The sequence below is a fragment of the Melospiza melodia genome, chromosome 10 (assembly GCF_035770615.1).
Source record: "Melospiza melodia melodia isolate bMelMel2 chromosome 10, bMelMel2.pri, whole genome shotgun sequence".
NCBI classification, from domain to species: domain Eukaryota; kingdom Metazoa; phylum Chordata; class Aves; order Passeriformes; family Passerellidae; genus Melospiza; species Melospiza melodia.
The window spans coordinates 24,739,910-24,796,481 of NC_086203.1; the positions used below are offsets into that span (position 1 = coordinate 24,739,910).

Genomic DNA, 56,572 nt, shown 5'->3' on the forward strand with positions numbered 1-56,572 from the left:
AGACAGAAATTGCAACTTCACTCTTACCTGCAGTATCTGGGGCAGTGGTGATGTAACACTGGTTGCACTTCAACACTTGCTTGTCATCCTGGGAGGCAGTCCCTACATTTGCTTCCTTTTAAACTAAATTTCTCCTGCCTGAATTTTCTTGTATATTTGATACTATCTTTTCCAATTTAGAAAAGTTGATTTTTTTTTTCACATTTCTTTCCATAACACTAGAAGTGGTGTGGACCAGGCCATTATCCCAGCTCATAATTCAAAAACATTTGCAAAATGAACTGCTTGTCTCCCTTACATGCCATGTCGAAGGATGTCCCTGGTCATTGAAGGCAGCACCAGCCAGTCACCAGACACGTCTGAACAATGCATGGGACATCTCTGAGATGTGCTTATGTATATCATGCACCTAGGAGCAGTCTTCTCTGGACAGAAATTTGGGAGCACCAGCCTCTCCAGCCATCAGGACATGGGTGGTCATGGCCATTCTCCAAGGTGGTCCCTGGTCCACAGACTCCAGCACAGGTTTGGGGCAGGGTTCCATATAAACAACATCCCTCATTCCTTTTGCATGGGACAATCAAACCCACACCTTGGAAATAAACACCAGCACAGAAAAAAAATGTTTACCATTAAATGTATTATTCCCTTGTGTACAAAGTATTTTGCCTCTATTGTAGGACAGGTACTGAAATACGATGGCAAATGCAGCAAGACCATACAGACATGTCATACAGGTATTGTCATTTCCTTTTGAGTGTAAGCAGAAAGAAAGGAAACATTGTACAGGAAAGTGCTTGCAAAAAAATACCCCAGTTTGTAGAAAAATAATGGCATTGATATACAAAACCCAGAGTTCTTTCCTGAACAAGAAATGTCTCTGATCCTCAAAATCTGCTCTGTTTAATGATGACCATTAAGGAATATCAGGATCGGTGCTCTGTCATTTTTTTCCCTTTTAGTTTACTTTGTATTTTTTAGGTTCTGATAGCTCTGTTAATAGCTGCCTTGAAACTATATGGTAGAAATGAATTTGTACAGGTCAAAATAGTATTTCTTTTTATAAATAGCCACTCAATTCATTTCACTTCACTTACAGTGGTAAAGCACCACAATTTCTTTCTGAACTTCATAGTGCAATTTTCCCTTTTCCCCTACAGAATTTACACATAAGCAATATCATTAGAAAATCACTATTCCATTATTACTCCTTTCCCCTTTCCCTTTTTTCCCTTTCTCTTTCCCTTTTTCCTCTTTCCTTCACCAATTCTCCAGCTCTGGGCTGTAGCACAGCCCCGCTCTCCTGTGAGGTGTCTCCCAGCTGACAGGAATGTGTCAATCCCTGATTGTCAGGCTGACAGGTTTCACTCCAAAGGCTGAGCACAGCCCAGTACACACAGGTTATGAATCCAGGGATCATTTATCACCATTGATCCAACCCTTTTGTAACACACTGATTACACATCCTTTGGGGAGCTCTGTAAAAGACTCACACAAGATCCTGAGGTTGTGTTTGGTAACTGCTTGTATCGAAAATGGAAAGAGTTATCTGGAGTAGCAGATAAGCCTCTTTGGTTTTCCAAACTGCTGGTAATTTTGTGCTGAAAAGCTTCTTTTCCTTGTACTTTGTGCTCCTGGCTGCCTTGACATAAAAGGTGGAAGGGCAGCACCTTGCTATCACTAAGTAAAGTTGTGGAGAAAGAGATAAGGGACATAGTCATAGACTACAACAGTAACCTGGTCACATCACCCCCGTTATGTGCTGCAGAGCTCTGTGAAAGCGTGGCCTGAGGGCTATTGTACAGGCAGGAGCCACCACACCTAAGGGACATGGCTCCTCAGTTTGATTAAAAAAAAGCCAACAGCAAATGTCTGGCTGTACATGGGAATGAGGAGAGGCAAGGAGCACAGATGCCTTACCAGGAAGATCCGAAGCATCTCAGGAGTAGGCGTAAAGCAGCTTGCTTTAGAAGGGGGGGCAGAATCATCTGTAGGTACAGAGTGATCTTGCTGAAAGGAGGCAGCGAAGCCTCCCTCTGCAGATGGTCTGGGAGTGAGTAGGAAGCTGGGGAAATGCTGCAAGTGCCTGCAGGGGAGCACCCTGGCCAAGAGAAGGGGTGGCTTGGCTGGGTGTGCTGTCCCCATCCCTGGGCGTGCTGTCCCCACAGTGCTCACCAGCCCCAGGGGGAGGGAACACCACAGGGATGCTTTTGTCCTCACGCTAGGATTTTGTAACAAAGTCTGTAAGAAACTACATCTCTTGTGAGAACACAGCCCAGGGAAACATATGGCCTGATCAGCCTGTCTGGGATGAGTTAATACCCCGCTTCCAGATGGAGTCAGGAAGCACAGTGGCACATGCAATTAGGAGACAAAGATACATTTTTTTAAAAAAGTGAGTTCACTTCAGAACCCTAAAAAAAAGGGGGCTTGAGCTGAAGATCTGAAGATCCATCTGCAGCAATTTTGCTAAACCTAGGGTAGATCTTGATTGATTTGAATTGCCTGACAATTTTTCTGCTTTATCCCCTTCTTCAATGATAAAGGCACTGGATTAACTAAAACTACAGAGCATTAATAAATATCATGTTAGCACCAAACCAGTGCTTTCAGCACTGGCCACAGAGGTCATGTGAAATTCAAAACATACCTAAAAGATAAAGATTGCTAATGCAACTAGCACAGTATTCATTGTCATGTTTTCCTTGAGTGCTGTCAGCCTAATCCCTAAAAATAAAAATTTAAGCACATCTTGTCTAATTTCCTTGCATAAAGACAGATTGAAATGCCAAAAATACCCCTATGCAGATTGTGTAGCACCGTGGAGGGCCAAAGCAGCCCATAACTGAAGGAAAATTACTGACTGTAAGTAAACAACTGAATACAGTGACAATTAAGTATCACTTGTCATAATGCTACATATAATGTAGAGTATGCAAAATGCAGTGGTTTGACTGCAGGATTTAACAATAAAAAATAAAAATAGTAAAAGCAGCCTTAATATAATGATTTTACGTACAAAAATATTAAATCAAAATAAATAATCCCAAACATAAATATTATACTGTACATTAGGAATATGCAATCTATATACACATATACACAGATATAAAAGTGGAAGGCAGAGGTATTGCATCACTATCCTTCATCCATCTCTCATCTCCATTGGCTGCTCCCAGAGAACCTGGAAAACACAGAAAAGCACATTTAGAGTGATCCTGGCCTCTGGAACATGTCACCAGAGAAAGTGGCAAAAAACAGAGGAAAGGAGGTGCCAGTAATGTGGGGAGGTGTCTCCAGGTGACAGTGCTGGATCCACAAGGGTTCCTGGGGGAGCAGGGGACCCCACTGGGATGCTGTGTGGGGTGGGTGGCTGTCACCAATGCACTCCATGTCTTTTTGCAAGCATGGCCTGATCTGCTCCTTCAGGGCATTTTGGGGGAGATTCTCCTCATGCAGAAGCAGCTGAGAACTCACCACTGCTATAACACCTGAATGTCCAGGCCTGTTCCTGATGATGGAGTGCACTTCCCACAGTAACCACCACATCTTCCTACGACTTTGGTACCATCCTGCAGGCAAAATCAGAAATAACAGCTCAGTCAGAGCTCAGGAATTCCATGCTGTAGAAGGGCCAGATCTGGGTTACTCAAGCCATGGTTTTTAGGGTGTATAAGAAAACAAATGATGCCAAAATCAGTCTATGAAATCACTGCTGTATTTAAATATACACAAAGGTAATTCTCTTTAGTGCTAGCAGGTCAGATGGTGGACACATATAGGAAAGGGTAGTTTTGATTTAATAAATTGCAAGCTGCCCAAGGAGAAGGTCATTTGGAGGGTATCTCAAGGATATCTGCTTTCTCCAGTTTGCCCCACAGTGAATAACAGGAATGAGTAGAAATCTTGGCTCATGCAAGAACAAAACCAGAACCCTGGGCCAGTAACAACTGCACAGCTCTGCCTGAGCATGGGAAGGGCATGGAAAGGGTATTTGCAGGCAACACCAGGAAACATCCACTTGGAAGGGAAAGTCCTGGAGTGGCTCCAGAGACAAGAGAGGAGGGAAAGTGACAGGGTGAGGTGATGTCACTTGCTGAGGTGCCAACCCTCCTCCCCTTCCCACAGCCAGTAGGGGTAGGTATGGAGTGGTCCTGAGGTTGACCTGGTCTCCAGGTGAGCCCAGCAAGCAGGGTGCAACTCTGGGCTTGAGTCAGGAGATTAATACCTCCATGTGGCCCTCCTTACCTCACCTCTGCAGAGTCTTTCTCCTCTTTTGGTCATTAGAATGGACAGACAGTCCTTGAGGGGAATTCAACCCTCAATTACCAGAAAATTGGACTTAAGCACACAACAATCTTGCACAAAGCACTTATTTTTAAACGAGCTCCACCCTGCCCTTGACATTATTGATCTGTGACTGCAGCAGGCTGCTATCATCTCTTCTCACTGCACCGTTCTTTCTTCTGCTCCTGCAGGCAATTACGCCCTTGGAGCAGCACTTGACAGATGCCACCAGGTGATGGAGGATTTCTGAGCACCTCTATTCCTTAAAGTTGTTTTAATTCTGCCAGCCACGATGTTTTCTGCAACCCCAAAGTTGACTTCTCTCCCTTTAGAAGGAGAGGATAGAAAAGCACCTGCTGGAACTGACATACGGGGCTGGTCCTCTTCCACCTCTAGTGTGGTCAGATCTGTAGCATTAATTCTCCTCTAAGAGACCAGCACAGAGGAGACTCATGCTCCCCAGAGCCAGGGGGAGACTGAAAGCAGTACAGGAGAGGATATTTTGCCAATTGCTGTCTGTTAAATGATGGTGACCTCCTTTGGAGAGTTTTAACAGGGGCAATTGGGATGACTCACACGAAATAATAGCCAAAAAAGCAATCCTGGGTTTCTACCATTTCAGAATATGACACAGAAGCAACAGAGTGAAGACACACAGTGACTGCAGGAGGTGTTAACAGGCAAATTAAGCAGTACAAGTACAAATTTGGCTGTGATTGTGAAGGGCTGCCTGGCTTACCCTGAGGTTCCAGCCTGCAGAGCCCCAGGCAGTGACAGGGGATGGTGCCTCTGCAACACTCCAGTGACTTGAGACTTTCCCAAGGAGATAAACCTAGACCAGACCAGCAGGAAGGTCCACACCCTCCACGCTTTATCAGCCATGTGTTGGGAACAATTCCTGCTCAGGGCACTTGCCTGGCACCAGACCCTACCTGCAGGTCCAACTCTGAAGCCCTGACCCTGTCCTGCTGCCCTGCCTTGTGATGCACACTCCATGCTGGACATCTCAGGCAACTGATTAAGGATCTGTCTGCCCCACAGCACTCAGCACTTTCAGCCTCACAGTTAATCAGGCTCACTAATTAATTGCAATAACTCAGATCAAGTTAAACCCACAAGGGCCTCGCCCCTCTGCAATTACCTACAACACTTTAATATCAGATGTTCATTTTTTGTTAGTCTCTATTGGAAGATGTTGCCATGAATGACAATGTAGTGAGGAGCAGGTATAGCCATAATAAAGTTACAACTTACTGGGGATTTCTGAATTTCCGACACGGCGTAATTCCCTTGTGAGAGCCACTTGGCTGTTCCCACCAGGGACAGGCCTGTCCCATACAGGTCTATGCTGAATCGACCCTAAAAAACAACAAGAGCCTGGTTATCCCAAAATGCCATGCTCCAGACTCCCAGCATGCCACGGTGTCACTTTTCTAGCAGCATTTGACAGCAGCGTTTTCCTCGTTTTCCATTGCTCTGACCATGGTCATTGTACAAATCACAGCACGGCTCACATTAGGAATTTATTCTCCCTGGTGGCTGCAGAGAAGGAGGGGTTTCAGATTGCTTTTGAACCTTTCAGATTGCCTTTTCCCCCAGGTTTTCACTGCTTCACCCTGGTTTTGCACTGCTTCTTCTCTGCCGGCTGAGGGCATTGTTGGCTTTCCCATGGCAAACTGCAGAGCCTGACGTGCTCCAGCAGCTGATGGGAAGGAATTTCAGGGATGTGCTGCAGCTGCTCTCACTGCTCCCTCCTCAACTGGAGAGGGCACACTTGGCCTTCTTTTCCACTGGCTTTTTTTTTTTTTTTTTTTTTTCCAGACTAGTGAAATAAAAACTCTTCCATCTCTTTAAAGCACTTAATTCCACATTTTCTCAAAATGACAAAGATGGATGGAAAATTAAGGACTATGCCAGCATCCAACACTCAGCCCCCCAGCCCTCCCCTCACCCCCATGGCAGACTCCAGTCCTGCCAATTTCTGGACCCATGGAGGGATCCTTTGGACACATCCCAGGCTGACCCACAGCCCACCAGGGCCCTGCAGTACCAGATGGTGTTAGCTTTGCTCCTTGCACTTGCTGCCTTGGGAATGCTGATTTTCTGTGAGGAGCAAACGGGCTGGGTCAGGTGGATGGATATTAACATTTATGAGCATTCCTGAGGTAAGCAGTCAATCCCTAAGCTGCTGAGCTGTGCAGCAAAGTGTCAGCTCTGGAAGCAGGGAGGGAAGGAGATGGAAAGGTTTGCCCTCTGCTGCTGCTCTGACTCCCTGTTAATGCCCTTTGCCAGTAATGCCCACCCAATACCTTGGACTGTCCAAACAGATCACTTACCATCCCTAGCCCCACAAAAATAGGTGTGCTGGGAACATGCAGCAAGTCATCCCTAACACAGTGTTCTTTGTCTCCTACAGACTTTTGAAATCATCTACTTCCTGCTGCTCTCTCTGCCCAGCATTTCTACCAAGTCCTGTCATGGACTGATCCCCCTGACTTCAGCCTAGTTCTCTCCCCACAGCCTCTTTCTTCTTCCTTTTCTCATTTACTGGGGCCTTAGGGAATGTCTCTTAGGCAGCCACTGGCCTGATATCATGGAAAATGGAAACTACTTTCTTCCCTTTTCACAAAGGGAACTTTCTCCATCACTTTCTCCCTCTTCACAAAGGGAAAAGTTTCAGATCGCTGAGATAAGAATGTGCCACTCACTGAAGTTGGGCTGCTGCGATCAGCAGTAATTAATAGAGGGCCTGAACATAACAAATGGCACCAATTCCTGTTAAATGCTCTTGTCAAATACCTGCGGGCATTTGGCAGCGCTGTAGCAGTCCCCAGCAGTGGCATAAGGAACAGGTCGTCCATCATGTGTCTGTGCAAACTGTAAATCAGTTGCTGTGGAGAAGAGTTGGTGAATAACATGGAAAGGAAGATGCAGGGAGAGAGACAAAATAAATGTAAACATGCTCTTTGCTAATGTTTAAATTCACCAAAGCTGGCTTCCTACATTAATGTAGGAAGTCAAGACTTCTATATTTTTGTGCTATCAATATTACTATATTTTTTAATATTAAATATTCTGATTCATCCCACATTTGATTCCCAGCACATGAGCACTGAATTTAACAGGACACACTCAGTATTTACAGCTCAGTTTAAATCTGTTGGTGATTTAGGAACAAGGTATAAATAACAACAAAACTCAAACCCTTAACTTGGGGTTTATTTCGCTTTCAAAAAATTCCCCACATTCAAAAAGGCTCCAGCACCTTCCAAGTCTTTCTTTTAAACAAAAGCAAACAACATCTCTGCTCTCCTGGCTGCCCCAGCCCAGGGGTCGGGTTTTCAAAGGGAACTGGAGTATTTTGCTCTGGAGGGATCTGAAGTAACTGAGACTCATTTAGATGGGGATGTGAGATAGCTCCTGCCTGACAGAGGTAGGTGCCCAGCTCCTTTTGCAATTCAAAGGGAGCTGGTATCAAATTCCCAGAGGGTGGTTCCTTTGAGATCTTTACCTAGAAGCTTTTACAGATTATTAGTTGCTTTTTACAGATTGATAGACTGGGAGGTCTTGAAAATTAAGTGATAAAACCCACTTATCAGATGAGGAGTCGTTTTACAGGGAAGGATTTTGATTCGCTGAAAGACCACTTAGCTATTTACTGAATGAACTCCCAACAATATGTTGTATTTTTAAAACACTTGCTGAAAACTGATAGCAGAGAAGTCAGGGGACTGAAACCATAACCCCATGGAATGCTACAGGGTCTCTGGTGGTGGGATGGGCTCCCAGCTCATAGGAATGACAAAAGGGACAGTGTGTTACTCTTATTGCACAGCTAGATTCTCTTTCTCCATTGCAAATCTATGTTCCCAGCCCTCAACAAAAGTTATTTTCCTGTGGTCTGGCTCTGCTGAGAGACTTCTCTGCCCTGGCCACTGGGAATAGCATCCCCACCCCAGTGGAGACCCCTGCACTGGGATCTCTCTGAGTAAAATGGAGGGGGCTACAGGAGTGGGGCAGCTCCTCCCTGGTCAGGCTTTGTGTCTGAGTCCATTCTGAAAATAGGGGACCAAATGAAATAAAATAAAATAAAATCCTTCACAAAATGCACTGGGCTGCTGGGAGTATGCAAATACTCATTGTGCAGAGCAGATACAACAGGAATTGCCTTAGTATTTTCCTGTTTTACAGAGAAATAACATGAGCATCTCTGATGTACTCAGTCTCCCAGTGTAAAGCAGCAAACAGGTGACCAAGTCTAAAAGCAGGAATTCTCAAGAATATTGCTCACTAGAGTACTACTGCTCGCTTGTAGTTACAGCTATATTTGTGTAAAATAAACATTTTTTTTAATGGCAAGGCCCTGTTTTTACTCACTTATTATTTGCATAGTGTTCAGGTCCAGCCTTACTTTGCTGAAGGAGGAAAACCCAGCTGCTGTGTAATCTTTCCTACACTGGCAGTCTTCTCGTCTGCTCCCATTATACGGACACTCGGTCGGGTTATGCAATCTGAATCAAAAGAAAACCCTTTCTACTCATGACCAGGAAATACTGCCATGGAAAACAAAAACACTGTGAGGTTCATGATTATAGGATTTCTTACCTGTATCCATACACCTCTGAAAAATTCTCTGCATCCCCGTTTACAAGGGTCACATACTCCTTTGGGCTGTCAGTCTGCATCCCAGAGCAATACACCTGAGAGAGAAAGAGAAGCCAGGATTGTGTCATGTGCAAAGGCATCACTGAGACAACCAAAGGCAGAAAATCCAAGAGTGGAAGTCAAGACCACAGGCAGGGTCCTCTTGAACCTTCAGAAAACCCATGAAGTATCATTCTGTTGCTGAAATGCACCTTTAATGTCTTTCCTTTGACTTGCAGGAAATATTCACCATCTTCAGTGACACCTTCAAGATTTTTAACATCTTTGCAATTCCTTGGTAAGTCACCTGAAACAAAACAGAAATACTTGTAGTCACTGAACAACTATACATCAAAATTTATTTTGAAACACTCTGAGGCTTCCAAAACATCAAAACATCTTTTTTATTTTTAACAGCTTTCCCTGAAGTGTCTTAGTGCTTACTTGGATGGCTCCCAATGCTTGGAAATACTGCAGATCTCTAGGAGTTTGAGGGGAAAAGATGCTGAAACCATGAGAAAGGCAAAAGAAGGTGTAAATCTGCAGACTTACAGTCATGGACATTGTGACATGTCCTCCTCTCTTCAGGTTTCAGGTCCACGTGGCACAAGCTGCTGAGCTGGTCGTCGTTGGTCAAACACTGCACTGAGCGGTGCATGACCCCAACTCCACAGGTGACAGAGCACTGCGGGACACAAGACAGAGATTCCTGCTTTATCTCAAGGGTTTATGGGCTCCAGAAATAACAGAGACAGATGGTTTCCCTTCTATCAAGAGACAGCAGCAAAGACTTCAATCCTGTGAAGTGTTCAAACACAGGCTTAATTTTAATCAAATGAGTAGTCCCTTCGGTAATTAATCCCTTGCTTATTATCATTGATTACTTCAAGACTACCATACTTTGCTCAGTGTTTGCACACTTTGCTGGATGAGGCAGTTGGTTAAAGGGAACCATGCGCTCAAGTGAAATTGCTTATTTTTCATATTAGGAAGATTGCTGTTTTCCATGCGAATTCCACAAAAAGAAAAAAGGAGTCTCAAAATCTTCTCTCCCCTCACCTGCTGGGAAAATGGGTACATCTGTGCAAACACTGGGTCATCCTCAAACCATCCAGTCTAAGGGCAATCCTAAGGCTGAAATTGCACAAATTGCAGGAGGTACCAAGCAGCAGAGCATCCAACTGCTGAGTGTGGGCTGTGGGAGGTGGGAGCACCTTGCTCCTCCATCCACAACTTGTTCTTTCAAGTACTTGAGAAATGAAGTTCAGCTCTTTCTACAGCTACCAGGCTAGGCTATAAAGAAAATGAAGTTGCTTATCCATTTAGAAATTATTATTCTAAAGGAATACACCATGAAGAAGATGGTCTTCAACAGCTCATGGTATTCACAACTTGGGCATTTACTCTTTATCAAGTCCAGTTCCATAAAATTTAGCTGAAGGGCTGAGTAGGACTCTCTCTGTCCATCAAAGGTGATGGCATTCTACTTTAAATCCCTTTCAAAATCACAGCTGACAAGGGTCATGGCACTTGGTGGTCATTGGGACATTCAGCAGCTCAAAGTGAGGAGAAAGGTGTTGCCCTCTGAAATGAGTGCTCTTTGCAGTGAAGTTGGATTAATGAGTTGGGTATTTTGCACTTAAATTCTGAGGGAAAATACCAATTAATTGATGCTGAGGTATTTGCTATAACTCCTACGTGCTGACTCACAGGGAGGATCCGAAGCTTCCTACGGGGCAGGAGGAACTTAGGTTTCAAATGGCTTTGCCAGTTACCGTGACAACTTCTACTACATTTTACTTGGCCTGACACTCATCGCCTTGTAAAGGTTTGACAAATTCCTACAAATGCCTGAGCTGGGTTAATAAATCAAGTTTATGGGAGAAACATCACATTTCAAAGAATGTCAGAAGCCCTAAGAAGTGAATTGTTATCACCTTAACTAAAATTTGATCTTGTAGTTCAGGTCCCAGAAGAGGCTCAAAACAAATAACTTTAGCAGAAAGGCCAGGTTCTTTTCCCTGACCTGTCCCAGCATTTGTGAGAAGGAGGGGGAGGAAAAAACCAGAAAAAAATTGTTTTAAGGTTCAAATGACCAGTGTTTCAGCCTAATGCTGGCTCCCAAGTCTTTCTTATACATGTGGCCAAGTGGGATCAACTGCAGTTGCCAGTGACTCACCAATGCTTCTAGCACAAGGCTTTCAAACCCTTGTTTTCTGCAATGACTAAGCATGCAGCATGGCCATCAACATGGCCACAAAGGTTGGCTACATCCCGGTTTTCATGAATGACCCTACTTGTAGCTGCTGGGACTCCCCCATACGAAGGGGTTCAGTCTGAAGTATGGAGCCCTACACACACCAGGCCTGCTGCTGCACCAGAGTATTCCATGCATTAATTTAAGCATCTCTAAAACATTCCCCAGCCAAACCTTTGGTCTGTGTCTAAACAAACCCCAGGTTGTTCCATTCTTTTTGGCCAAAAAAGAAGTTTGCCCGACTTACGCTTCCCCAGTTGCCGACGCGCCAGGAGGCCGAGATGGGGCACTCTCCGAGGTAGCAGGGCTGGATGTTGGGGGGCTGTGTGCCAGGACAGTTGACCATGTTCTGGTAGCCATACTCATAGTGATCCTTCCCGGTGTAGATCTCACTGCAGGACACGAGGCGCTGCCTGTAGCCCTTCCCGCACGTGACGGAGCACTGCGGGCACAGCAAGGAGTGGTGAGCACCACGTGCTTCAGCAGGGCTGCCCAAAATGGGAGGGGAGGAAACCAGGCCTGACAGCTTTCAACACAGGAAACTGATTCAAGGGATCACTGGGTTCCATTTAAGCCAGTCATGAATATTGTAAGTGGCTACTACGAGTGGGCTGGTGCCTGACATTGTCTTTGGGCACCCAGTTCCTCTCTGGGCTGGATCTACAGCTGCTCCAGGACTCCCTGCTCCAGGCTGGCTCCTGGCCATGTGTTATTTCTTCCCAACCACAAAGAAAGGAGCAGAAGATCCATGGGAATTTGGAAATGCCTCTATTAGTTGTTTTGGTTGGGTGGGTTTTTTTTTGCCATACATACAGAGAGATAGAAATTGCAGGTACTTGTCAGCAACTAGGAGAACCAGAAGAACCAACAACCAGAAGAATGAGAAATTTTTCATCGTAATTAGAGGATAAACAGCACTTCTGCCTTCCTCATCAAAGGACTGAGTGGGACCTGGGAGAGCCAAACTCTGGCTCTGTAAGATCTCTTTACCTCTCTGTCTTCATGGGCCTGAGTGCTCCCAGGTGGTCTCCCAGGCACTGGGGGTGGGTAGAGGGTGGCTGGGCAAGGAGCAGCCAGAGCTCCAGCCTGACAAGCACCTCAATATTTCTCTTAAGAAACCACTCAGCAGACCAGGCTGCTCTGAGATTTTCTCATGTCTCCACATTTCTCCCTCCTTGCACTATCTCAGGTGGCTGGGCTCTCCTTCCCCTCAGTCCTGCCACGTTTTCCTTTTTCCCTTCTCTCGTTCTTTCTCTTTAATCAGTGCTGTGTCAGCAGCTGCCTTGTCATTTCCCTCTGCTGTTTCTCCAACTGGAAAGTAATCCTTCACTGGCTGCAGAAGGAAACAGGCTGAGATTAGCCTGCGTCCTCCCGCACGCGGCGCCCGCTGCAAGGAAAACTCATCTATTTTCCCTGCCTCCCAGCTGGGAGGGTGAATGCCCTGCCTTCCCTCACTCTGGGTCCTTGCCCCTGCAAAGACAGCACTGAGGAAGGATGTGCTCCCATGGTCACCTCCAGGCTTGCCTCTCCCCCGTGATGCACATCTGGACCCTTGTACAACTCACAGGGCCCCAGAGCCCCCAGGGAATTGATGGGAATAAAACCAATTAATTAAATAAATGAACTAAACCAGCAGAAAACCAAAGAGGGTGCCTGTTGAATGCACTGTGCTTTGGAACAAAATTGCGTCCAGATAATATTAGCTAGGACCCTGAGCACGCTGCTTTTACTCTTTAATAACCTGGTTGTCACTCACAGCCCAGCTCCTTTCTATCCAGCAGGGAGACTGCACACTGAAATAAACCAAAAAATAAGATTTCAAACCCACGGCTCTGCCTTGCCAGTGCTGATTGATTTGGGCTGCAATACCTCAGCAGGGGCAGCGTTGAGAGGAGGTCAAGGATGCAGGGGCGGGACGGGGCCTCACCTCTGACCACTCTCCGGTGATCCAGATGTACTCGCAGGGGGGCAGCGCGCAGCTCTGCACCTCGGCCGGGCGCTCGCTGGGCTCGCAGCGGCCGCTGCTCTGCGGCTGCTCCTCCTCGTCCACGCACAGCACCTCGCGGAACCGCGACGCCTCCCCGCACGTCTTGGTGCACTGTGTGCGACAAACAACAGCTCAGGCAGCCCCGCGGGGCTCCAGGGGACGAACCCACGCCCCAGCAACCCCTGTAAGCTGCCACTGGTATCCCCTGGGGGAGGATTTCCCACCAGGACCTGCTGTGCCCCGTGCTGCTGCCTGTGACAAACTGCTGCTGACCTCCGGAGTACTGACCCACCATCCCCAGGAGAGAGCAGAAACCAAGGCAGCAGGTATTGGGATGAGGCAGGTGTGGGGCCCAGCTGTGGTAGGATCAAAACATGCAGGGTTGGGCATGCTGGGCCAGGAGATAGGGCCAACCCCCATTATTTCAGCCCCCAGTGAATACAGCTGTTTGGAGAACGACAACTCGACCATCCCCCGTGCAAAATTCACACTGCTGCAACCTCTGACTGTGGCTGGTGTGGGGGGAGCTCCTTCCCCAGCTCTCTGCTTTGGCATGGGGCACACCTAATCATAGAATCATCATAGAATAGTTTGGGTGAAAACAACCTTTGAGACCATCTCATTCCAACGCCCTGCCATGGGCAGGGACACCTTCCACTAGAGCAGGTTGCTCAGAGTTTCACCCAGCCTGGCCTCAAACACAGCTCTACAAGCACTGCAGCGCAGGCAGCCCTGCAGGTTTATTCTCTTTTAAACACTGCCCTGCCTGATATTAAGATCAACCCATGCCAGACAAGTACAAGTGCTCCCCAGGTCCTTCTGGAGATTTCAAGGACTCAGTTCTTTCTCTCCTTGTCACAGAAAAACGAGCCTGACTGTGAGGCTGTGTTCCTGGGAGTGAGGCTGTCCTTGGAGGGCATCTTAGAAAAACACATAAAACAAAATAAATCAGTGTAAGAGCAGCTGCCTAGATAAAACCCCATTTTCTTTTAGTTATTGCCTGTAATGGACTTCTAACACTTTCAACTAACTGGATTAACGAGGAGAAAAATGCATGAAAATAATAATTTATAGAACATGTAGGGAATGTCTTCCCCTTAAGGAAAAGGATAAAACATCCAATCAGACCATCTCTATCTGTACAGAAACACTGCTTGAAGTTACCTAGGCTTGGAACACTGTGCCAGTTTAATCTAGTTGGAGTCTTACCCTCCAAACATCATTTCCAGCCTCCCTGAAGCAAATCCTGTTCTCCTGGCTGGCCAACAGTTAGGAAGATATTAGTAGGTTCAGTTAATTGCAAAATGCAGGCACTGTCATGGCCTTGTTACTGTAATTGGCTGTCAGAACCAGGATTGTAAATTATTTGAGAATATTGAAAATTCAGATCAGTGTGTGGCAGCAGCAGCAAACCAGGAGAGCAGCAGTGAGCACAACATCATGTGGGGTGTAAATATTTAAAACTGGGGCAAAGTGGAAAGGGATGGGGAAGGAGAGGCAGCTCCACAAAGCAGCATTTATTCCAAAGGAATAACTTAGGAGCTCTTAGGCAACAGTCAACATTGCAAAATCTGCAGTCTGCCAGAAGACCCCAAGGGCTTTGTGTGCTTTCAACCTTATTTACTCTCTTGCTTTGAGTCCTTGGAGTGGAAGCTCCTTCTAGGTCTGTGCTGAAACATGGCAATCCTACAGGGGTTGGGGGAATTTGCTGGAGTGTGATTTCCCCAGAAAGCAAACAAAGTGAGCTATATTTGCCCATCTCTGATTATCTCCCTATTACATAAGTAAAAAGCGAAAGGGGGTCATTGTGTGTGAATATGGCACCACTGCAGCTCCATCATCAGGGAGCTCCCCTGACAGCTCTCCAGGCACCTTCTGGGGCAGCCTGAACCCCAACCTTCCTGCTCACTGGGAGTGGGGTCACAGGATGCTCAAAGCTTCCCTCCTCTCTGCTTTGGCATTTCCAGCCCGGCGAGGGGTCAGCAATACAGGGTGAATCATTCCATGGTTCCTCACAGCCAAAGGAGGCACCTTGAAAGGAGAGGGAAGAACCAAGCCTGATTTTGTCTCATCTCCTTAATGTATATTTCAGACTAAATTTGTAAAGTACATTGGCTTATGCTTCACTTTCAGAGGGTAAACCATGTCTATGCCATCAAGGCATCTTCTAACAGTGGCAGTGAAGAGCTATCACATCAAAAGCCCATCCTTGTTTAAAATCATTACTTGCTGATGAAAGACTGGCACTCCCAAGCACATGCCAGCCTGATTTGGGTTTGTCTGCAAATAACAGTTGTGTGGCCAAATAAACCTGAGCCAGCTCTGTGCATTTTGTCATCATCAGAAATTGAAAGTTTGGTTATTTGTATTTTTAAGGGTAACTGGTAATTAAAATAATCCCACTGAAATATTAAATGAGGCTCAAAGACAGTGAGACCATCATAAAATAAGTCAAAGAGAAACACTGCAGAGGTTCCAATCAGCCAAAGCCAAAGTTATAAAACATTATTCATGTAGAAAGCAGACAGTTCAGCTAGCATGGAAAGGCTATTTTTCCTTTTAATGCAGTGACAGATTTTGCATGAATTCTCATGTTCAAGATTGATTTAAATCTCACGCAAAACAGTGGGGCCAGGCTATAACAGCTATTGATAGCAAAATCTGAAAACAGGTCAGGCATTTGACAATATTTGTCTCTTTTGCCTCATTTCCCAAATTCTGAACTATTTTCCTGGCAGATCAAATTAAAGATCATTTCAGGCACTTCTGAAACTGCTTTAGAAGAGCAATAATAATAATTAAAACAACCCCAAAGGCATTGCTTTGCAAAAGCATTGATTTTTTTTTCCTTTTTTTTTAGATAACAATCTAACACAGAGATGAAATGTACCCCCCGTGCCATGAATGCTTGAAACATGCCTTGGGTAACTCTGCAATTCAAATCAGGCAAGGATGGCACAATTTCCCCCCAAAAAGACAAATGTCAAAGATTCAGGAGTTGGATGGCAGCTTCCAGAGCGTGCACTGTCCTTCCACAGAGGCTCATATAAAAAGAAAAACTTTCTCCCAATTTTTCCTTTTTCTTTGTGACTCTAGTCTGAGTTCTTTTTTGACATTAGCAAGGCTCTTTCTATTGACTTTCTTCTCCTTGGTGAGGGCACTGAGAACAGGTGATTAATGTGATACACCAACAGAGCAGTAAATGGTTTCCAGTAAATTTCATATTCCTTCTCATTGTCAAGACCAACACTTGTTTTTCGAAACAACACAAGTACAACAACAAAAAGGAACAATTAAAAAACCCCAAACCCTCTTGAGAGATTCCCTTTAAAGATAAGGAATCAAGAACAAGACAGTACTGAGATGTTATTTATATCCTGCCTTCCATGTCAATTAGGGTTCATTGCTGCTCCCTGCTCAGAGAATACCACTGCAATCTGTGCCTCCTCATGGACACTGCCTATGGCTGGAGGGAGGTGCTATTCTGTTTTTTCACTGTGTACACCAGAACAAAATAAGAAGTGCTTGGAAGAAATGCTTGGAATCAGCCAGAGGGGCAAGCTCACATTGGGCAGCTCCTGCATTTTCCTGTTCATGGTTACTCGTGAGTACTTATGAGGGTGAGGAAACCTCCAGTCCCTCTTAGTAAAGCTCCCTTGGGGAAAAATCAAATCTCCACACTTTGTTCAAAATTTGCCCAGTGCAATGGGGAGTCCTGGAAAGTTTCAGAAAACATCAGTATTTGTATCCCATCAAGGGCTCAGAAGGGTGAGGGCAGGCGCCTCTCCAAACTGCTTTGAGAAGTTGCAAAGATAAGGGAGAGAGGGCAAAACTTAGTTGCAAGTTGGACTTGATGATTTTGGAGGACCTTTCCAACTAATGATTCTAAGATTCTACAAAAGGATGGGGCAGGAGCTGTTTCTTTCCAGGGCTGATTACAGCACCAGGTAAGGACTGGCACTACCTGCTGTTTGGTGACCTCTTTGCTGCCTTTAAATTTATTCACTGAAGAAGTCAATGGGCTCTGTAAAACTAAAACTAAAACTGCAAGGAAGCTGCTGGAGCCCCCTCAGCTGTTCCTGCATTTCCTTTTCTGGCTGGGATGTTTCCATCTGCTACCACTGTGTGACCAGCCTGGCTTTTCCTCCTGCTGTTTCCCATCACTCTTCCCTGTGTCCTGGGAAGCAGCTGGGAGAGGACACAGCCTCTCTGGCCTCCTGCACTCGTGGCTGGGTTACACAGGATTATAAACCCAACTTCCCAGCACTGCTGAGGCTGGGGAAATGAAGATAAACTTGTGTGTTCTGTTCCCGTCAGGCTGAGGCACCACATGCACGGGTTAAAAACAGAAAAAAACAGAATGAAAAGAATCATTTTGGTGTCTGGTCTGAGCTGCCTCTGCCAAAAACTTCTGGGCATTTGAAGGCTGACACAGCACCTTCTTGGCAGTGCATGGTGGGGCTCCTCCTGCTCAGAATCCCCTCATACTCCTACCACCCACCAGCCTTGAGGCACTCATGCCACACTGCAGGAGAGTTGGAGTCACTCTCTAAACCACTGGAGCAGCAGCTTTATCCCCAGTTTCAGTCTCAGGAGCTGTTTTTGATGGGAACTGATCTTGGTCACACAGAAAAGCATCATCTCCTACTGAAGACTTGATCTCAGCACTGCTCATGGTTTGATAAAACAGCAAAGACCCAGAGCTCAGTGAAAGGATAGGGATGTCAGATGGTGCTGGGGTAATGGGGCAGGAAAGAGGCAATTACCACTGCTCCCTAACTCCTCCCAGACACTGGGCTCAGGCTGGAGCAGCACAGCAGGGCTCTGCCTCCTGGAAGAGACCCAAATCCATCCTACCCAAAACCTGCTCAGCATTTTCATAGGACTCAGCCAAACCCAGGGGGCAGCACAAGCAATAAATTAACGCTACAGAGGCATTTCTCTGCTCCGCATGAACTTTTTTTTTTTTTTTTTTTTTTTTGGCAACCCCAGGTTGCAACCCAAACACCCTGACCCTCCAGCAGCAACTCCCAGCATCATGGCATGCCTGAGAGCACAGAGCTGTGAGCTGGGGGAAGGAAGGGAGGAAAGAGAGGAAAGGAGGAAGGAAAGAAGGAGGGTAGGAAGAAAGGGAGGAGAGGAAGAAAGGAAAGGAGAGGAGAGGAAAGGAAAAAGGAAAGGAAAAAGGAAAAAGGGGAAAGGAAAGGAAAGGAAAGGAAAGGAAAGGAGAAAGGAAAGGAAAGGAAAGGAAAGGAAAGGAAAGGAAAGGAAAGGAAAGGAAAAGGAAAGGAAAGGAAAGGAAAGGAAAGGAAAGGAAAGGAAAGGAAAAGAAAGGAAAGGAAAGGAAAGAAAGGGGAAAGGAAAGGGAAAGGAAAGGGAAAGGAAAAGGGGAAAGGAAAGGGGAAAGGAAAGGGGAAAGGAAAGGGGAAAGGAAAGGGGAAAGGAAAGGGGAAAGGAAAGGGGAAAGGAAAGGGGAAAGGAAAGGGGAAAGGAAAGGGGAAAAGGAAGGGGAAAGGAAAGGGGAAAGGAAAGGGGAAAGGAAAGGGGAAAGGAAAGGGGAAAGGAAAGGGGAAGGAAAGGGGAAAGGAAAGGGGAAAGGAAAGGGGAAAGGAAAGGGGAAAGGAAAGGGGAAAGGAAAGGGGAAAGGAAAGGGGAAAGGAAAGGGGAAAGAAAGGGGAAAGGAAAGGGGAAAGGAAAGGGGAAAGGAAAGGGGAAAGGAAAGGGGAAAGGAAAGGGGAAAGGAAAGGGGAAAGGAAAGGGGAAAGGAAAGGGAAAGGAAAAAGGAAAAAGGAAAGAGAGGGAGGAGAGGAAAGGAGGAAAGGGAGGAAGGAAAGGGAGGAAAGGAAGGAAGGCTGGTTCTTACCGCCTGCCATTCCCCGGCTGCCCAGCGGTGCGTGGGGCACGGGGGGAGGTGACAGTCCCGCTGAGGAGGGGGCTGGCTGGCCGGGTCACACTCGGCCTCCTTGGGGCTGCTGCTGCTGCTGTGGCACTGCACGGAGCGGCGCTGGACGCCCCGGCCGCAAGACCACCGAGCACTGCAGGGAGGGGACACAAGGTGAGTGCAGCTCCCATCACAGACACCACGGTGAGTTCAGGGGGTCTGGCTCTGCTCTGGGCTCCACGCATCGTTAGCAATGATTAAGGATTCGCTTTAATAATATATACTAATGATGTTTCTAGCAAAAACCTAAAATTTTGGAATTTGAAACAAGGTAGCAATGCTCTATCAAACTTCCAGTGAGGCTTTTCATTGTGCAAGGGAAAACTGGGAATCTGAAGCCGGTGTGAACATTGCTGTTGGCTTCAGTGGGTCAGGACTTCCTGGACAGGATTTTATTGAAAAAATCTGTTTTTATTGCAAAATAGTGGTGCTGCAAAACCACCCTGACATTCCAGAGGTGGCCAGGCTCTGAGATTTGCTCTGAGTATTGCTTCTCAGGCACGTTTCAAAAAGTAATAGTTCAAATACATCAAATGCCACAAACAGAGTGGGCTTTAATGAAAAGCAAACTTGGATTCTATAGAAGAAAGTGTGTAGCTGTAGAGAGGGAAAGGTGTGATACAGCTGGGATTTCTTTCATGCATCTAGACATGCACATGCACCAAGGCAGGGAATACAGTTAGGTTTTGAAAGCAAATGTCTTTTTGAAATTAACTGCATTTCACATTTCCTTCATTACACTGTGGGCACATTTTTCCAACTTCAAGACACAGCAACAAATGCCTGCATTTTTCTGTTTCTCAGACATCTTTAAATTATTATCTATACTGCAATATTATTAACAGCTATTTTTTCTTTCACGCAACATTTCTTAGTGTTGTGACTGCACACTAACATGTTTAGCAGTACTTAATATTCCCCTGGAACAGATTCCTCCTGGCTAGACCTTAAAATATACTATACAGATTTGGAGTACAGAGAATTTGCATTTGTAGAAGAAAGTGCATAAAAAAATAAGGTATGTATTAAAACCACAGCTGAATTAACAACTAATATTATTTATAACTAATATTACTTATTAATATATCAGGTACTAAGAAAATAAGTTCACAGTCTATTATTGCAATGCCCACTAAAATGAGCCTTCTTAAGGCAGGGAATTGAGTGGTACCTGATGGGGAAGCAATTCCCTTTTCTGTATTTCTCCATAATGCTCTTTGCTTTATTGTCCAAATACCCCATAAAGCCAAGAAAACCAGAGAAAAGCTGACTGTGACTATTTGTCTGGCTTCAGACATTCATAGGAGGGTGGAGTATTTTGTGTAGCTTTTGAAAGCAGCAGTGGGATTTCTGTCACTAGTGATGCAATGCTTCCCATATGCCTGCTGCTTCCCTGAGATTAACAGTGCTCTTTGTCCTACACATTCCATAGGGGACTCTTAACTGATAAAGGCACAAACTTGGAGAAACATACACACCAGGATGCCTACCATGCTCTAAGGTATCTTTTGAGTTGCATTTATCACCAACATAAAAAAGCCCAGGTGTGGATAAAAGAGCACAGGTGACACTGTGGCTTTTTCATGGGGGGCTGCACTGTGTGTGTGTGTGTGTGTGACACCTGGGTTTGGGGAGAGGATGGTCCCTGGACTGTGCCAGAAACTCCACCTGATGCTCTCCTGTGTTTTTATACAGGGCTGGATTTCAGCCTGTAGCTGAAGTATGCAAGTACCAGACAGGCAGCATAAATATTGGTATTTTTGTTAAAGGAAAGGTAAATGGTCATAATTGACACCACTTAGGAGAAACAAACACATTAAATCTGATATTTCAGTGCAGACATAAACACAGTTAAAACTTGGAGAAAAAGCCTTTTAGAGATTTATCAAAAATGCTTTGCCCCAGGGAAGTGTGTTCTTAACAATCTAGAAAAGAACTAACCATGTTCTGAATACAAAAACATCCAAAGAGAAAAAAAACCTAGGATTGGAGCACCAGCACAGCCAGTGTTCAGCTGAGACTGTTTTTAACCATTCCTGTATTTTTTGAGCTTAATTTTCTCAGTAATTCCTTTTCCAGAAGGCAAAACCCCCCAACATCTACCTAAAGGTATGTGCAACAGGTTCTGTGCATATATAGTGACACAAGGATGCACTTTTATGGGAGAACCTTGCCTTACTTCTCATGCAGACTTTTTGGTTTATTCAGGAGAAAAAGCACAGCAGCTCAGCTTTGGGATTAACATTCTGAGAAAATTACACCTTTAGAAAGTTAGGTGTTTTTAGATAATAACTTAGTGGAAACTGATCATGGCTCCTATTGGCAACAGTGGCACTGGAGATAGGGAAAGTCACATGAAGTTTTCATGCCCAGTTCATACCCTGATCTACTGTGTATTCAGAGCACCAAACTCGTGTCTGTTTCATGCTCTTAAGGAGAAGTTCAGCACCTAAATTTGGGATCCAACAGCATTAAATCTCTGGCAAAGCCCTGAACACCTTACAAGGGACCCAGAACCAGCACTTCCAACCTGTGACAGCCCCAACTCTTCATCGTCACAGGCAAAAAAAAAATATGCTGCCAGCACCAATGAGGCTCAGAGATCCATGCCACAGCATCTGACAGGGCTTTAAAAAGCCCAATTTGACATTGTAGCACAAATTTTTCTACCACTTTACTTTGTCCCCAAGCAAGATGCTGGCTGGCTGAGCACATCCTGCATCAGGAACCTGGGCTGAGGAGCTGCTCCTGGAAAAGCCTGTTCTTAGCCTTATCATTAGCATACAAATATTCCTTAATTGCCAGTCACGAGAGATGACCTTAGACCATAAATCACCTCATCCTCCTATTAACTTGGGTTTCTTTCTCTAGTTGCATAAAATTAATATCCATGATGCAGTGGAAAGCTGAGAATTTTAAACCACTTACTTTTACCAATTAGTATTAGTGTATTTTAATGCAATTGACAGACCATTACATTATTATGTTTACAATTATTAGTCAAAACTGCTTTCAGGAGTAGCCACTTAAATAAGGTGCAAATTGGATACCACAAGACTGTGTAATGGCCTTGCATTTTATTTTAGTCTGGCTCTGTATAAAACTGAGGTTTCAATCCTGAAGGTAATAAAGCTAATAATATTGACTTAATTTCCAGTATGGGAGCAGTATTCTGGATTTCACAGGCTGGATGCTCCTATCCTCAGGTAAAGAGCCCAGACTTTGGTCTGAACTGAACCTCCATGGTGAAACAAGCACCGAGTCCTTCACCCATATAATGGTAAACACTCCTATCCTGTGAATCAAAGGTAAGGATTAAAAAAAAAACCTAATACAAGTCTGAAAACAATCACAGATCATTAATGGGTTTACTGTCCTTTTTATTAGTGGACATTAATCAACAGCATGGTGTCCTACTCCTAACAGTTGCATGTGTGCCTGTGGCAATGTGAATGGTTTTGTCTTTCAGGAAACTGAAATACCTCAAGAATGGGTGTTTTGTACCTAAATTTGGAAGACAGAATGCAAGGGAAACACCGATGCCTTACAAGTTAACAGTTCATTTAGTCTGGATTTTCAATAATTCCTCTGATTAGCATGCTATGAGGTAGAGGGAAAAGCAAAGTTCAGAGTTAAAAATGTGATGCAGCAGATTCAAGGTGATGACAAAGACATTATTTCAGGAAAAAAAGATTCAAGGTATACTTTCAGCAAGCAAGAAGTTTAATAACTCAAAATACTTTTTATTTCCAGCAGCCTCTGATCTATGCATGACTGTCTGACTTTTTAACAAGGGAAAATCAAGCAATGAGTTTATTGCTCAAAACTAAGGAAGATTTTACTAGAGATATGATATTTAAATTATATTTAAAACATGAATAAATAGTAGATTCTCTTTAATATTATATACTAATGATGTTTCTAGCAAAAACCCTAAATTTTGGAATTTGAAAACAAGGAATTTGCTTTCAGATAGACACTAAAAGCAAGCTGCCTAGTTTTCAGCTGGTACAAATCTGTGCTGCTCCACTGCTGTCCATGAAGCTGCATGTTTTACACCAGGATCTGGCCCCAAACCTTCACCCTGAATAATTCATGAGGACAGAAGTGACTGGAAAACCAGGCTCCAACCAATTTGATGGAGGAGGAATACCAAAAGGTGCAAAGGGTACACAAGATGTCTCACCTGGCCCCAATCTCCTGCTTTCCACTTCGGACATCTGCCCCCTCTGCATTTCTTTTGCACGTTGGGCTTAGCAAAGTGTTTACAATTCTCTTCTTCTACATGCCTCCCTTCCTTTGACAAACAGTACACACTGCGGTGCTTTTGGCCCCTTCCACAGGAGACAGAACACTGTAAATATAAAGTAATAACAGATCAGCTTGCACACTCATACAGGGGCCATGGCTACCCAGGGCATTTTCTTTTAGCTGGGACCAAAAGGCACCTCGCCAGGTCCCCAGCAGGCTACACAAAGCTTGAGGGAGTGCAGGCATTTCATACTGTGTGATATTCTTGGTCAAAGCTCCAAAAAATGCCAGTATCAAAATAGAGAAAACAGCTGACATTCAGCAGGGATAACAGCCTGGATTCCTGGCATTGCTCCAGTCCTTTCAAAGGAGCAGAGTCATCTTACAGGGATCAAGGCAGGAGCCCTCAGTATCTACTTAGAACAACTTGAAAGGAACCATTTCCATTTACCTTGGTACAAAGGGATGTCAAATATTGGTAAATCAGGAGGATAAAGTGTATGCTGCACCTTCACAGAGGGAAATAACTGCACAAAGGACAAGGCAGAAAAGTGCAGCATTTCCTTGTCCTTGGTACAAAAGCTCATGTTTGTTTTATCAGTGTAGTCTGACTTTTCTTTCCTTCACTAAACAGATTGAAACCAGGACATGTTCATCCTTAAGATTTATGCATTTTGAAAACAACTCAGAAGGTGGCAAGAAGGCAGAGCCTGGAGAATCAAAGCAAAAAGCAAACCAGCAGGTATGTTAGCTGCAAGCTTTGTAGTGAAGCAACTAATTTCAACCTCCCTCTGCAGGTTCACTGAACCTGCCAAAAGGAGGAAAGTGTGGGAATCCAGGTAGTGGGCTTGGATATATGGTGGGTGGCTTTCCACTTCAGTAATATCAATTTAGGTGAAGATGTCCTTGCTGTTATTAATCTTGTGATCACTAATCATTATGTTTATAATTCTGTTTCTTTTTTTTTTTTTTAGTTTTCTCACAAAGTACATATTGAAATACTGTGTGAAGTAAAGAAAATTCTCTTACAGCAAGAATTTATCCAACTGCAGCAGACTTCCCTGACTTTTCCTAAAGGAGAGAAAAATGTAGAGGCAGATGAGGGTGAGTGCCAGTGCTGGTAAGACCTTGAAGGTAAATCTGTGCTGGAGCATGTTTGCTGTTTGAAAAAGAAATCTTTTTTTTCTCTATAATTTGAGGTCTAGCAGTTTACAGTAATCAAATTTATGTGCTGCAATTAAATTATAAAATCTTGTGGGTCAGACACTTTTTTCCACAAAGTAACCAAAATCATGTGTGCAGAATATTCCATCCTAACACAATCCATTAAATATTTTAATAGTTAAGTTAAAACATGAGGAAAAAAACCACGAACATTTTGTATCAAACTGAAGTAAACCTTCCAAATAGAGGAAAATATCCCTTTTTAAAAAATGAATAATTATGCCTATAATTTCAACCTAATCAAAATGAATATTTTTAATACTATTTTAGTAATCAGTTACTTTCAGCACAAGTCAAGTCTGTTCTGTTCTTTTTGCTTTTGAGGCACTTCTGTGCATCTGTAAATTTCTACATAAAAGAATATTTGGCAATTGCATACTTGAGAGAATATCTCACAGGCCACAGAGGGTTTTAATTTAGGAAAATTCTGAAGGAAGTCATTGGTAGGAGTTGGAGCTGAGATCCAAAATAGTTTTTTCTCTAGTTCTGAGCAATGGTAAGAAAAGTTACAGGTAATCTCTGATAGTTTTCTCATTTTTATTTTCAATTTTAACCTTTCTTTACCTATTCAGTTACCTCAAAGGTTTTATGGTTTTATTTTCATTCATATCTTATCATAAGACATAATTAATAAAGTAACTTCTGTTGGTTACATTCTCAGGGCAAAATTTTCTCGTTTTTCAGTGCTGTGGCCTGTATATGTGGAATTAACTAATGGAAAAATTTATGGATGCAATTTCATTGTCAGTGCAACTGGAGTTGTGCCAAATGTTGAACCATTTCTTGATGGCAATAATGTAAGTATACTGATTTCAAGTAAGGTTAAAGAAACCTTTTCAGCTGGTTTATGCTTCTGTTCTGACATGGATTGCTAAAGATTTAAATACTGTGTACCATCTCAAAATAAGGCAGGGTATGTTGATACTGAGATATCCAACATGATACAAGTGTATTTGATTTGTGGACTTGGTTTATTATGTTGCTCCTCAGGTGTTTATATATAGAACATATGCAGTGTTAAGCCCAACCAAAGAGAGAAAATTATCTGTATAATTGGCTAATGTGTCAAAAATTTAGAATAATTTCCATGTTAGTTCTGTACCATAGTCTTACCTTATTAATCTTGACATTTGCTCCTGGAAAGGAAGCAACTACTTCCAGTACTTTCCATCTGGGACACTGAGCTGTCACAGTGCTCATGTTCATTGATCGAAGTCAGCACCCAAATGTGGCTGGTGATTCTGGAGTTCATAACTGCCATGTGCATTTCCACACCTCAGGATCATTTTGCTTCTGTGTTCAGTGCCTGCTCATCAACAACTAAACATCCCTGGGTTATTAACACTGATCACAAATCCAACAAATAGCCCCATACAAGCTACTACTAAAAATGATCCCAAACAAAAGCAGGATGTTGTGGTATTTGGGTTAAGTGGTGCCATCTGATTATGAGGTAAAAGGCTGTGCTCTGGTTAAAGAAGGAAATGCTGAAAACATAGATCTGATGTTGAGCCATGACGTATTTCCATGCCTATGCTATAAGCTTAGATCAGGAGTTAAGTTTTTGCAATGGTATTTTCTTGCCTTGGCAAAAATACAAAGTGATCTCTTAAGACTGGGTGTCCCTGTAACAAACACACAGTGTGATTTGGAATTTGGCAAGCCCTGTGACTTCCCTGCCTAGGTATCAGTAATAGTCCTTTAGAAACCTTTGCTGTGCTCTAGAAATAATAACAGTAATGCTTTGTACTTTCCATGGAGCTCTTGCCACTCAGCGCAGTCTCATGGTAAAGGATCAGCTGATTGTTAAGGGGGAGGGAGTTGGGTGCCTGGTTCCATTGCTAATGTGTGAACCCCTTCAGTTTGCTGTGGGAGAGGATGGAGGACTGAAGGTGGACAAGCACATGCACACGTCACTGCCAGATGTGTTTGCAGCTGGAGATATCTGCACAGCAGCCTGGGAGCCCAGCCCTGTGTGGCACCAGGTACGTCCTGGCACAGGAGTTACACACCAGTGCTCACACCAAGGAGGGGCAGGTTAACAGTGGATTGTCACTGACCGATTTTCTGAAAAACTCCTTCGCTAGGATTTTTCTCCTGAGAAGCCTCAGAAAAAAAATATAAACAATAACTATCTGAGGGCTGTGGAATGTGGTCTGGAGATGCTTTACCAACAGGTGCATCTTTGATTGTTTGCATGTGAATTGTTTTTAGCTAATGGGCAATGGCAGCCATCTGTGTCAGACACCAAGTCTGTCACGAGATTTTATTATTCATTCCTTTCTAGCTTTCTGATGTCTCCTTTCTTCTATTCTGTAGTATAGTTTTAGTATATCATTTTCTTTTAATGCAATATATATCATAAAATAGTAAATCAGCCTTCTGAAACATGGAGTCAAGATTCTCATGACTTCCTTCATCCTGGGGACCCTCAAACACCGCCACATTTGCTGACCCTGAGTGAGTGACACCCCACAGTGGATAATCCTGGGGGTTTGGTGGCTGAGTTCTGTGGAGGTGGCTGGAAATGAGCTGGCCAGCCCCTCTGAGTATGAACAGCAGTGAGTGTGCTCTGAGTACTCACTGCAGTGAGTGTGCTCATGGCACAGGGATGGCCTCATGACTTCAATCTTCCCAATTGTCTCTTGCAGATGAGGCTGTGGACCCAGGCTCGGCAGATGGGATGGTATGCAGCAAAGTGCATGGCAGCAGAAGCTTTAGGGGAGTCTATTGATATGGATTTCAGCTTTGAACTATTTGCTCACATTACAAAATTTTTCAATTACAAGGTCAGTACAGTCTGATAGTTGTAAACCACCGAGTAACACATACTGCTTGCTTATATTCACTTGCTGACAGTGAGCAGGTGCATTAATATTGAGGAAGCAGGTTTCTTTCTGTAGTAATTAATCCTAGCTTAGATTTTCTCATTTTGTGCTAATGTATATGGTATTTCATGGGGAAGATTTTTCAGTCCATTGTGTGTATTTGTGCTAATGTGTGTGATATTTCAAGGGGAAGATTTTTGAGTCCATTTTGTGTTTGCAAGCCATTGATGGGGGAGGGACCCTAGGGATGCTTATTTCCCGGTTTGCATCCCTTTTGAGGCTGAGAACTGTTAGCAGGAGAAATGCTAAAAGCCACTGCAGTGTTGTTATGAGTGCTTTTCCCTTCTCCTTCTGCTAGGTGGTGGTTTTGGGGAAGTACAACGCTCAGGGCCTGGGCTTAGAGCACGAGCTGATGCTGAGGTGTACCAAGGGCCACGAGTACATCAAAGTGGTGATGCAGAACGGCCGAATGATGGGAGCTGTGCTCATCGGTGAAACGGACTTGGAAGAAACCTTTGAAAACTTAATTTTAAATCAAATGGATCTTTCAGCCTATGGTGAAGATCTCCTAAATCCAGATATTGATATAGAAGATTATTTTGATTGAACAATACCCCATTCCCATTTTGTATGAAGCTTTGAGAGCAAGTCATAGATCTTAGAAAACCGTTTTCTCAGGACTGGGGATAAATGCAATCCTCAATTAAGATTTTGGGTTGATCTTGCTAAAATACTGACTGGTTACTGCCACAGGTACCAGCTAATGGTGCAATCTCTGTCATGCTGGCTCATATGAACAGAGAACAGTTTCAGGGCACAGGGTGCTCAGAGCTCTTGCTACCTGGAATGCAGGTTGCAAAGACATGGCCTTACTCCATTTTTTTTTCCTTTTCCCCTATAAGTTTAATTCTGAAATAAATGTATTTTCTACTCAGTTAAGTACAGAACACAGGCTTTGCACAATGAAAGCCAGGATGAGATGTCAGTTGAGAGCAGCCTTTGAACTGGTTGTCCCTTCAGCTGTCCAGGTGTTGGGGTGGAGCTGCACTGTACTGGATAGTGCCAGCCCTGGACAGCAGTTGTTTCATCCTGGCTTTTGATTTTGTTCTACAGTTGCTGCCTGAGAGTTCCTATTTATTTTGGATCAAATTTGGGACAATTTATTGTACTCAATACAAAGCTGGCAGTACATATTGGGACTTGTCCCAGACAAATAATTTAATTTTTTTAGAAGAATGACTGTTTTTAACTAAATTTTCAGGTTTTGGTGAAGTTCTCAGCTAAAGGATGGGTGAAGGAGTATAGGCTTTATTCAGTGTCACAATTTTACCAGAAAAATAAAGATGAAGAGCATGTTCTTAATGATATTATTTTTATATTTGTTATAAGTATAAGGGAGAAGAACTAAAATGCAACCACCCAGAACTTGCACTTATTAATGAAACTGAACATGCCTTTCTGATCTTTTAACATCTTAGCAGTCAAAGTAAGAAAACAAAATTGAATCTAGCAGTCAGCATATGTGCCGTTGAATGCTTGCAGTAGCTGTTGAGTGTTTCCTAGGCTGGCAGGTTGTCTTGTTTGTAAACTTCAGTTGAGGTACCTTCTGCCAAGCACAGAAGTCATAAATTTCTATTTGAATAACAACGTAGAGAAGTCCAATTTGAAGAGCAACAGACATATTTCTAAGGGATAAATACACATAAATACATACAGTATGTCACTCCCACGTGCCACAGTGGGTGTAGGGACACATGTCCCTACTCAGAACTGCAGAGGTGGCAGTGCCCACGTGGGCTGGAACAGCCAGCCCTGGCACAGCAGCAGCTCTGAGCCAGCCAGGGCTCCAGAGGAAGGATGCTGGAGCATCCCTGTCTCCAGCTGTCTGGTGTCACTCCCTGGGGCTGGTGACAGCAGTGCCCTGGCTGCAGTGGGGTCACTGGTGAGGAGGAGAGTCACCTGCACAGCAGGCAGAAGAACAGGAGGTGACAGGGTCTTCATGCTGAGCTAAGACCACCAAGTCCTGTGCTGCAAAGGAAAGAAACCTGAAGAGGACTCTCAGGGGAGCAGTGGGTGGAGACTCCCAGAGGAAGGAAGCCTGGAAATCTCTGCACCTCTATCAGTCCTTTCCAGACTGCATGAACCTGCCACAGTGTTACTATATACTACACTTGCAAAAGAGTTAAAAAGGCAACATGGTCATTATAGAGATTTGGTAATCGTTTCTGTATCCTAAGATATGTGCCAATTATTTTGATAAGAAACATACTTTCCTCTTCTATTAGCCTTCTAGATTTGACACTTTTTAAAGATATTTGTTCCCTGTTCAGCGTTTATTAAATAAAAATAAAAATACCAATACTAAAGCACAAACTGAACTTACACACTGCACTGTCCATGGAGCAGCAACCATAATTAGATCCTAGATGTAGTCTGTGACACTCAGTCAATAACTACTGGCTGGTCATGTGCACGTGCCTGAAGCTGAGGCTTCTTTGCTTTTAAGTTAGGACCACAGCTGGGCCCTTTATGTTCCTGTGATTGATTCACCCCTGAATCTTGGACAGTCTTTGATCCAGCCTGGGCATTTTCTCTGCTTCCTTTTGAAGACTGAGATGGTTTGACCTGTAAGATTAAAGAGTTCAGTGAAAATTCTAACATTGCTTTTCTTTTCTTTTCCATGTTCCCACACAAGAGAGAAGATATTTATGAGGTTATGATATTTATGATGTACATGCATATACATATACACACATACACATATATATGCATATATACATGTGCTCCATCACATTCCAAACACTTCTGGATGTTGAATCTTGAAATTCTATGGTAGGAGACTGGCAAATGCCTACAATTAGAATATTATTGATATTCTCACATTTCACTGACCATAAAAGCTAATATCAATATTTTCAATGCCTTTAAAAATGAAATAATAATGTCAAAATATTGCCAGAAACTTATCAAAATGAAAAGGGTGTGTTAGGTTAAGCATAGAGACTAGACTGGGTTTTTCCGGCATTTTTGCTTCTGACATTGTTTGGAAAGTGTGTTGTTTGCACTAGTAACTGAAATGCAATTTGATGAGGATAGAATTACTACAAAACATGTTTTGAGCAGATACCAAATGATTAAATTAAGCTCTAATGGAGAAGATACCTATATGGCAAATCAGAACAGATGTAAATACCTTGGAAACACTTTTGCTGCTTTTTATCCCCTCTATGGTGAGGGCATGTCCCTCGTTTTTCAGCAGCCAGGCTTTGGGTCCCACCTTCAGGTAGGATATTGTAGCAATGGCTGTGAAGCTGAAATCCTCCCTGCATCAATGAAATCACTGTTACAGGGGAAGGTTGGAGATGGAGGCCGGAATATGCAGGGGAAAAAAATCATAGAATCATTAAGGTTAGAAAAGACCTCCAAGACATCAAGCCCAGCCATCAACCCAGCACTGCCACTAAACTATGTCCTCAGGTGCCACATCTGCATGTTGTATGAACAGACCCTGGAATGGTGACTCCACCACTTCCCTTCTCAACAACTCTTCCCATAAGGACAGGGACACATTAACCCTTCTGATAGGTGTTGCAGAGAGCAGCTTCATTCTGCTTCATTTTTCAAGTAGACAGGTGACTTAGAGCTGCTCTGATCAACACTTAACACAATTCAGTTCATGGACCTTGACACACAAAAACAGATGCACACTTGTCACTTGAAACACATGGAGGAAAATGAGGAAAAAAAGATGTAATAAGTCATCTGCTAACCCTCTTAGTAATATTTAAAAAGCTGTATGGAGAGATACAAAGAAAAATGAAGTCAAAATAAAGGGACTGGATATTTGTAGGTATTCTTGAACTTAACAATTATAGAAGAAGACAAAACACATAGCACATGGACAGCTTACAGAGGCAGCACTGGTGTAAGTTCCACTATGCTTTCTTAAAATTTCTGAGTCCCACCTTCCACATTAGCCAGTGTTTCCTGACTTAGACATCGTGTGCACAACCTCATTTGCTTTCCTTATCCATGGAATGTGAATGAGAGCTGTATGAACTTCAGACTTCTCCAAAATGAATCCTGCTGCAGATTTAAACATTCTACCTGAATACAGAAGACCCCAGGTTTTTTTAATTGCACGGGATGCAGCATTTCAACTATTCCTCCAACTTTTGAAAAGGAAATATAGCAATACTTGAAGGGTTTTTAGGAATACAGTATTATGTATCTGAATTGAAAGAAGACTACAGAATGTAACCATTAATTTTATACCAAAGTAACAAGAGAGCAAGGTAAAATTACTACTAAATATTAAAAAACCAAAACAAAGAAAACAAAATAGTTATCTTTCATACTTCAGATACTGCTGCAGCAGTAAATGAGATTAACAAGACCAAAAAAACACAAAACACTGCAAAATGTTTTTGGGGGTGGAGTTTGGCCATAACAGGTATTTAATGCTGCTAAACATTGATCAATCCTTAAAATTCCCCGCTCCAGACTCCCCATCCTACTTGTATTTCTGAAATTCATACAGTGATTAAACATCATCTAGAGACAATCTGAGCAAATCACACATCCCAGGTGCTGTACAAAATAAAAAAAAATAAAATTGTATATCAAATCTGTATCATGTTATTCTGGTAAGCCACATATTTGATAAAAAATCAAGTATTTTAAAAAATGCACCAGTGGAGGTCTAGATAGGCAGTTATTCTTTGTTACATGCAGTAGAGGCTTGGTCATGAATGCCCAGGTGGCTACTAATCTGTTGCACTATCTTGGAAATGAAATGTGTTCCTCTCTCTGAGGATATTGTGGCTGAAACTCCGAATTGTGGCATTATTTCTTGTAATAATACTCTCGAGCTTTGACAGTTCTGGTGGGGAATGCTTCTGGCCAGCTTGAAAATGTATTTGTCAATACCAATAAATACAGATACCCCCCCTTTCCTTGGGAGCTCTGAAAAGTCAATTTGCCACTGCTGTCCAGGCCCATGGTCTCTCCCAATCTGACTGAGTTTCAGCCTCGGGGGTGTTTTTGGGGTTAGTCTGGAGGCAAGGATCACACTGTTGGTTTACCTGAGTAATAGTGGCATATAAATTCCTAGCAATGATTCTTTCAATCAGATATGTGTTCTAGAAAGCCTGTGGAAACTACTACTTAAAAGTCAACACTTCATTTTGATGCACTCTGTAACACTGGCAGCCTTGGTCATTCTGGCAAAGGAGCCACACTTTATAAAAGCTTTTAAGGAGTTAGACTCCAGTGTGTTTTCTAGTGCTGTTCCTTCACTAGTGACCAAAAATGGGAAGGGATTACCAACTCCCTCTCAATGGTAGCCCACCCCTTGTGGTTGCATGTCTCTTTTGATTAGTATTATTATATTCTGGCTCACTTTCAAGGGAAATCTGTCCATAATTACCTCAGCTTTTGCTGCTTTCCTTCTCTCCATCCATCAGCTCATTTAATGCAAACATTTTCTGGCTGGCTTGGTGGATAGGGAGGCAGAAGAAGGCATCTTTCAGGTTTAAAACAGTAAACTAGGTTAGCTCAGGTGTTAAACAAGTTAGTAAAGTATATGGATTTGCTGCCACAGGGTATAAATTCTTTGTTATCTTATTGACAGCCCTCAATCCAGTACTATCAATTATTGGGCTGATTTCTTTCCTATCTTCTTTTGAGGGGGTACTGCTTAATTCTCACTGGTTGTGTTGGTTCCTTAAGCTTGATTACCAAAGGGGGACATTTTTCACCCTCCCTTGTACAGCAGAGGCCCATACTCCCAAAAATACTTATTTACTTATTCTAACATCTCTTTACGAATGTCCTTCTTAATTTCAATGGCTGTTAATGTTAAGCCCAACATTTTTATATCATTTGCCTCCAGTAGTTTTGAAAAACGTTTAGCCTGGAAGATACAATAGACACATGATTTCCTATCTCAGGAAGTGTCACCCTTCAGGCTTACATATCCCAGGATCATAAACGTGTCAATGTATATAAGAATATTTCAGTTCAGACATCAAAACTGAGAAGATCGGCGCCATGCCCATGTACTTTTAATTATCTCCCCTTTATCTAGAGCAAAGTCTTACATTTTTTTTTCATTTTCTCCTGAGCAAAGAAATCGTATATTAGATTGATCTAAAGGAGTAATAGTGATGTTTTTATAGACAGGTTCCTACTGACTATTACTTGTTTCCTGAAACCACTGACCTGTGCAGGTGAAAATACGAAGTGTACAAATGATGCAAGTTGATGGGGTGATAGAGGCACTGACCATTGCCACCTGTGATTCCATAACTCTCAGAACCTCTGGAGAGCCTGAAGCAGTGCCTAAGTGACAGACCCAGATCCTCCTGGTAGAGAGGCCCAGAATTGCTCTGTTCTTCTTCCCCATATAATTCTCCTGTAATTCTTTATGGGAAATCTTCTCATAGAGTTCTGTGTTATATCCTTGAGCAAAGAATGCTCTGTAACTTCCGGCAGGGGGATACAGTGTGGGTAAATGAAGGTAGTATAGAATGTAATCTCATCCCCTAAAGAGTTGCAGCTGAACCAATTACTAAAGATTAGGAGCAGGCCTGATGTTAACAGGCCACACCTGTAGCCAATAACAACAAGTGGTATAAAAGAGTGGGTTGGTGTCAGCAGTCAGATGGCTGCAAGGACCAAGAAGAGTCAGAGCTTAGAGGAGCTGTCTGTGGGAGATATCAAGGAGGTATAAGGCTCTGGCAATATGGAATCCTTGCTCTGTAATGATAAGAGAACCCAGGATGTATAAGGCAACAGCTTCCTTCTTTAAAATTGGAGCACCTTCCATTCATCTTGCTCTCAGTTGCAGCATTTGGCATTATTTAAAACGATACCAGTCTGTTTTTGTGATCTTTGGCAGGGCCAGCTGTTCTTTATCACACAGAGAGGAGTAGCTGTTCAAATGATTGTTCTATCACTGATTCGTAGCTTAGTTTTAGAGGTGCCTCATTCACCTCATCAGTTCACTTGCTCCTAATTAATTTGGTCAAGTCATCAACAAATTACGTCCCTTATTAATAATCTCATAAGTGAGATTTATGGCCAGCATTGCTATCACAGCCATGGAGATAAAAGTGAAATCTGTCGTCTGTCTATGGATATTTATCTTGCCTCATGCATTTTACCAGCAGCTTTTATTTTTTTCCTCACATTTTATAAAATTAACTCAGTATTGACAATGAAAATCATATTGCAGTAATCAGTAGAGTCTACACAATTAAAAATTAAATACTACATTGAAATACATACAAAAAATAAATTGAAACAGGAAAGGAAAAGAGGCTTGAAACAGAGGCTAGATTTGAAATAATGTATTCTTATATCAGCCTCAGGAGATCTGCCCAACATGGAAGGCCCTGCACTTTAAATGCCACATTTGTTTTATGCACTGTAACCAAGTATTTTGAAAACTGAAGTGAAATAAGAGTTTCAATCACAGATCAGAATTCATAAAGTCACAGTCTTGTGTTTTGTCTCTTTCCCACTGGCGTCTCTTGGCCTGTGTGGATTTAAATGAGGTGGTGAAAAATTGGAGCTTGCCTGGGAAGCCATACCTGGCTCAGCCATGATTTAATAATGTTAATATTTTTTCAAGTGGTATTTTTTCAACATTGAACTGTGCTTTAGAGAAGATATTTGGTAATAATTTCTTTTAGAACAATGTCTTAAGAATCATTGCAAGGGAGAAAGGCAGTTAGGTTAATGGATGATGATGGCATTGTAGTTTCATCTGCAAATATGAGGTGAGTGGCAACTATTGAAAACAGAAAGTTTGTTAATTGCAATAAAAACACAAAAAACACAGGAGAAATTGAAGTCATAAATTTCCTGCGATTTCCAGACTTATTAGACAGCTGATCTACTTGTGTGATCATTGGTTTTCATCACTCACATTTGAGAGAGTAAAGGAAAGCATTGAGTATGTATTCTAATTTATAGTAGTTGATGTGCATACACAACAACAAGGTAACAATCTACTACTGGGTTTTACTGGATGAAAGAATTGGCAAAGAGTTCACTGTTTCCAGAAAAATCTTTAACAGCTACGGGCCCATGAGTTTTCCTGAGAGGAGATAGATGCAAAGCCCAAAGCTGGGTAAAAAACCAAAGCTCTATATTCAGAGGGCTGCAGAGCAGGGGTTTGTTTATTCAGAGCTGGGAGTGAAGTGGATCTCTCTGACAAACTTCACTCAATGTTGTTTTGCCTTTAATTTCATTCTAAATTGTAAATTCTGAGTTACAAGGTATCAATAGCATATTCATATTTGTGTAAAGCTGTGTCATATTTCTATGAGAGTTTGTTGATTTCACTACCACGTCAGTTTCTTCTGTGTAATCCTCACTCTACTGGTGGTCATTGACGAAGACTTCTGTAGTGTTCCTTCTGTTTAAAGTTCCTCCCTCTGTCTTCAGGACATTTCTAGTGTATCTTGGGTTTTTTTAGTCTGTTATGTTTTTAGCTGAAATTTGGGTTTGTAGGATGTATTACAATTTGCTGTTTTGGTGTGGATGGTGCTTGCTATGTCACTGGCTTTGCTGTCTTGCTTGGTACAGTATTACTTGTTTCCATTACTTGATTCAATATAACGTGTAGCCTCTTGTTACCTACAGTTTAGGATTCAGACGGTGCTTGTGTTTGTCTGAGGTAGAATATGTGAGTGCTTTGAGGGGAGGCAGGTGCCTCGGGTGTGGCTGAGCACCATGAGGGTGGCATGCGGTGTAGCCTGCATGTAACTGAGGTGGAGGCAGATGCCGATCGTGCCCCTGACGGGCTGTGAGGGTGTCTGGGGACAGGGGGATGAGGGCTGTGTTGCTGAGGGGCACCGCAGGGCGCGGTTCCCGCCCAGGGGGTTGCGTGAGCCCCTCAGCTCCCCTCACGATGAGGGCGGTTACTCGAAGCCGCTGTGGCTGTCACTCCCGGCGTGGCGTCGGGCGGGTGGCGCCCTCGGGCAGCCTCTGGCGTGAGGCAGAGGAGGAATGGAGGTCCCTCACGCGTCTGCACGGTGTTTCGGTTTGCGGGAGGAAGCCATGAGGTAAGTCAGAGGGGAGAAGAAAAACTTCATGGGTGGGAATGCTGGAATTCCCTGGCATCACCTGGAGAGCATGGAATGAATATATTGGGGTGAAATTGAGCAGTGTGGAAACAAAAGCTGCAGTAATCTGTGGCGATACCATTCCGGACATTTTTTGGAAGAAAAACCCTTCTCAAAGGAAGAAAATTGGTTTTGGGGAGAAATCTGAGGTAATTTGGGGAGGGTGGGCAGAGAAAATTCTGTGATAACACCTGGGATCATTTTTAATGCCCAAAAAGACCATTTTGGGGGGTAAAATGTAATTTAATATGCTATGGAATGAAGGAATAATTTGGAAAGAAATCCTGAGGTAAAGTGTGAGGACCAGAGTGAGCAATGAGGGAGAGGTGGCTCTCCAGGTGATGCTGAGGGGATCTGAGGGTCACTGAGGGAATATGAGTGTAAACCCCGTGTGCTGCTGAGGGGCCATGAGTGTTCCTGAGGGGAGGTAGATGAGAAGCCCAAATCTGGGTAAGAAAACAAAGTTCTCTGTTCAGCGGGCTGCAGAGCAGGTGTTTGTGTATTCTGAGTTGGGTGTGAGGTGAATCTCTCTGACAAACCTCACTCAATGTTGTTTTGCCTTTAGTTTCATTCTAATTTGTAAATTCCAAATTACAAAGTATCAATAGCATATTCATATTTGTCTAAAGCTGTGTCATATTTCTGTGAGAGTTTGTTGATTTTACTCCCACGTCAGTTTCTACTGTGTAATTCTCAGTCTACTGGTGGTTGTTGATGGAGACTTCTGTAGTGTTCCTTCTGTTTAAAGTTTTTACCTCTGTCTTCAGGACATTTTTAGTGTATCTTGGGTATTTTTAGTCTGTTATGTTTTTAGCTGAAATTTGGGTTTGCAGGATGTATTACAATGTGCTGTTTTGGTGTGGATGGTGCTTGCTATGTCACTGGCTTTGCTGTCTTGCTTGTTTCACCTGCGCATCTTGGTCCATTATTACTTGTTACCATTACTTGATTCAATATAATGTGTAGCCTTTTGTTACCTACGGTTTAGCATTCATGTGGTGCTTGTATTCCTCTGAGGAGGAATATGTGAGTGCTTTGAGGGGAGGCAAGTGCCCCGTGTTCCTCTGAGGGGACCTGAGGGTCACGGAAGGGATGGCAAATGCCCTGTGTGTTGTTGAGAGGGCGTGGGGGTTACTGAAGGAGTGGTGTGTGCCCTGCATGTAGCTGAGGGGACACAAAGGTGATTTGGGGGGAGGCAGGTGCCTCAGGTGTGGCTGAGCACCATGAGGGTGGCATGCGGTGTAGCCTGCATGTAACTGAGGCAGTGGCAGATGCCGAGTGTGCCCCTGAGGGGCTGCGAGGGTGTCTGGGGACAGGGGGATGAGGGCTGTGTTGCTGAGGGGCACCGCAGGGCGCGGTTCCCGCCCATGGGGGTGCGTGAGCCCCTCAGCTCCCCTCAGAGCTAAGGGCGGTTACTCGAGGCCGCCGGGGGCCACCTTAGCTCCCCTCAACTCCCCGCACGCTGAGGGCGGTTACTCGAAGTCGCTGTGGCCGCCTGGGGGCGCCCTTGCCCTCAGCGCCCCTCACGCTGAGCGCGGTTATTTGGAGCCCCTGTGGCTTTCACTCCCGGCGTGGCGTCGGGTGGGTGACGCCCCCGGGCCGGGAGGCTCCCTCGGGCAGCCCCGGCGTGAGGCAGAGGAGGAATGGAGGTCCCTCACGCGTCTGCACGGTGTTTCGGTTCGCGGGAGGAAGCCATGAGGTAAGTCAGAGGGGAGAAGAAAAACTTCATGGGTGGGAATGCTGGAATTTCCTGGCATCACCTGGAGAGAATGGAATGAAATATTTTGGTGTTAAATTGAGGAGTTTGGGAACAAAAGCTGCAGTAATCTGTGGCGATACCGTAGCGGACATTTTTTGGAAGAAAAGCCCTTCCCTAAGGGAGAAAATTGGTTTGGGGAGGAAGTCTGTGGTATTTTGGGGAGGTTGGTCAGAAAAAATTCTGTGATAACACCTGTGGTTATTTTTAATGCCCAAAAAGAGCATTGTGGGGGAAAAATGTAACTTAAAGCACAGCAAAGGACTGAAAAAATAATTGGAACGAAATCCTGAGGTAAAGTGTGAGGACCAGAGTGAGCAATGAGGGAGAGTTGGCTCTCCAGGTGATGCTCAGGGGATCTGAGGGAATATGAGTGCAAGACCCATGTGGTGCTGAGGGGCCATGAGTGTTCCTGAGGGGAAGTACATGTAAAGCCCAAAGCTGGGTAAGAAAACAAAGCTCTCTATTCAGCGGGCTGCAGAGCAGGGGTTTGTGTATTCTGGGCTGGGAGTGAGGTGAATCTCTCTGACAAACCTCACTCAATGTTGTTTTGCCTTTAATTTCATTCTGATTTGTAAATTCCGAATTACAAGGTATCAATAGCATATTCATATTTGTCTAAAGCTGTGTCATATTTCTGTGAGAGTTTGTTGATTTCACTCCCACATCAGTTTCGTCTTTGTAATCCTCAGTCTACTGGTGGTCATTGATGAACATTTCTGTAGAGGTCCTTCTGTTTAAAGTTCCTCCCTCTGTCTTCAGGACATTTCTAGTGTGTCTTGGATTTTCTTAGTCTGTTATGTTTTTAGCTGAAATTTGGATTTGCAGGATGTATTGCAATTTGCTGTTTTGGTGTGGATGGTGCTTGCTATGTCACTGGCTTTGCTGTCTTGCTTGTTTCACCTGTATCTCTTGGTCCAATATTACTTGTTACCATTACTTGATTCAATATAATGTGTAGCCTCTTGTTACCTCCGGTTTAGCATTCACGTGGTGCTTGTATTCCTCTGAGGGGGAATATGTGAGTGCTTTGAGGGGAGGCAGGTGCCCCGTGTTCCTCTGAGGGGACCTGAGGGTCATGGAAGGGATGGCAAATGCCCTGTGTGTTGTTGAGAGGGCGTGGGGGTTACTGAAGGAGTGGTGTGTGCCCTGCATGTTGCTGAGGGGACGCAAAGGTGATTTGGGGGGAGGCAGGTGCCTCAGGTGTGGCTGAGCACCATGAGGGTGGCATGCGGTGTAGCCTGCATGTAACTGAGGCGGTGGCAGATGCCGAGTGTGCCCCTGAGGGGCTGTGAGGGTGTCTGGGGACAGGGGGATGAGGGCTGTGTTGCTGAGGGGCACCGCAGGGCGCGGTTCCCGCCCATGGGGGTGCGTGAGCCCCTCAGCTCCCCTCAGAGCTGAGGGCGGTTATTCGACGCTACCGTGGCCACCAGGGGGCAACCTCAGCTCCCCTCACGCTGTGGGGGAGACCTCGAAACCTCCAGGGACCGCCCTCAGCTCCCCTCACGCTGAGGGTGGGGGGAAACTTGAAACCACTGTAGCCGCCATATGTGCCTCGCCCTCAGCTCCCCTCAGAGCTAAGGGCGGTTACTCGACGCCGCCGGAGGCGCGCTCAGCTCCCCTCACGATGAGGGCGGTTACTCGAAGCCGCTGTGGCTGTCACTCCCGGCGTGGCGTCGGGCGGGTGGCGCCCCCGGGCCGGGTGGCGCCCTCGGGCAGCCCCTGGCGTGAGGCAGAGGAGGAATGGAGGTCCCTCACGCGTCTGCACGGTGTTTCGGTTTGCGGGAGGAAGCCATGAGGTAAGTCAGAGGGGAGAAGAAAAACTTCACGGGTGGGAATGCTGGAATTCCCTGGCATCACCTGGAGAGCATGGAATGAAATATTTTGGTGTCAAGTTGAGGAATGTGGGAACAAAAGCTGCAGTAATCTGTGGCAATACTGTAGCGGGCATCTTTTGAAAGAAAAACCCTTCTCAAAGGAAGAAAATTGGTTTTGGGGAGAAATCAGAGGTAATTTGGGGAGGGTGGGCAGAGAAAATTCTGTGATAACACCTGAGATCATTTTTAATGCCCAAAAAGACCATTTTGGGGGGTAAAATGTAATTTAATATGCTATGGAATGAAGGAATAATTTGGAAAGAAATCCTGAGGTAAAGTGTGAGGACCAGAGTGAGCAATGAGGGAGAGGTGGCTCTCCAGGTGATGCTGAGGGGATCTGAGGGTCACTGAGGGAATATGAGTGTAAACCCCGTGTGCTGCTGAGGGGCCATGAGTGTTCCTGAGGGGAGGTAGATGAGAAGCCCAAATCTGGGTAAGAAAACAAAGTTCTCTGTTCAGCGGGCTGCAGAGCAGGTGTTTGTATATTCTGAGTTGGGTGTGAGGTGAATCTCTCTGACAAACCTCACTCAATGTTGTTTTGCCTTTAGTTTCATTCTAATTTGTAAATTCCAAATTACAAAGTATCAATAGCATATTCATATTTGTCTAAAGCTGTGTCATATTTCTGTGAGAGTTTGTTGTTTTTACTCCCACGTCAGTTTGTACTGTGTAATTCTCAGTCTACTGGTGGTTGTTGATGGAGACTTTTGTAGTGTTCCTTCTGTTTAAAGTTTTTACCTCTGTCTTCAGGACATTTTTAGTGTATCTTGGGTATTTTTAGTCTGTTATGTTTTTAGCTGATATTTGGGTTTGCAGGATGTATTACAATGTGCTGTTTTGGTGTGGATGGTACTTGCTATGTCACTGGCTTTGCTGTCTTGCTTGTTTCACCTGCGCATCTTGGTCCATTATTACTTGTTACCATTACTTGATTCAATATAATGTGTAGCCTTTTGTTACCTCCGGTTTAGCATTCACATGGTGCTTGTGTTCCTCTGAGGAGGAATATGTGAGTGCTTTGAGGGGAGGCAGGTGCCCCGTGTTCCTCTGAGGGGACCTGAGGGTCACGGAAGGGATGGCAAATGCCCTGTGTGTTGTTGAGAGGGCGTGGGGGTTACTGAAGGAGTGGTGCGTGCCCTGCATGTTGCTGAGGGGACGCAAAGGTGATTTGGGGGGAGGCAGGTGCGTTGGGTGTGGTGAGTACCATGAGGGTGGCATACAGTGTAGCCTGCATGTAACTGAGGTGGCGGCAGATGTGAAGGTCTCTGAGGGCAGGGGGGGTGCGTGTTTGCCGGGTGTTGCTGCGGGCCCGGGACAGTCTCCGATGGGGATCCGGTTGCGCCGTAAGGAACGTCCCTCCCTGAGGCTCGGTGGGGTGGTGGGGTGGGCGTGTTCCCGTCGCGCGGCCGCCGCCTTCCGATCGACACCGCGGGGGCGCGGTTCTTGCGCGTGCGCAATGCCCCTGCCCCGCCGTTTCCGGCAGCCGCAGAGGCGGGAAATCGAACGCGGTGTCTCCGTCCGCAGCGGTGCCCTCGCAGCCCGGGCCCCTCAGCCCCGAGGGCGGGAAGTCGAAGGCGCTGGGTCCGCCGCTCTCGGCGCGTGGCCGGGCGGGGAGGCGCGGGCCGGGAGGCTCCCTCGAGCCGCCCTCGGGTGGGGTAGAGGAGGAATGGAGGGCCGGCGTGCACTGTGTTGCAGTTTGTCAGGGATAGAGCTGAGGTAACTCATAGGGGCAGCAAGAGCTGCAGAGGGGACCAATGCTGGAATTTTCTGGCTTCACCTGAGTGTGGGGGAAGGAGTGAATATTTTGGGTAAAATTGAGTCGTGTGGGAACAAAAGCTGCGGTAATCTATGGAGGTCATACAGCAGGCATTTTTTTGGCTAGAAGATTACAGGGGCTCTCTAGCGAAGCGTATGGTTTTTGGGGAAAAGTCTGAAATACTTTTGGGAGGTGGGGCAGAGATAATTTTGTGATAAAACCTGCGGTAATTTAAAGGGCTGGAAGGAACATTTTTGTACTGAAATCTCAGTTAATCTGTAATGGAATTAATCAAAGTAAAAAAGGAATTTCTATGGTATAGAACTTTTGAGGAGCAAAATCTGTTAATCTGTAGACAATATTTTGGAGGGAAAATCTAGAGAAGTGTATGGGGCAGAGAACAAACGTTGTTGGGATAAAATCTGAGGTGACGTATAGGACATGGCTAGGGGATGATCTGGAGGGAAAATCAGAGACCTTCTTTTAGGGACAAAACAGTGACTTTCTTGTCAGAAAACTTGAGGAAACCTAGGTAAAAAAGCTAGCTAAAAAATTCGTGCCTTCCAGATGGGTGAATTTGGGGTAATTTAGAGAGGAAAAATGAGCATATTTGAGGGAAATTCTATGGTAACAGAGCATTGGGAGGCAGCATCTCTCATAGACCATCTGGAATATTTTAAAGGGGCAAGAGGTGACATTTTCAGCTGAAAGCCCTGGAGTCTTTAGAAGGGCATACTTCTGGGCATAGTGGGAGCTGCAGACAAAATTTCTTAGAAAAGCATTCCTAATGAGTCCTGAGGTGCAAAATACGGCCCCATTGCGTTCTAAACTCCTCAGAGAGGGACCTGAGTGAGGGTAATAAAATCCTCCCATCTGATACTATCACAGGATTATGCCTAAAAGATTTTATAGATGTAAGTGAAGCTTTTAAAATATTCTTCCTCAGAATACAGAATTGCAAACAACAGGTATTCCCGTTTGCATTTATATATGTAAACCCATATTATTTTATAAGACAAAAACGATTCCAAAGCATCGTAAATATTTACTACATAACAAATACACAAAAAAACCAGTACAGTATAATACCCAATCTGCCAGGAACACTGATTATATTAAAGCTACAAAAAAAGCCTTTTCAATGAAACTTAATGTAACATACCAAGGCAAAGAAGGCAGGAAAATCTCATATACTAATATATGAGAAGGAACTGATAGGTGTCTAACAATCAAGAAAGGATCATTACACACAGCATTCAGAAAATTAGCTTGAAAAACACACTGTGGGTAATTCTGGTTACCATTTTAAAGTTGTTGAAAGTTAAAAGTGTTTAAAGTTGCATGGTGGGTATGGGGTGGCGGTTCCCTGCAGGCACGGGGTCTGGAGTTTCTGGGGCCTGAGCGTGTCGTCGTCCGTTGGCAGAAGCCGTGGGACGACGAGGCAAGAGCGGCAGCGCCTTCGAGATCAAGAGCGGAACGGCGAGGCACAGGAGCCGAAGAGGGACGCGAGGGGCCCTCTGGGCAAAGGGCTTTTTCCAGGCCAGGGCGCCTTCAGGGTGCCGCGGCCGGCTTTGCGCTGGGCGACCTCCCTGCGTGCAGGGCTGGTCCTTGCTGTGCTTGGCCTTTTGCCTTGTGCTCCTTTGGCTGCCCGGAGAGAGGGGCGACCCTGTAAAGGAGGGTGTGAGAGCCCCTGTCTCCGCACCGCAGGGGGGAAACGGAGCTCTCCCGGCCCCCAGCCCAGCTACCCTGTAAGCAGGGCAGGGCTTTTCCCCAACCCCGGCAGCTTTCTGCCTGCTGCTGGCCCCTGGCCAGCGTGACCCCCTGTACTCGGGGCGTGTCACAGCCTGCGTCCCTGGTGCCGGTCCTGAAGCGCTTCAGCGCGTCGAGGCCCCTGTGGCCTCCTCTCAGTGCAGGGGCAGGTCTGACGCTTTCCTCTCCCGCTCAGCATTAGCAACGGCTCCCTAGAGTAGGTTGGCTGCACAGAGCTTGCTCCCTCTTCTGGGACTGTCTCCCCCTCCCCTGCCTCCCCCTCCCCTGTCTTCCCCCTAGTCGGTGTGAGTGAGGAAGTGTGGTTGTGCTTTAGCAACAGAGCCAGTGTAGCTTAGACTTCCCAGGAGGGAAAGAGGAGCTCTGTGCAGCCGCAGGCGGGTGCCCAAAATGCACGGGTGGAGAAAGCCTCCGGCCTTGCCCCTGCTTTCTGAGGGCGGCGCGAAGCCGCTTAGCGGCAGCGTGGGCAGCGTGACCCGCCTGTAGCCAGGGCCAGGGCGTGCGCCCACGCTGCCGGTGGTGCTGGTGAGCTGCCAGCGTGCGGGCCCTGTACTCGGGGCCCGTGTCAGGACCTTGGCGGCACCCTTTGTCCCCAGGAGCAGCCCCACCCAGGTCCCTGTAAGCAGGGCTGGGGAGGCTCCTTTAGCCAGGCGACAGGAACGAGCGCTCCCGGGCCCTTGCCAGGGGGCAGCTTGCAGAAGTGCCGTGCCGCAGGGCACGCTCCTGCCTTTGGCAGTGCTTCGGGCTGGCGCCACATGGCTGGCGGCCTCGTACAGGAGGCTCCCGGGGCTCTGCAGGCGGCCGTGTTGCCGCGCTGCGCTGCGGCCGGGCTCTGGCCTGTCCCCAAGTGGGGCGCAGGCCGGAGCCCGTGCTCCGTAGTGCTTGTTGGGGGGTGCCGGGCAGCGGGGGGCGGCCCCGTAAGTGGGGTTCTGTGCGTCCCCTGGCCTCGGCGGGCGGTTGGAGGGACCCCCTGTAATCAGGCGGGTGTCCCTGGCCCCGGTCTTTCAGAGGCGTGGGGCCAGGAGTCACGGGGCCGGGCGTGTGCCCTCCCTGTCCTCAGGGCTGGGCTGGCGGCTGGCTGATAGGTGTCTAACAATCAAGAAAGGATCATTACACACAGCATTCAGAAAATTAGCTTGAAAAACACACTGTGGGTAATTCTGGTTACCATTTTAAAGTTGTTGAAAGTTAAAAGTGTTTAAAGTTGCATGGTGGGTAGGCCGTGAGCTGGACTGCCTGACGGTAGAGTCAGGTTCCTGTCGCCTTGGGGGAAGGCCGAGCTCTGTGGCTCCCCGGGTGTGGACCGGCCTGTAAGCAGGCTGCGGGTCTGGGAGCCTTTGTGCTCCCTTTCAGCTGGCAGCCTGTGTGGGGCGCCCGCCCCGTTAGCGGGGAGCGCCCCGCAGCTGGTGGAGAGAAGGAGCCTCCACAGGCCCTGGGGACCAGAGCCGCCCTGTAAGTGCTCTGGAGCCCCGGGCACTTTTTAGTCCAGGCAGCGGCCTGAGCCCCCTGTAAGCAGGGGTGTGCAGCCTCTTGGCCGCTGCCTTGCGTGCCCGGCTTCCTTTGCCCAGAGGGCCCGGCTCCCAGCACAGCGTGGGACTGCGCCGGACGTCGGGACGGTGAGTCAAGCTGTAGTTGGAGGCTTTTGGGCAGCTGGGGGGCCGCGGCGTTGCTGGCATGAGGCTGTGGGGCTGTTGGGTGGCACTTCCCTATGGCAGCTGGAGCTCCTCGGGCCTGATTGTGTCCTCGTCGACGTTTGCAGAAGCCGTGGGACAGCGAGGAAAGAGCGAGCCGCAGGAGCGGCCTCTTCGAGCTCAAGAGTGGATCGGCGAGGCAAGAGCCGGCCTTCAGCATTGGCGGCCTCGAGCCCAGAAGCGCAGCCGCAAGGTAAGAGCAGCAGCTTGGAGCTGAAGTGGGGGGCTTTTGGGCAGCCGGTTGGGGATGTCCCTGTGGGACTGTTGGGTGGCGGTTCCCTGCAGGCACGGGGTCTGGAGTTTCTGGGGCCTGAGCGTGTCGTCGTCCGTTGGCAGAAGCCGTGGGACGACGAGGCAAGAGCGGCAGCGCCTTCGAGATCAAGAGCGGAACGGCGAGGCACAGGAGCCGAAGAGGGACGCGAGGGGCCCTCTGGGCAAAGGGCTTTTTCCAGGCCAGGGCGCCTTCAGGGTGCCGCGGCCGGCTTTGCGCTGGGCGACCTCCCTGCGTGCAGGGCTGGTCCTTGCTGTGCTTGGCCTTTTGCCTTGTGCTCCTTTGGCTGCCCGGAGAGAGGGGCGACCCTGTAAAGGAGGGTGTGAGAGCCCCTGTCTCCGCACCGCAGGGGGGAAACGGAGCTCTCCCGGCCCCCAGCCCAGCTACCCTGTAAGCAGGGCAGGGCTTTTCCCCAACCCCGGCAGCTTTCTGCCTGCTGCTGGCCCCTGGCCAGCGTGACCCCCTGTACTCGGGGCGTGTCACAGCCTGCGTCCCTGGTGCCGGTCCTGAAGCGCTTCAGCGCGTCGAGGCCCCTGTGGCCTCCTCTCAGTGCAGGGGCAGGTCTGACGCTTTCCTCTCCCGCTCAGCATTAGCAACGGCTCCCTAGAGTAGGTTGGCTGCACAGAGCTTGCTCCCTCTTCTGGGACTGTCTCCCCCTCCCCTGCCTCCCCCTCCCCTGTCTTCCCCCTAGTCGGTGTGAGTGAGGAAGTGTGGTTGTGCTTTAGCAACAGAGCCAGTGTAGCTTAGACTTCCCAGGAGGGAAAGAGGAGCTCTGTGCAGCCGCAGGCGGGTGCCCAAAATGCACGGGTGGAGAAAGCCTCCGGCCTTGCCCCTGCTTTCTGAGGGCGGCGCGAAGCCGCTTAGCGGCAGCGTGGGCAGCGTGACCCGCCTGTAGCCAGGGCCAGGGCGTGCGCCCACGCTGCCGGTGGTGCTGGTGAGCTGCCAGCGTGCGGGCCCTGTACTCGGGGCCCGTGTCAGGACCTTGGCGGCACCCTTTGTCCCCAGGAGCAGCCCCACCCAGGTCCCTGTAAGCAGGGCTGGGGAGGCTCCTTTAGCCAGGCGACAGGAACGAGCGCTCCCGGGCCCTTGCCAGGGGGCAGCTTGCAGAAGTGCCGTGCCGCAGGGCACGCTCCTGCCTTTGGCAGTGCTTCGGGCTGGCGCCACATGGCTGGCGGCCTCGTACAGGAGGCTCCCGGGGCTCTGCAGGCGGCCGTGTTGCCGCGCTGCGCTGCGGCCGGGCTCTGGCCTGTCTCCAAGTGGGGCGCAGGCCGGAGCCCGTGCTCCGTAGTGCTTGTTGGGGGGTGCCGGGCAGCGGGGGGCGGCCCCGTAAGTGGGGTTCTGTGTGTCCCCTGGCCTCGGCGGGCGGTTGGAGGGACCCCCTGTAATCAGGCGGGTGTCCCTGGCCCCGGTCTTTCAGAGGCGTGGGGCCAGGAGTCACGGGGCCGGGCGTGTGCCCTCCCTGTCCTCAGGGCTGGGCTGGCGGCTGGCTGATAGGTGTCTAACAATCAAGAAAGGATCATTACACACAGCATTCAGAAAATTAGCTTGAAAAACACACTGTGGGTAATTCTGGTTACCATTTTAAAGTTGTTGAAAGTTAAAAGTGTTTAAAGTTGCATGGTGGGTAGGCCGTGAGCTGGACTGCCTGACGGTAGAGTCAGGTTCCTGTCGCCTTGGGGGAAGGCCGAGCTCTGTGGCTCCCCGGGTGTGGACCGGCCTGTAAGCAGGCTGCGGGTCTGGGAGCCTTTGTGCTCCCTTTCAGCTGGCAGCCTGTGTGGGGCGCCCGCCCCGTTAGCGGGGAGCGCCCCGCAGCTGGTGGAGAGAAGGAGCCTCCACAGGCCCTGGGGACCAGAGCCGCCCTGTAAGTGCTCTGGAGCCCCGGGCACTTTTTAGTCCAGGCAGCGGCCTGAGCCCCCTGTAAGCAGGGGTGTGCAGCCTCTTGGCCGCTGCCTTGCGTGCCCGGCTTCCTTTGCCCAGAGGGCCCGGCTCCCAGCACAGCGTGGGACTGCGCCGGACGTCGGGACGGTGAGTCAAGCTGTAGTTGGAGGCTTTTGGGCAGCTGGGGGGCCGCGGCGTTGCTGGCATGAGGCTGTGGGGCTGTTGGGTGGCACTTCCCTATGGCAGCTGGAGCTCCTCGGGCCTGATTGTGTCCTCGTCGACGTTTGCAGAAGCCGTGGGACAGCGAGGAAAGAGCGAGCCGCAGGAGCGGCCTCTTCGAGCTCAAGAGTGGATCGGCGAGGCAAGAGCCGGCCTTCAGCATTGGCGGCCTCGAGCCCAGAAGCGCAGCCGCAAGGTAAGAGCAGCAGCTTGGAGCTGAAGTGGGGGGCTTTTGGGCAGCCGGTTGGGGATGTCCCTGTGGGGCTGTTGGGTGGCGGTTCCCTGCAGGCATGGGGTCTGGAGTTTCTGGGGCCTGAGCGTGTCGTCGTCCGTTGGCAGAAGCCGTGGGACGACGAGGCAAGAGCGGCAGCGCCTTCGAGATCAAGAGCGGAACGGCGAGGCACAGGAGCCGAAGAGGGACGCGAGGGGCCCTCTGGGCAAAGGGCTTTTTCCAGGCCAGGGCGCCTTCAGGGTGCCGCGGCCGGCTTTGCGCTGGGCGACCTCCCTGCGTGCAGGGCTGGTCCTTGCTGTGCTTGGCCTTTTGCCTTGTGCTCCTTTGGCTGCCCGGAGAGAGGGGCGACCCTGTAAAGGAGGGTGTGAGAGCCCCTGTCTCCGCACCGCAGGGGGGAAACGGAGCTCTCCCGGCCCCCAGCCCAGCTACCCTGTAAGCAGGGCAGGGCTTTTCCCCAACCCCGGCAGCTTTCTGCCTGCTGCTGGCCCCTGGCCAGCGTGACCCCCTGTACTCGGGGCGTGTCACAGCCTGCGTCCCTGGTGCCGGTCCTGAAGCGCTTCAGCGCGTCGAGGCCCCTGTGGCCTCCTCTCAGTGCAGGGGCAGGTCTGACGCTTTCCTCTCCCGCTCAGCATTAGCAACGGCTCCCTAGAGTAGGTTGGCTGCACAGAGCTTGCTCCCTCTTCTGGGACTGTCTCCCCCTCCCCTGCCTCCCCCTCCCCTGTCTTCCCCCTAGTCGGTGTGAGTGAGGAAGTGTGGTTGTGCTTTAGCAACAGAGCCAGTGTAGCTTAGACTTCCCAGGAGGGAAAGAGGAGCTCTGTGCAGCCGCAGGCGGGTGCCCAAAATGCACGGGTGGAGAAAGCCTCCGGCCTTGCCCCTGCTTTCTGAGGGCGGCGCGAAGCCGCTTAGCGGCAGCGTGGGCAGCGTGACCCGCCTGTAGCCAGGGCCAGGGCGTGCGCCCACGCTGCCGGTGGTGCTGGTGAGCTGCCAGCGTGCGGGCCCTGTACTCGGGGCCCGTGTCAGGACCTTGGCGGCACCCTTTGTCCCCAGGAGCAGCCCCACCCAGGTCCCTGTAAGCAGGGCTGGGGAGGCTCCTTTAGCCAGGCGACAGGAACGAGCGCTCCCGGGCCCTTGCCAGGGGGCAGCTTGCAGAAGTGCCGTGCCGCAGGGCACGCTCCTGCCTTTGGCAGTGCTTCGGGCTGGCGCCACATGGCTGGCGGCCTCGTACAGGAGGCTCCCGGGGCTCTGCAGGCGGCCGTGTTGCCGCGCTGCGCTGCGGCCGGGCTCTGGCCTGTCCCCAAGTGGGGCGCAGGCCGGAGCCCGTGCTCCGTAGTGCTTGTTGGGGGGTGCCGGGCAGCGGGGGGCGGCCCCGTAAGTGGGGTTCTGTGCGTCCCCTGGCCTCGGCGGGCGGTTGGAGGGACCCCCTGTAATCAGGCGGGTGTCCCTGGCCCCGGTCTTTCAGAGGCGTGGGGCCAGGAGTCACGGGGCCGGGCGTGTGCCCTCCCTGTCCTCAGGGCTGGGCTGGCGGCAGGCTGATAGGTGTCTAACAATCAAGAAAGGATCATTACACACAGCATTCAGAAAATTAGCTTGAAAAACACACTGTGGATAATTCTGGTTACCATTTTAAAGTTGTTGAAAGTTAAAAGTGTTTAAAGTTGCATGGTGGGTAGGCCGTGAGCTGGACTGCCTGACGGTAGAGTCAGGTTCCTGTCGCCTTGGGGGAAGGCCGAGCTCTGTGGCTCCCCGGGTGTGGACCGGCCTGTAAGCAGGCTGCGGGTCTGGGAGCCTTTGTGCTCCCTTTCAGCTGGCAGCCTGTGTGGGGCGCCCGCCCCGTTAGCGGGGAGCGCCCCGCAGCTGGTGGAGAGAAGGAGCCTCCACAGGCCCTGGGGACCAGAGCCGCCCTGTAAGTGCTCTGGAGCCCCGGGCACTTTTTAGTCCAGGCAGCGGCCTGAGCCCCCTGTAAGCAGGGGTGTGCAGCCTCTTGGCCGCTGCCTTGCGTGCCCGGCTTCCTTTGCCCAGAGGGCCCGGCTCCCAGCACAGCGTGGGACTGCGCCGGACGTCGGGACGGTGAGTCAAGCTGTAGTTGGAGGCTTTTGGGCAGCTGGGGGGCCGCGGTGTTGCTGGCATGAGGCTGTGGGGCTGTTGGGTGGCACTTCCCTATGGCAGCTGGAGCTCCTCGGGCCTGATTGTGTCCTCGTCGACGTTTGCAGAAGCCGTGGGACAGCGAGGAAAGAGCGAGCCGCAGGAGCGGCCTCTTCGAGCTCAAGAGTGGATCGGCGAGGCAAGAGCCGGCCTTCAGCATTGGCGGCCTCGAGCCCAGAAGCGCAGCCGCAAGGTAAGAGCAGCAGCTTGGAGCTGAAGTGGGGGGCTTTTGGGCAGCCGGTTGGGGATGTCCCTGTGGGGCTGTTGGGTGGCGGTTCCCTGCAGGCACGGGGTCTGGAGTTTCTGGGGCCTGAGCGTGTCGTCGTCCGTTGGCAGAAGCCGTGGGACGACGAGGCAAGAGCGGCAGCGCCTTCGAGATCAAGAGCGGAACGGCGAGGCACAGGAGCCGAAGAGGGACGCGAGGGGCCCTCTGGGCAAAGGGCTTTTTCCAGGCCAGGGCGCCTTCAGGGTGCCGCGGCCAGCTTTGCGCTGGGCGACCTCCCTGCGTGCAGGGCTGGTCCTTGCTGTGCTTGGCCTTTTGCCTTGTGCTCCTTTGGCTGCCCGGAGAGAGGGGCGACCCTGTAAAGGAGGGTGTGAGAGCCCCTGTCTCCGCACCGCAGGGGGGAAACGGAGCTCTCCCGGCCCCCAGCCCAGCTACCCTGTAAGCAGGGCAGGGCTTTTCCCCAACCCCGGCAGCTTTCTGCCTGCTGCTGGCCCCTGGCCAGCGTGACCCCCTGTACTCGGGGCGTGTCACAGCCTGCGTCCCTGGTGCCGGTCCTGAAGCGCTTCAGCGCGTCGAGGCCCCTGTGGCCTCCTCTCAGTGCAGGGGCAGGTCTGACGCTTTCCTCTCCCGCTCAGCATTAGCAACGGCTCCCTAGAGTAGGTTGGCTGCACAGAGCTTGCTCCCTCTTCTGGGACTGTCTCCCCCTCCCCTGCCTCCCCCTCCCCTGTCTTCCCCCTAGTCGGTGTGAGTGAGGAAGTGTGGTTGTGCTTTAGCAACAGAGCCAGTGTAGCTTAGACTTCCCAGGAGGGAAAGAGGAGCTCTGTGCAGCCGCAGGCGGGTGCCCAAAATGCACGGGTGGAGAAAGCCTCCGGCCTTGCCCCTGCTTTCTGAGGGCGGCGCGAAGCCGCTTAGCGGCAGCGTGGGCAGCGTGACCCGCCTGTAGCCAGGGCCAGGGCGTGCGCCCACGCTGCCGGTGGTGCTGGTGAGCTGCCAGCGTGCGGGCCCTGTACTCGGGGCCCGTGTCAGGACCTTGGCGGCACCCTTTGTCCCCAGGAGCAGCCCCACCCAGGTCCCTGTAAGCAGGGCTGGGGAGGCTCCTTTAGCCAGGCGACAGGAACGAGCGCTCCCGGGCCCTTGCCAGGGGGCAGCTTGCAGAAGTGCCGTGCCGCAGGGCACGCTCCTGCCTTTGGCAGTGCTTCGGGCTGGCGCCACATGGCTGGCGGCCTCGTACAGGAGGCTCCCGGGGCTCTGCAGGCGGCCGTGTTGCCGCGCTGCGCTGCGGCCGGGCTCTGGCCTGTCCTCAAGTGGGGCGCAGGCCGGAGCCCGTGCTCCGTAGTGCTTGTTGGGGGGTGCCGGGCAGCGGGGGGCGGCCCCGTAAGTGGGGTTCTGTGCGTCCCCTGGCCTCGGCGGGCGGTTGGAGGGACCCCCTGTAATCAGGCGGGTGTCCCTGGCCCCGGTCTTTCAGAGGCGTGGGGCCAGGAGTCACGGGGCCGGGCGTGTGCCCTCCCTGTCCTCAGGGCTGGGCTGGCGGCAGGCTGATAGGTGTCTAACAATCAAGAAAGGATCATTACACACAGCATTCAGAAAATTAGCTTGAAAAACACACTGTGGGTAATTCTGGTTACCATTTTAAAGTTGTTGAAAGTTAAAAGTGTTTAAAGTTGCATGGTGGGTAGGCCGTGAGCTGGACTGCCTGACGGTAGAGTCAGGTTCCTGTCGCCTTGGGGGAAGGCCGAGCTCTGTGGCTCCCCGGGTGTGGACCGGCCTGTAAGCAGGCTGCGGGTCTGGGAGCCTTTGTGCTCCCTTTCAGCTGGCAGCCTGTGTGGGGCGCCCGCCCCGTTAGCGGGGAGCGCCCCGCAGCTGGTGGAGAGAAGGAGCCTCCACAGGCCCTGGGGACCAGAGCCGCCCTGTAAGTGCTCTGGAGCCCCGGGCACTTTTTAGTCCAGGCAGCGGCCTGAGCCCCCTGTAAGCAGGGGTGTGCAGCCTCTTGGCCGCTGCCTTGCGTGCCCGGCTTCCTTTGCCCAGAGGGCCCGGCTCCCAGCACAGCGTGGGACTGCGCCGGACGTCGGGACGGTGAGTCAAGCTGTAGTTGGAGGCTTTTGGGCAGCTGGGGGGCCGCGGTGTTGCTGGCATGAGGCTGTGGGGCTGTTGGGTGGCACTTCCCTATGGCAGCTGGAGCTCCTCGGGCCTGATTGTGTCCTCGTCGACGTTTGCAGAAGCCGTGGGACAGCGAGGAAAGAGCGAGCCGCAGGAGCGGCCTCTTCGAGCTCAAGAGTGGATCGGCGAGGCAAGAGCCGGCCTTCAGCATTGGCGGCCTCGAGCCCAGAAGCGCAGCCGCAAGGTAAGAGCAGCAGCTTGGAGCTGAAGTGGGGGGCTTTTGGGCAGCCGGTTGGGGATGTCCCTGTGGGGCTGTTGGGTGGCGGTTCCCTGCAGGCACGGGGTCTGGAGTTTCTGGGGCCTGAGCGTGTCGTCGTCCGTTGGCAGAAGCCGTGGGACGACGAGGCAAGAGCGGCAGCGCCTTCGAGATCAAGAGCGGAACGGCGAGGCACAGGAGCCGAAGAGGGACGCGAGGGGCCCTCTGGGCAAAGGGCTTTTTCCAGGCCAGGGCGCCTTCAGGGTGCCGCGGCCGGCTTTGCGCTGGGCGACCTCCCTGCGTGCAGGGCTGGTCCTTGCTGTGCTTGGCCTTTTGCCTTGTGCTCCTTTGGCTGCCCGGAGAGAGGGGCGACCCTGTAAAGGAGGGTGTGAGAGCCCCTGTCTCCGCACCGCAGGGGGGAAACGGAGCTCTCCCGGCCCCCAGCCCAGCTACCCTGTAAGCAGGGCAGGGCTTTTCCCCAACCCCGGCAGCTTTCTGCCTGCTGCTGGCCCCTGGCCAGCGTGACCCCCTGTACTCGGGGCGTGTCACAGCCTGCGTCCCTGGTGCCGGTCCTGAAGCGCTTCAGCGCGTCGAGGCCCCTGTGGCCTCCTCTCAGTGCAGGGGCAGGTCTGACGCTTTCCTCTCCCGCTCAGCATTAGCAACGGCTCCCTAGAGTAGGTTGGCTGCACAGAGCTTGCTCCCTCTTCTGGGACTGTCTCCCCCTCCCCTGCCTCCCCCTCCCCTGTCTTCCCCCTAGTCGGTGTGAGTGAGGAAGTGTGGTTGTGCTTTAGCAACAGAGCCAGTGTAGCTTAGACTTCCCAGGAGGGAAAGAGGAGCTCTGTGCAGCCGCAGGCGGGTGCCCAAAATGCACGGGTGGAGAAAGCCTCCGGCCTTGCCCCTGCTTTCTGAGGGCGGCGCGAAGCCGCTTAGCGACAGCGTGGGCAGCGTGACCCGCCTGTAGCCAGGGCCAGGGCGTGCGCCCACGCTGCCGGTGGTGCTGGTGAGCTGCCAGCGTGCGGGCCCTGTACTCGGGGCCCGTGTCAGGACCTTGGCGGCACCCTTTGTCCCCAGGAGCAGCCCCACCCAGGTCCCTGTAAGCAGGGCTGGGGAGGCTCCTTTAGCCAGGCGACAGGAACGAGCGCTCCCGGGCCCTTGCCAGGGGGCAGCTTGCAGAAGTGCCGTGCCGCAGGGCACGCTCCTGCCTTTGGCAGTGCTTCGGGCTGGCGCCACATGGCTGGCGGCCTCGTACAGGAGGCTCCCGGGGCTCTGCAGGCGGCCGTGTTGCCGCGCTGCGCTGCGGCCGGGCTCTGGCCTGTCCCCAAGTGGGGCGCAGGCCGGAGCCCGTGCTCCGTAGTGCTTGTTGGGGGGTGCCGGGCAGCGGGGGGCGGCCCCGTAAGTGGGGTTCTGTGCGTCCCCTGGCCTCGGCGGGCGGTTGGAGGGACCCCCTGTAATCAGGCGGGTGTCCCTGGCCCCGGTCTTTCAGAGGCGTGGGGCCAGGAGTCACGGGGCCGGGTGTGTGCCCTCCCTGTCCTCAGGGCTGGGCTGGCGGCTGGCTGATAGGTGTCTAACAATCAAGAAAGGATCATTACACACAGCATTCAGAAAATTAGCTTGAAAAACACACTGTGGGTAATTCTGGTTACCATTTTAAAGTTGTTGAAAGTTAAAAGTGTTTAAAGTTGCATGGTGGGTAGGCCGTGAGCTGGACTGCCTGACGGTAGAGTCAGGTTCCTGTCGCCTTGGGGGAAGGCCGAGCTCTGTGGCTCCCCGGGTGTGGACCGGCCTGTAAGCAGGCTGCGGGTCTGGGAGCCTTTGTGCTCCCTTTCAGCTGGCAGCCTGTGTGGGGCGCCCGCCCCGTTAGCGGGGAGCGCCCCGCAGCTGGTGGAGAGAAGGAGCCTCCACAGGCCCTGGGGACCAGAGCCGCCCTGTAAGTGCTCTGGAGCCCCGGGCACTTTTTAGTCCAGGCAGCGGCCTGAGCCCCCTGTAAGCAGGGGTGTGCAGCCTCTTGGCCGCTGCCTTGCGTGCCCGGCTTCCTTTGCCCAGAGGGCCCGGCTCCCAGCACAGCGTGGGACTGCGCCGGACGTCGGGACGGTGAGTCAAGCTGTAGTTGGAGGCTTTTGGGCAGCTGGGGGGCCGCGGTGTTGCTGGCATGAGGCTGTGGGGCTGTTGGGTGGCACTTCCCTATGGCAGCTGGAGCTCCTCGGGCCTGATTGTGTCCTCGTCGACGTTTGCAGAAGCCGTGGGACAGCGAGGAAAGAGCGAGCCGCAGGAGCGGCCTCTTCGAGCTCAAGAGTGGATCGGCGAGGCAAGAGCCGGCCTTCAGCATTGGCGGCCTCGAGCCCAGAAGCGCAGCCGCAAGGTAAGAGCAGCAGCTTGGAGCTGAAGTGGGGGGCTTTTGGGCAGCCGGTTGGGGATGTCCCTGTGGGGCTGTTGGGTGGCGGTTCCCTGCAGGCACGGGGTCTGGAGTTTCTGGGGCCTGAGCGTGTCGTCGTCCGTTGGCAGAAGCCGTGGGACGACGAGGCAAGAGCGGCAGCGCCTTCGAGATCAAGAGCGGAACGGCGAGGCACAGGAGCCGAAGAGGGACGCGAGGGGCCCTCTGGGCAAAGGGCTTTTTCCAGGCCAGGGCGCCTTCAGGGTGCCGCGGCCAGCTTTGCGCTGGGCGACCTCCCTGCGTGCAGGGCTGGTCCTTGCTGTGCTTGGCCTTTTGCCTTGTGCTCCTTTGGCTGCCCGGAGAGAGGGGCGACCCTGTAAAGGAGGGTGTGAGAGCCCCTGTCTCCGCACCGCAGGGGGGAAACGGAGCTCTCCCGGCCCCCAGCCCAGCTACCCTGTAAGCAGGGCAGGGCTTTTCCCCAACCCCAGCAGCTTTCTGCCTGCTGCTGGCCCCTGGCCAGCGTGACCCCCTGTACTCGGGGCGTGTCACAGCCTGCGTCCCTGGTGCCGGTCCTGAAGCGCTTCAGCGCGTCGAGGCCCCTGTGGCCTCCTCTCAGTGCAGGGGCAGGTCTGACGCTTTCCTCTCCCGCTCAGCATTAGCAACGGCTCCCTAGAGTAGGTTGGCTGCACAGAGCTTGCTCCCTCTTCTGGGACTGTCTCCCCCTCCCCTGCCTCCCCCTCCCCTGTCTTCCCCCTAGTCGGTGTGAGTGAGGAAGTGTGGTTGTGCTTTAGCAACAGAGCCAGTGTAGCTTAGACTTCCCAGGAGGGAAAGAGGAGCTCTGTGCAGCCGCAGGCGGGTGCCCAAAATGCACGGGTGGAGAAAGCCTCCGGCCTTGCCCCTGCTTTCTGAGGGCGGCGCGAAGCCGCTTAGCGGCAGCGTGGGCAGCGTGACCCGCCTGTAGCCAGGGCCAGGGCGTGCGCCCACGCTGCCGGTGGTGCTGGTGAGCTGCCAGCGTGCGGGCCCTGTACTCGGGGCCCGTGTCAGGACCTTGGCGGCACCCTTTGTCCCCAGGAGCAGCCCCACCCAGGTCCCTGTAAGCAGGGCTGGGGAGGCTCCTTTAGCCAGGCGACAGGAACGAGCGCTCCCGGGCCCTTGCCAGGGGGCAGCTTGCAGAAGTGCCGTGCCGCAGGGCACGCTCCTGCCTTTGGCAGTGCTTCGGGCTGGCGCCACATGGCTGGCGGCCTCGTACAGGAGGCTCCCGGGGCTCTGCAGGCGGCCGTGTTGCCGCGCTGCGCTGCGGCCGGGCTCTGGCCTGTCCCCAAGTGGGGCGCAGGCCGGAGCCCGTGCTCCGTAGTGCTTGTTGGGGGGTGCCGGGCAGCGGGGGGCGGCCCCGTAAGTGGGGTTCTGTGCGTCCCCTGGCCTCGGCGGGCGGTTGGAGGGACCCCCTGTAATCAGGCGGGTGTCCCTGGCCCCGGTCTTTCAG

The 56,572-nt window shown here is 49.4% G+C and overlaps 2 protein-coding genes across 2 annotated transcripts; one reads left to right on the forward strand and one right to left on the reverse strand.

The window, feature by feature from the left end:
* Positions 1–623: 623 nt before the first annotated feature.
* Positions 624–20,325, reverse strand: LOC134422365 (A disintegrin and metalloproteinase with thrombospondin motifs 9-like). The gene is made up of 12 exons (XM_063164339.1): positions 20,288–20,325; positions 19,039–19,210; positions 13,116–13,286; positions 11,436–11,630; positions 9,484–9,616; positions 9,144–9,238; positions 8,893–8,987; positions 8,665–8,798; positions 7,087–7,178; positions 5,542–5,646; positions 3,478–3,572; positions 624–3,184 (listed from the first exon to the last, which is right to left on the reverse strand). The coding sequence occupies exons 1-11, from the start codon at positions 20,323–20,325 to the stop codon at positions 3,483–3,485; spliced, it is 1,320 nt and encodes a 439-aa protein (XP_063020409.1). The 3' UTR covers positions 624–3,184; positions 3,478–3,482.
* Positions 20,326–24,034: 3,709 nt separating this feature from the next.
* LOC134422366 (pyridine nucleotide-disulfide oxidoreductase domain-containing protein 1-like) lies at positions 24,035–29,264 on the forward strand. The gene is made up of 6 exons (XM_063164340.1): positions 24,035–24,109; positions 24,342–24,471; positions 25,276–25,388; positions 26,454–26,576; positions 27,243–27,380; positions 27,778–29,264. Exons 1-6 carry the CDS (start codon positions 24,035–24,037, stop codon positions 28,024–28,026), a joined length of 828 nt encoding a protein of 275 aa, XP_063020410.1. The 3' UTR covers positions 28,027–29,264.
* The last annotated feature ends 27,308 nt before the right edge of the window (positions 29,265–56,572 follow it).

Bases quoted from the DNA above. Each gene is read 5' to 3' on its own strand.
- LOC134422365 (XM_063164339.1), bottom strand. From the start codon at position 20,325: ATGGAGAAATACAGAAAAGGGAATTGCTTCCCCATCAG. The intron at 13,287-19,038 runs GTAAGAACCAGC...TGTCGCACACAG, and splicing joins CAGCCGGGGAATGGCAGGCG to TGCACCAAGACGTGCGGGGA. The intron at 5,647-7,086 runs GTATTTGACAAG...GTTGTTTTTTAG, and splicing joins GCGCTGCCAAATGCCCGCAG to GGTCGATTCAGCATAGACCT.
- LOC134422366 (XM_063164340.1), top strand. From the start codon at position 24,035: ATGCATTTTGAAAACAACTCAGAAGGTGGCAAGAAGGCAGAGCCTGGA. The intron at 24,110-24,341 runs GTATGTTAGCTG...TTTTTTTTTTAG, and splicing joins AGCAAAAAGCAAACCAGCAG to TTTTCTCACAAAGTACATAT. The intron at 24,472-25,275 runs GTGAGTGCCAGT...CTCGTTTTTCAG, and splicing joins AAATGTAGAGGCAGATGAGG to TGCTGTGGCCTGTATATGTG.